At 39.3% G+C, this 72,089-nt stretch overlaps 1 protein-coding gene across 1 annotated transcript; it reads left to right on the top strand.

Annotated features, from left to right (window-relative positions):
• Positions 1-47,510: 47,510 nt before the first annotated feature.
• Positions 47,511-66,884, top strand: LOC127423349 (nuclear receptor-binding factor 2-like). The gene is made up of 4 exons (XM_051667576.1): positions 47,511-47,679; positions 63,293-63,377; positions 63,986-64,026; positions 64,564-66,884. Exons 1-4 carry the CDS (start codon positions 47,650-47,652, stop codon positions 65,185-65,187), a joined length of 780 nt encoding a protein of 259 aa, XP_051523536.1. The 5' UTR covers positions 47,511-47,649; the 3' UTR covers positions 65,188-66,884.
• Positions 66,885-72,089: the final 5,205 nt, after the last annotated feature.

Raw genomic sequence — 72,089 nt, 5'->3', positions numbered from 1 at the left:
CGTGGATCGCTTGTGAACCAGACATAATATGATTCAAGCTTTGCAAAGGAACTGTTATTGAAGGATGGGGCAGTTAAAGACACTTGGAACCTATCAAAAACGTAAGTAAATCATTTCATTCATAAATATTTCAAATGTCATGACTGTTTGATGGTTTATGGTGCTGAGTGATAACATTTGTGCTTGAAATTAATAGTTTATTATATTGGATGCAATGTGTTGGATGTGCGTTATGTGTAAACCCTGTTTTTTTTATTTTATTTATATAAAAAATGTTGAGGGGTGTGTTCATTCTCTTCCGATTGAGACTGCTGAATTTGAGGGACTGCATGATGTTAGCCAATCATAACAGTGGGCGTTTACGTTGAAGTTTTAAGGGGGTGCTTAGGCCAAAATCCAAGCGTTTCAGACAAAGGGCCAAAAACAGGGTGAAAAATGATCATATATTACTAAATTGTGTTTTGGTGCAAAAAAACTTTTATAACATTATCATTGGACCTCAGGGAAGATAATTAAATTACAAAAAATAGCACTTCATGACCCCTTTAATTCAGCCGGAGATGATATGAGAAAGCAATGTCTGATAAACATTCCATGCACATTTCACCGTTTCTCCTCACACAGAGGTCTGTAGCAGACATTTACCAAAGATCAGTTCTGTGTGATTAATTCTGTTCATTCTGCGTCATTCTGTGTGATTTTTAAAGACTCTGACTTTATCAGAGTAAAAGAATAGCTAATTTATTTACAAATCAATTCCAAATGGGACATTTAAACAAAGTAAAATCAGTTGCAATCATTTCATGGTAGAATTTAATTATCGTTGAAGCTCAACAGGTATTAACTAAGCTATTCAGGAGCTTAGTGCACATTTGGAAAGGAAAAATATATATTTAGAAGCAATCGAGATCAGTCACGTTAATGCCAAAAACAATGATTTATTGATTTAATCAACTGACAGCCCTACAAAGTAGAAATAATCTGCCTTCCCATGAATAAATCTCTGCATTGAGGTGCACTGAACGTTGTTTACGGAAACACCAGTGTGGTTTTATTGTATTCATGTGTTTAGTCTGAAGTTATTACAAAAATATGATGATATTGTCATTTTAAATTTGGACTATAGAATTCCCTCCCAAAAAAAATTATAATTTAAGACCATTTTGATCTAGTTGTTTGCAATCAACATACAAAAGCACTGCGAGAGGAGCCAAAAATTCATGTAACTACTAGCTCTGGTATACTTCCAAAGATCTGGAAGTAGATCTATAAAATGGCCAAAATTCTCAGTGCATTCATTTGGTAATTTCTCAAGACATCAGCAGGACAGTGTATATCTTCTTGCACTGTAGATTTTTCTTGTATCAGACAACATCCTGCGACTTCCTGCAACTCCCTCATTCCTTCAGTGCATGAATGTCCCTAATCCAGTAAAAGTACAGACAGGGCAATTTTCTCTGACATACACTGCCATCTTGTTTTGCTCGGGGACACAAAGAGGCAGCGATTGATGGCTTTGTTTGGCAAGACAAGCCCTTGACAACTGATTTCCATATTCAGTGCATTTACTTCCTGTTCCAGTCCAACTCTCTGCATGGCACAGGATATAGCATTGCAGCCATGCTTTAGCCCACAGTTTAATGATCAACTAAGTACAGGAACTGACGTTGTGCTTATGTAGTGGAAGTGTACCCCCCACCCCCCACACACACACACTCAAGATGATCAGTCTCCTTTGACAGCTAGCTCCACTTAGCTTGTTCTTAGCTTGTAATGCGCCATGTCCAATTAGCTCTTAGGGTGCTCTGTCTTCATCCCTAAAGACTGGATAAATCAGTGGGCCGCTCACACCGACCATGATGGAGAAGGCCTTGATTGGGCAACAAGATGTCCTGCAGCCTCAGTCCAGACTGAGTCAACCAATCATCAACTTTGTGTCCACATTTGAAGTGAAAGTCTGTGGCCAGGACAGGAAGTCTCAAACTGGGCCCACAGCGCCAGGCTGCAGAGGTGAGAGACGCTGCTATTGTCTCTTACGCCTTGTCTGTGAATGTCTGCTGATGAAGACTTTGACTGTGTTTCAGCAAGAAATGAAGATGAGATGTTGAGCTGTCAGTGAGACTTGTGAGAGCCTTTCATCAGAATTCCTGATTGCACAACAGTATATTGGGGATTCTTCAGTTAGGAGAACTTTTCTGTCCCCAGGATGATTAAAAAAAAAAAAATTAAAAAAAAAGAAACACTTGAAAACAAAGAAAAAATCATTCTAGTTTTAAAGAATCATTTATAGTAGCCTTAAACTTTTTTTTAAATTGTGTCTCTTTAATTCATTTCCCCAGATTTTTAAGAGTTAAAGAATTTCCTAATGTTCAGCTGTAAAGTTCGCCAGAATTCCACTATTTTGGGTATACCTAGATATTTTTACTTCCTCTTTGTAAACAAACAAACAATCATTTTTAAAGGATTGTTTATAGTAGTTTGTAAATTGTAAATTGTGTCTCTAATTCATTTTTCCTCATTTTTAAGAGTGTTCAAATTTTACATTTGCAAGAATTTCACTATTTTAGGATTGTCCCCTACCAAAACATTTTTAACTTCCCCTCTGTAAAGAAAGAAAGAAAGAAAGAAACATTCTAGTTTTAAAGGATCGTTTTAGCTTTTAGCTTTTTAAAACTGTGTCTCTTTAATTGATTTTGTGTTTAAATGTTGCATTTGCCAGAATTTTACTATTTTGCAGAGTAACAGTTTGAAGGTCAGATCAGATTTTAAGATTTTTACATCATGATCTGAGAGTGGGTTTCTTAGGTGATATTACCAAACTGGTCAGCATCTAAGAATTTTGCTAAAATATTTTGAAGATCAGAATTTAAACATTAATTCATTACTAATAATTGCACTTTTAACTTACAAGTGCAATTATTAGTCATTAATTACTGTCTAATCTACCTAATAATTTTATTTTTGTAAGTTGTAAGTGACTAGCTATGGACTTGTTTGTCGTTATAAGGCATATATTCCTAACAATAACATTATTAGGGAAAAACATACAATACTATTGGTAGCATTGTGCAAACATCCTTTATACACTATCATTCAAAATTTTAGGGTCACTTACTCATTCTATATTTTTTATTTGTTTCACATTTTAGAATAATACTAAAGTCATCACAACTATGGAATAATAGAAATGAAATTATGGGAATTATGTTGTGACTAAAAAAATCAAAAATAAATCAAAACTATGTTATATTTTAGCATCTTCAAAGTAGTCACCCTTTGCCTTGAATTTGCAGAAATGTACTCTTGGAATTTTCTCAACCAAGTTCTTGAGGTATCACCCTGGGATGCTTTTTAAACTGTACTGAAGGAGTTCCCATCTACAGTATATGCTGGGAAATTATTGGCTGCTTTTCTTAATTATTTGGTCCAAGTCATCCATTTTTGTCTACAAAACTAATTTTAAACATTTAAGCATACACCTTCAGATCAAAAGGTTTTTAAGATCATGAGAAACTTTTCAGGCAAATGACCCCAAATTTTTGAACGGTAGTGTAGGTTCTCAGTACACTGTGTGAATGTGCGACTTATAAGTGTAAAACAAATATGGAATGCACATTTCAAAAAAGGCATTCAAAAGATCTGAAAAGCAAACTCACTTTCAACACAATACAAAAGTGGAGACAGTAGTTATTCTAGATGATTAGTCTTTATATATGGATCAGTAATAGAAACAAATGATAGGTAAAGTTTGTCAAGGTGAACTTGGATTTGGATTGCCAAAATCCTGTCTGATAGGTGAATTGTTTTTTTTAGAGATTTGATAATCCGCTTTGCACAAACCGTAATTTTGATCAGTTAGAAAAGACATAGCAATCCATGTCAAAACAGTCTGAAGGTCTGTGCCGAGTCTGATGAATGTAGCTTAAAAGCTCTTGGAGAAGTTACCATCACAAAAAAAAAAAAAAAAAAAAAAATCTAACATAATTGTTCATTCTAACAAATTGCATTATAAATAATTTGTTGGTATACTGCTCCATTTAAAAATACTACTAGATAAACTTCTAGTATAACTTGTTTCTCCACTTTTGTATAACAGCACTGTGCTCATTTGAATGGCTATGTTAAAAATACACATTCTATATTTATTTTACAACTATAAGCTGCACATTTTCACAGTGTACTGAGAACCTATAAAGAATGTAGTTTGGAAAATACTAGCTATTAATGTCTTTTGAATTTAGCTAAAAATAACAAAAACAAATGTAAAGGGGTTATAAGTTATAAACAAGAAATAAGCCAATAAAGGCCCCATAAATGCCTTATTATACTGCCATAACTAGGTCAAGGTCAAGGATATTATATTGTCCCAGGGGGTGCAATTTGTTGTACAGTCAGCAGTAAACACACAACCATCAGACAAACATTAATAAATGAACAATAGATACAACATAAACAAAAAAATCACATTGAATTATTTAAAAAGCCAATGGCAGCTGGAACAAATGAGTTCTTAAGTCTATAGTTATTTCATACTACAGATAGTCACATACAAGTGCAATTATTAGTCATGAATTACTGTCTAATTTCTGATCCTTAAAATAAAGTGTTAGTACAATTTTAATTCAGAAACAACTGAATATTTTTCATCTTTATAAAGTTAATGTAATGTAATTACCATCACACACAACACCAAAACTCCACACCATCACACGTTATGCCATAATCCACCTCGATCAAGGCCATAATCAGATTTTTCTGGGACACGTAATATAGTATATTTTTACATAGATGAAACATAGTTTAATTTTTTAATTTTAAAAGATTTCAAGTAGTCAAAATTTCTAAAAAAATAACTGAAGATTCACATTCTCTAGTCAGGAATGTCAATCTCATGTCAAATTGTACGTCTTGAAACCTGAAGTTATATGTCGGAACGTTGTTTTGACAGAAATTTTCTGTTTTCATTTTCATATGAAACATCCCCACATGCTATTATATTTCCAGCTTTCAGTATGACTAACAAATGTCAGATAGCAAAAAAAGAAAAAAAAGAAAAAAAAGAAAGAAAGAAAGAAAGAAAGAAAGAAAGAAAGAAAAAAGCTTCATAATCATTGTATAATTTTGCCTCAATATCTTTTTCTAAATTTAAAAGCACTGTTATCATAAATCCTCTTTGGTTAAACAATAGCAAGAGGAATATAACAAAAAATAGTATAAGTTCTCCTTAGGAGGATTAACACTTTAACATCTTTCTTTCTTTCATTCTTTCTTTCTATCTTTTACCCCAAAATTACCCTGCTGAAGTTACTGACATCTCACTTTGAAGTCTCTGCCAGCTGATAAAGGGAATGGTATAAAAAAAAAAAAAAAAAAAAAAAAAAAAAAAAAAACAAGAGAATGAATCTGGCAGAAGCGGTGCAGAAATCAAATACATTTACAACAGCTGAGCTTTGATATTGCAGAATAGATTAACGTTCAAAAGTGATCATTGGATTGAGTCGAAATAGAATTACTGCATTTGTCAGTATTGCAACATCTATAAAGATGTCAGTGATTTGGAAAGATCATTACAACCTTAAATTGCCTGCCAGGGATATGAGAATAGGCACTGGCTCATATTTTACACACAGTCCTCCTGTGGAGTGATTGAGCTGTGCCTGCTTTGCTTGTGAGAAACCATTAATCCTGCTTCAGATGAGGGTAAATTCTTTATATTTGTTAAGTGGATGGAAGCATTAAGATCAACGTCTGTAATGAAAAACAAAGGTGACGTATATGAAGAAGCCCAGAGATGGAAATGTTTTCGGAGTTCAAGGAATTTCACATTTTGTGAAGGCAGAAGTTGTGTTGTTCTGCAGTTAACAATCTGTTTTGTGATTTAAAGGAATAGCTCACTCCAAAAATTGAAATTCTATCATCATTTACTGACCCTCATCTTATTCGAACACTATGAAATGTTGACGAATGTACTGGTCATATATTTTATGCAATTTTAATTTCCATATTATAAATTCCATTTGACTTCAATCGTCTTGTTAAGTCACGATAGCTTTGTGTGAAGAACAAACTGAAATTTATGTTATTTACATCTTCGCCTCCAATGAACTGTTCACCTATGCCTCTTATCAAGTTAGTGAGTCGAACTCGTGAACAAATCATTAAGACTTACATTTTGTAAAACAGATCAACAGATTCATTGACAAGATTTAAATGAACTATTCGTTAACAAATCGGAAATTGAGTGTTTACATGCACAAACTTACACCAATTATGCTTAACTAGCCGGGTGTCCTATATTATGGTAAGGTCATAACTGGTTTAAGCAAAAAACAATCGGCAAACATAAATTTTTGCCTATTAACCCAATTTTGCACTGCACGTAAACACCTTTACCTGTGTTCTTACTGATGTTACGTTTTGGCATCAAAAGTAGAGAATAACCTAACGATTTCCTGTAAACCTGTGCTGATTTTTGGTAGATATCAGCGTATTCATTTAAACACACACTGCTATTTCTCTCATGAATTCAAACACTTCAGCAATATCTAGAATGGATGTCAAGATTTTTTGTTCATAATAACTTACATTTTGGTCTGTTCCTCAAAAAAGCTATCGTAAGGCTTCAGAAGACTTGGAATATAGTGCAGGAGTTGTATGGACAGCTTTTATAATATTTCTATGGTGCTTTTACTACCTTTTTTTAAGCTTGAAAATTCTAGTCAACATTCATTATAATACATGGATAAAACAACCTGTACATTCTTCAAAATTTCTCATTTTGTGTTCCACCACTGAAGAACGAAAGTCCTACAAATGACATGAGAATGAGTAAATAATTACAGAATTTTCATTTTTGGGTGAACTATTTCTTGAGTGATTTCTTTCTTGCCTTAATTCATTATTTTCGGTAATCTCTATTTAAGGTGAACTTCTGTCTGTGAAGAACATGCCAAGCGTGTGAATTCTCCTTCTTTCAAGTAAAACGAGGCAATAAAAGTGGTAATAAAATCAGTAATGCCCTGATGTGGAAACATAGACTGTAATGATGTTTTGCTTCTCAATCTTCCATTTCTCACCAATTAAAACAGTTCAAATGAGCTCACCCAGCCGCATCATATTTCTCAATGCAAATGATGAGAATTTGGTTTGTTCTCCGGTGACAGTAAATCTAATAAATATCACAATTTTGTCTCTTTTTTCCTTAATGATGAAATGCAGGTGCAGGGTAATTGGTGTATTTATCCTTGAGGAAGTGTTATGTCTAAAGAGAGACAAACAAAGTGAAGGAAATAAGGCTGACGAAACGCTGTGATCAAAGACAGGCTGATATGTGAGATGAGGAGATGGAATCACTGGAAAGAATCCATGAAATCTTGGATGTGGTGAAATGTAGTTTATCTAATTTTATGAAGTAATTTCACAAAACCTCACCAGCCTTTGATGTGTGATCAAACTTGAACATCTTTTAAAGGTGTCTTAGATGCTAAACTTTTCTGCTGGTATGAGTGAAACACAATATGATCATTTAAATATAGTTGCATACATGCACACGTCATTCAACCTTACATGTAAAGAAACACTTTTGTCTTTCATATTTGTTGTTATTTGTCTTCTGAATCAGATTATTTTTTTATCTTTCATCTGAGCAAAACTATTAAAATATTTTGTCAGGTAACCTAAAAATGTACTTAATGTGGTAACATCTAAATTGATTGGTTTAATCTAAGCAACAACAACACAAAAAAGTTATTTAATATAACTCAATTATCCTGACTACACAGACTGGTCTCACAGTGAATCGGTGACAGGGGGTTGAATTTTTGCCTGCAAAAATCTGTCTCTGCTTACCGAATTTTTTAAACTACCCCCGAATGGCCAGTGGCCGAAAATGGACCTACAGTTGAACAGATGCACTGCACAAATGCAAGACATTAGCTCATCAGAATGAAACATCTGAGTAGCAATTACATCATTATAATCCTTACTCTAACCCAAACCCAAACCCTAAACCTAACAGTACTGAGACCTAAACAGCATTTTTTCACTTACTTCGATGAATCGATGTGATGTGAAAGACAAAGCGCAGACAGTTTTAAGAAACATTTTATCTTGACTAATGAAGAAGAGTGAATCTAGGGACACTAAACTAGATGAAAGAAAGTAGTATTTGGGATTGAAATGAAGACATCAAACTAAGACAAGCATCACTATTACAATTGTTCATCCTTTGAGTTAGAGATTTTAACAAACCCCTAACTCTTAGTATTAAATTTAGGTGCATAACTCACCCCGTTCGTTTTGTTGAAGAGAGGTGTGGTATTACTTTTATAAGCGAACACACTTCAGACAAAAAAAAGGGCAAAACATTATATAGAATTACATTGAAGGAGGGACCGAGTCATATCTAGAGACCAGAGGATCATAGAAGGGTGGGGATGGGCTTTTGTAATCTCTAAGTAACCACCCATAGCACCATAGCAACCACCTAGCAATGCCTTAGCAACTGCATATCCACACCGTCACAACCACCCACAACACTCAAATATCGTGGTGGTGAGTTTTGAACAGGCAAGCACCATTCACATTTTATTCAGAAAATGTATAAATATATATATATATATATATATATATATATATATATATATATATATATATATATATATTTTTTTTTTTTTGCCTGTATGATAATGGACAATTTGAGGATAATATATAAGGTATCATACTGCCTTATTTCCTTGACCTAGTGCACTGATATTCATACAAGATTTGCATCAAATCAAGATTACTCAAGGTATGTTCAAGTCACTGAAACTATTTCTCAGTAAACCTCTACTACAAACACACCTCACTCCTGTGCATGGCTTGTTTTCAAGCAAAACAACCGATCAGCATTCAATTTAACTGATATTAGCAGCCAGGGACCAGAGTTGACTAATTTACTCCTACTCTGATGTACAAACATTAGCGACTCTTCTCTTTTTTTAGATTGGACCTGGTAATGTCTTCACCTCCCACTCGTGTACAACTAAATGAAAGGCTTCTGTGCCTAAATTTCCCCCTAGTTCCTCCCACTCAAGCCTAACATCATTAGATGTACTTTAGGGCAGATATGGTTTCCTATCAATTCTATTCAAACGAAACGCGAGCTCACAAGCATCGTTATGAGGCAGCTAATAAAATCATACAAGGTGTTTATGTATGCAGGATTCTCAGGAAAGGCTAATCGTGCAGCTTATTAAAAGTGAACTTGCCTGCAGCCTATCAAGGCACTACAGACATTGTCACTGTTGTCACTGGTGAATTAGATGACAGTCACTGAGCGGCGGAGTCAAAGTTCACTGCTTGTTCGCACGCATGTCGAAGGAAATGTTGAGCAAATGCATTTGCAAGAAGGCAGATGTGTCAATGAATGTAATCTAAAGCTTTTTTGCTATATTGCTAAGAGTTTTCTCAAACATGCTCATATCATTGGAAACGCTGAAATATTCTGAAATAACATTAGGATGAAGAAACCGCGTTCGACGTGTTCTTTGTCCACTAAAACCCCCTTACCCACCGCCCCAGTTCAGAGCTATTTATGTAGTCTACACACTGTATTGGAACTATTGCTGAAAAGTGATATGTATTAAGTGAAACTGCTATTTTTCTCATTTGAGCATCATATGTTGTGCTTGTTAAGGCAGAGAAAGTAATCTACTGCTCATATTAGGGGGTTTCATAACTACCAATCCTAAGGGTTGAACTTTGTTGTATAACTTGTTTGCACAGTTTGTGCTACAGATGAATGACACCTTAAATCATGCAGCTTTTTGAGGGGTGGTGCACTATTATATAAGTGATCAGACTTACATTTTCTGCTTGGTGGCAAAACGATCAATGGGCAAAAAAATCCCATATACTTACATTGAAGAGGGACATATCTAGAGATCAGGATATCATGGAGATTTATGGGGTTGGCTCTTTTGACCTGGACCAGTAACAAACCACCTAGCAACCATCCAGACCACCCAAGTAACCACCAAGAACACCTTTTAAACTACATAGCAACACACTAAAAAACATTTGACAAAAACATTCTTAGCAACAGCATGGCAACAACCTTGAAATCACCCACAACACTCAAGTATCATGCCAGTGAGTTTTGCACTGGTAAGTATTGCTCACATTTTCTTATGGAAACATAAAAATACTTAATATTCCACTGTCCATGTCCATATGACATGACGATATAACCAATAACATAAATTGTGTTTACAGACAGTGCCACCCTAGGGGTCTCTATACGAAACCTCACAACCAGCTGATTGTGGATTGTGTTATGTGGACTGGCGGTGTAGGCGCAGGCAGACCACTGCGTGCCTCGTAGCAAGTGCACCCGGCTCCCACGTAACATCCCCCAACGCCCCACAAGTGTCGTACGGCACCTTGCACCCCGGGAACATGATGAACTCATAGTGGGGACAGGCCATGCCAGCCATGGCCTCTTCTCTTCTTTTTTCTCCCACAAAAATGGAAAATCATTCAACTGGTGGGGGGGTGGATGTGAGCTCTGCTCAAGGAAGACGTGGATTTACAAACAGGGATACCATACCACGGAAAATACATCACACGGGGTTACCCATGTGCAACCAGCACATGTGGAGCACCTACCCCAGTACAGGGCATACTAGCACACGTACTGAGCCAGCATTGAATTTCTCCACCAAATTCGCCTGCCGCAGGGCTAGGGAGGAAAGACATCCAGGTTTCACTGTCTCGTGAACTCGCATGGGGGAAAAAGCACACATCTTCCCCTCTGGGAGGGGAAAAGCGCTGTACGCAAGCGGTACACCCGGCCAGCTGCCCCGCATACTTACCTGTTCGTACCTGACAACACACAGGAGGAAACCGGCTCAACCCGGAGATTATAAAATCTTGCGAAGGTATTGGTTGTTGCCCAGCCTGCTATTCTACAGATGTCTGCTAGAGAGGTGCCATTGTTCAAGGCCCAGGAGGCCGCCACACTCCTAGTGGAGTGTGTTCGTAGTCCCAAAGGGGGCAGCATGTCCTGGGCTTGGTACACCAATGTGATGGCATCCATGACCTAGTGGGTGATCCACTGTTTGGAGACAGTCCTCCCTTTCCGCTGTCCTCCAAAGCAGACAAAGAGCTGCTCAGAGCGTCTAAAGCTCTGCGTGCGGTCCAAGTAGATGCGCAAAGCGCGCACTGTACACAGCAACGACAAGGCTGGGTCTGCCTCCTCCTGGGACAGCGCTTGCAGGCTCACCACCTGATCCCTAAAAGGGGTTGTGGGAACCTTGGGCACATAACCCAGTTGGGGTCTCAAGATCACTTGAGAGTATGCCGGACCGAACAGACAGAGAATGCCTGCAGTTCCCCAACCCTCTTGATGGACGTGAGTGCAGTCAGGAGGGCAGTCTCCAATGAGAAAGCCTTTAGCTCAACCGACTCTAAGGGATCAAACGTGGCTCTCCGCAGGCCCAGCAGGACCATGGAGAGATCTCACGAGGGAATGAGGCGCGGCCTAGGAGGATTCAACCTCCTCGTGCCTCTAAGGAACCTGATGATCAGGTCGTGCTTCCCGAGGGACTTACCATCCACCACGTCATGGTGCGCTGCTACAGCGGCCACATACACCTTCAAGATTGAGGGGGACAGCCACTCCTCCAACCTCTCCTGCAGGAAGGAAAGCACCGACCTGACTGCGCATCTCTGGGGGTCTTCACCACAGGAAGAACACCAATTTGTGAACAAACGGCACTTCAAGGCATACAGGTGCTTCATAGAGGGAGCCCTGGCATGAGTGATCGTGTCTAACACCGCCAGTCCCGTCCCGTCCAGGGGCCAAATATGGAGACTCCAGTAGTCTGGTCGTGGGTGCCAGATGGTGCCCCGTCCTTGAGAGAGGAGGTCCTCCCTCAGGGGAAGCTTCAGCCAGGGAGTACCAGAGCGGGAAGTGGGAGGATTCCTGGGAAGCAAACAGGTCTACCTGTGCTGATTTCCAAATCAGCTGTACCACCTGGGGGTGGAGTCTCCACTCTTCCCTGAGCGTAACCTGCCGCGACAGCACGTCTGCTGCACGGTTGAGGTCGCTCGGGATGTGAGTGGCCTGCAACGACTTCAGTCGCTGCTGAGTCCAGAGGAGGAGACGGCGGGCGAGTTGCGACATGCGACGTGAGCGTAAGCTGCCTTGGCATTTTATATACACTACTGTCACCGTGTTGTCCGTCCGGACCAACACATGCTTGCCCTGGATCAACGGCCGAAGCCTCCACAGGGCCAGCAATACTGGCAACAACTCGAGGCAGTTGATATGCCAATGCAGTCACGGCACTGTCCAGGAGCCCGCGGCTGCGTGCCCGTTGCACACGGCGCCCCAGCCTAACTTGGAGGCCTGGACACTTGCTCTAAGGGGACCCTTGCCCGCAGAAATGCAAGGTCCATCCAAGGGCTGAACATGCGGCGGAAGATTGGCGTGATGGCCACGTGATGCGTGCTGCGGCGCCATGCCCATCTCAGGACTCGAATCTGAAGCCAGTGCTGGTGCGGTCTCATATGCATCAAACCCAACCCTAACCCAAACCCTTGTACTGATATGCCCGGCCCTCGAAGGCGAACCACAGAAAGGGTCTGTGCCAAGGTAAAACCAAGATGTGGACGTACGCATCCTTCAGGTCTACCGCCGCAAACAATCTTGATGCTGGACGCACGACAGAATACGCTTCTGCGTCAGCATCTTGAACGGGAGACTGTGCAAGGCCCGGTTCAGCACTTGCAGGTCCAAGATTGGCCGCAACCCACCGCCTTTCTTTGGTAAGATGAAGTAGGGGCTGTATAATCCCTTCTTCATCTCGGCTGGAGGGACAGGCTCTATCACGTCCTTCTGCAGAAGGATCGCAACCTCCTCATGCAGGGCAGTGGCGTTCTTGCCTCTCACCAAGGTGAAGTGGACACCACTGAGCCCGGGCGGGCACCTGGCGAACTGAATCACATAGCCGAGTTGGATTGTCCTGGCCAGCCAGCACGACATATTGGAGAGTGCTAGCCACACCTCCAAACACCGAGCGAGGGGCACGAAGGGGACAATTGCGTCTGACGTACCTGCGGGTGGGGTCTCGTGGTGGTGTGGAGCAGGAGTTGCCACGTCAAGGAGCCTCACGTCCCGAGCTCATGGCTGTGCTGAGAGAAGTGTCAAAGCACTTACCTCGCTCCACGTGCCCACCATAGGACCGGTCAGCGATGGGGGAGGAGGTTGAATGACCTCGTGACACGTCACAACCGCCTGAGCGTGGGTGTGTGTGTGTCACAGCTGGGCGCGCAAAGGCGGGGAACCCGCTTCCGTAGCACCGTTCCTGCCGTGAACATTCGGTGTAAACACCGGCTCTGTGACCCAGGAAATGAGGAAACTGCTCTTTCTTTGAAAATGAGGGTGCCGCAGCCTCTCGGACATGCGGCGAAATCAAATTCAAAGGAAACAAAAGCTTCTCCTCCCGGCCCTGCATGGAGAGATCTGTCCACCACCTCCAAGTGGGTCTCCTCGTCCCTGGGTCACCCATTTCAGGGGCACTTCGAAGCCTTGCTAGGGTTCTTGGCGCTGGATCATGGGACGGGGTGTCAGCTTCCTGCAGGGGGCTCTACGTCAGGGCCAGGCAGTTGGCCCGGGCTGCGGCGGAGCTGGTGTCGTCACCGCAGGGAGATGCCCTTGGCGATAAGCAGACGGGGTGCGGGACCTTGAGCCACACCAGAGCAGGATGCATTGGATAACCTCCGTCTGCTTCTTGACTGCCGAGAACTGCTGGGCAAAGTCCTCGACTGTGTCACCGAACAGGCCAGCCTGGGAGATGGGGGCATCAAGGAAACATACCTTGGCGGCATCCTTCATCTCGACCAGGTTAAGTCACAGGTGGTGCTCCTGGACCAGCAAGGTGGACATCGCCTGCTTCGTCTCCCGGAGGGCGAGATTGGTCGCCGAGCACAGCTCCTGCATTGCTCCCGGGTCGGGACTACCCTCGTGCAGCTCTTTTAGAGCCTTGGCCTGGTGCACTTGCAGGAGTGCCATGGCATGCAGGTCGGAGGCGGCATGTCCAGTGGCACTGTAAGCCTTGTTCACCAAAGACGACGTGGACTTACAGGCCTTGGACGGGAGTCTCGGGCGATTCCACCAGGTGGTGACATTTTGCGGGCACAGGTGCACCACAACCGCCTTGTCCACCTGGGTAATCGCTGTGTAACCCCTTGCCGCGGTCAGGTCCAACAGTAATAGGTGCCTGCCATGACTTCATGAGCTCCTCATGCACCTCCGGGAAGAATGGAACCGGGGCGGGGCGCGGCCGTGAGCAGCGCTCTGAGCCCAAGAACCAATCATCAAGCCGCAATGGCTCAGGGCAGGGTGGAGGGTTCCAATCAAGCCCGACGCTCACAGCAGCCTGGGCAAGCATGGCAGCCAGCTCCGCATCGGCCTCAGACTGGGCGACCACACCCGAAGGTGGGAGCCCAGTCGAGTCCTCCGCATCCGACTGGATCAGCCCACTCTCTGATGCTGCAATCAAGAACTCATCCTGCTCTCGAGGCCCGAATGAGACATCAAACTCGCCCTGGGGCGAGCCGCCTGTCTCATCCCAGAACTCAACCGGGGCAAACGAGCATACTGGAGAATGGGAGGTCCATGGGGGATTACCCAGTGGAACCACTCCCAATGGGGTCCCGAAAATCACCCCCAGTACTAACCCGTAGGTAGAAGGACCGGGCGGGGAGCGGCCGGAGTGGCTTTCCCCTTTAAGAAGGAAAGCCGCAACCGCAACGTTGCCATTGTCATACTCTCGCAGTAAGAGCATGAGCCATCCACGAATGCTATCTCAGTGTGGCTGTAGCCCAGACACATGAGGCAGCGATCATGGCCGTCAGAGGTGGAGAGGTAACAACCGCAACCAGGAACTATACACAGATGGAAAGGCATCTTTAAAAAGACGCTCTCCATCAGTGCCACTCTTTTAGAGGAAAATATACTCTTTTATCAGAATATATACTTTCTTAACTGTCGAAGCACCCAGGGGTGTACTCTGCACTAGTCGTGCACGAGGGGGAGAAACCGCTGTAATGCGCCGTATATCCAACAGCATACAAATCGCGAGGTGAATGGAACGGCAGTGGAACTCACTGATTCAACACCGCTCGGCTCCGAAGAAAAAAATCTGAATGAGTGGTTGCGAGCCAGCTTTTAGGCTCGTATGTCCGGGGGAGTGGAATGCAAATTCCACTCGCCAATTCCCATTGGCCTTTTCTCAAATATCAGAGGTGTTTGGGGCTCCCAAGAGCAACCCCTAGTGTCACTACATTGACACAACTTCGAGTGAGTGACAGATAGGGAACTACAAAATACCTCTAAAAATAAAAATCTCAGTTGTTTCCAAGTATTCACTGAATGATTATTAGTCCTCACCACCTTTTGTAATAGCTTTTGTCAGGTATATGTATAATCCTGTTAAACGTCACCAGTTCTGGAGTAGTAGTTTCTTTTTCATCTGTGTGTGTTTTGACTGGCGATCCAGTGCTGGAATGTGTTATTTTGAATGTTATGAAAAGTGTTCGTTGCTGTTATCTGACACTGTTATCACTCAGTGTCGTTTAGCGTCAGCAGTTTTGCCACAGCTTGCGCTCTTTTCCGTGTCCCTCATTGTGATGACTTTCTTGGCCATATTGTTTGTATGTAGTGTGTGTGTTGTCTTTTTTTCTTTCTCTCCCTCTCTCTTAATCACTCTCAGGTGTGCATTAACAAAGTGAGCTGATTGTTGATGGCACGCAGTGTGTTTCCTCCCTATATAAACTGAGTGTTTCATGGCTGGGTTGTGCGATGGGAGACGGTTGTTTGTGAGCGGTGCCATCTTGTTTGTGAGCGGAGTTCCCACTGCTGGAGCAGAGAGTTTGTGGTTGTCGCTGTCTGAACATCGGAGTTCACTGTTTTTTCATATACAGAACTGTCAATAAATGTGTCTGTGTTTCTGCTACTCTCGTTTCCCCGCATCTTTTATTGCATTTTATTTTTAAAGTGTAACACCCATCCACTGACATACAGATGCAATCTTGGTTTATTGAAATAAAAAGTTATATTTGGGCAAATTAGAACACTGAACCTCTAAAAACTAGAGGCAAAAAGTTACTACTAGATCAATCAGTCATGTTCTTAATCAAAGTGCTGATCTATGAATTAATCTACTGACTAACAAAATCCCAAGACTGATAATTGCAGATGTAGAGATGAAATTACCATATTATGTGAAATATTTATTTGAGTGCTTGAATCGGTCATTAAGAATGACTGTTTATCACAATTTTAAAAGAATCTTAATTTAATTTAAAATAATCTTTCACTGTGCATGACATAATTCATATTCATGAATTTTGCAGCACTGCCCCCCACAGTACAAATTTCTGTACAGTTTATTTCTATTTAGACCTAACTTTGTGTTAATGTTTGCTTTCAAACAGATTATTCCAGCTGTTACAGAGGTGATAGGCCTACAGGAATTTATAAGCAGAAAAACATGGTATATGCATGCATTTTCCATCCATGGGTATACTTAACAAAATCAAAAAAATTTGGCCTGCATAAGGTAGTGGCGTTTAGCCCAGACTGCTAGTTCTATATGTCAAGCTAAGGAACATTTAGAATTTGTTGATGTGTTTAATAGACAATGTCTTGGTGCTCTTGGTCTTGCATGCTTGCTCTTATCATCTGATCGCGGCTGCATTTCACTTCTAGTGCTTTTAGATCTTAGTGCTGCATTTGACATGATAGATCACGACATTCTCTTGAATAGGCTAGAGAATTATGTTGGCATTTGTGGACTTGCATTAGCATGGTTTAGGTCCTATTTAGCAGACCACTACCACTTTGTCTAGTAAATGAGGAATTGTCAAACCAAACAAAAGTAAAGTATGGAGTGCCACAGGGATCAGTTTTAGGGCCTCTGCTTTTCTCCTTGTATATGCTTTCCCTGGGAGATATTATCAGGAATCGTGGAATAAGTTTCCACTGTTATGCCAACGATACCCAACTTTATATTTCTTCTAAACCTGACGAAATTTCACAATTCTCCAAATTAGCAGAGTGTATCAATGAAATAAAAAATTGGATGGCCAGAAATTTCCTTCTACTCAATTCCGACAAAAAAGAGGTACCAAAAACCTCTAAAAACCAGCCGCTAAAATATAATTTGACTCTCGATGAATGTACTGTTACATCGGCTTCAACAGTGAAGAATTTAGGTGTTATATTTGATAACAATCTGTCCTTTGAAAATGAAATTACCAATGTTTGTAGAACAGCATTCTTCTACCTAAGAAATATGGAAATTATGACACATGCTCTCTGTTGCTGATGCCGAAAAACTAATTCATGTGTTCAGGACCTCAAGACTAGATTATTGTAATGCATTACTGGGAGGATGTCCAGCAAGATCAATAAATAAACTTCAATTGGTTCAAAATGCAGCAGCCAGAGTGCTGACTAGAACCAAGAAATATGATCATATTAGCCCCATTTTATCATCGTTTCATTGGCTACCTGTTAAATTTCATATTAATTTTAAAATTCTGTTAACTACATACAAAGCTTTGAATGGTCTAGCTCCACAGTACTTAAGTGACCTTCTACCACACTATATTCCATCACGTTCATTACGATCGCAAAATTCTGGCCTGTTAATAGTTCCTACAATATCAAAATCCACAAAAGGAGGTAGATCCTTTTTATATTTTCTCCTAAACTATGGAATAGACTCCCTAACACTGTTCGAGATGCAGACACACTCAGTTTAAGTCTAGACTAAAGACTAAAGATCTATTTAGCCAGGCATACACCTAATTTATCCTTCAACTCACAATTAGGCTGCTTTAGTTAGGTCTGCCGGAACTAGAAACATTGATCATGATCTATAACTCTGCAATAATTTGAATGGTATCTATTCTAATATTATTATATTTGTTTCCCTGTCTCAACCTCAGGACTCCTATCCTGAGGTCACTAGAAGCGCCTGGATCCAGCTCCATTCCTGCTTCGTGTTGGACTCCACTGCTTTGTGTCTCTGAGTGATGATGACTAATAGCAGCCGGTGCCAGCCAAACATCACTTCAGTCTATTACGATGGACTTCAGAGGATGAACTAATGCCAACTCCAACGATAAGACATGGGATACATCATATGCCATTGCCTGAACCTTGGACATAGAATAGACCTCACCGAAATTACTGGCCGGTTGAACTGCGATGCACCACACTGATCTCTGCCTGCATCACCTCTGTCTAATGATGACTACACTCTTATAATGGAATACATAGACTATCAATTAATTGCCAACAAAACCCTTCATCAGCCAACTAGCAAGGACAATGCATCTATGTGAACTTCTGCAGTTTCTCCAGGATGGACTTCAAAAACATTAGTCATTAATCTTACAGTTCATACAAAATCTTTGTTTAAACACTGACCCTTAACACTTACTTAGTTTAATAATTTTAAACCATGACTTGCACTATACATAAGTAATATTGGCATTATATTCATGATATTAGCCAGAGGGGAACTGGCCCCACAGTGAGCCTGGTTTCTCCCAAGGTTATTTTTCTCCATTAACCAACATCTTATGGAGTTTTGTGTTCCTTGCCACAGTTGCCTTAAGCTTGCTCACTGGGGTTCTAAATACAATTATTATTTAATTACTTATTTTTAAACACAATTCACAATTGTATTTTATCAAACTACATAATGATGACTCTAAGACATTATAGATATTACAGTTCCATTTTCTGTTAATGCATGATTTTCTGTAAAGCTGCTTTGAAACGATGGCACTATACAAATAAAAATGACTTGACTTGACTCTGGAGATAGACATTTTGTTATTTATTTTTTATTGTTATGCAAAATGTATTTTTTATTTTTTTAAATGTTGGCAGATCAGTAGCAAAATGGTTACTATGTGGTTCCTGTGGAAATGCAGTTGTATCACATTCATGGACATTTATAATTTGATAGTGACTCCAGTTTATGAACTAGTACTTGTTACAATGAAGTTTGGTACCTTAATCCATTAAAACCAAGCATGGGCACTTGCTTTGGTGTTGCCACCCCTCATAGTCTGCATGCCACACCCTTGCCACAATTCTAGATCTGCCCCTGGACACAGCGACCTAAAAGCGTTAAGTTTATGACGCGACGCAACCGCGATGCAAAATCGTCCATCTGACATTGGGGTACATTGATGCATCCTTAGACAAGCCCTTATAATAAATTATTTGGACTGATTGACGAATTCAATTGCATAATAGATTGCTGTGACCTGTAGACCAATGATAGGTTTATGTTCAATAATATCTATGCTAAAGCCACTTTTTATATTGTCTTTTTTAATGCTTGTATGCCAAAATAATGTAATGCATTTTAATTGTCTGTATTATTATTTTTATAATATATATATATTTTATTTATAATTATTTAAATATAAATATTTATAATTATTTAATCATTATATATTGAATTAAAGTTATTTGAGGGGCTTTCTCTGCAAATATTTATGTATGCGATTAATTGCGATTAATTAATCAGCATACCGTGCAGTTAATTCGATTAAAAAAAATTAATCGATAGAAAGCCCTAGTTAAAATACTCTATCCAAGCTTATATAATGAGTCAACTACAAAGAAGCCATTAGGATGATTTCCCCGAAAAGTGTAAACACTGTGACTGTGGTGCTATCAAAAGATTCCTCATTTTTTGAGCACCCCAATAAGCCTGACACAGCTCAACCAATGGCATAAGTTTAGGATAGGACTAACTGTTTGCTCGACCAACAACAGACAGGGAAAGTGTTCCAAAAACCTATTTGAAAACACTCATTTCGCTAGTGGTGCAGAAATTACACACTTCACATTTAAAGATGCCACAAAATCAAAAGTGGACTTTTGTGGCTTTTAGTTTATGTGTGTTAGTTTTGAGGTCATCTATTTGCTATTAATTTACTCCTAAACATTGACAAAATTCACTTTTAGCAGATTTACAGTCTTTTTCTTCTGGGAAAACGGACCCCAAAATATCGATGACTCATCTTGCACTACACAGATTTTTGTCAAATCAAATGCTGTCTAGAATTAGAATGCCCCTCCCCCTAATATCAGCCACAACTGATTAACAAGTAGCAAATCATGGTTTATACATGTGACATAACTAAAGGCAGAAACATACTCTATGGAAGAATGTGAACACATATGCGAGCACTTGGCCACCGCATTGCCAATGCGTTCAGCGTTCAAAATGCTTAATATGCGTTCTTGCATTACCGTTGCAGGAACAAACCTCAATACTCAAGGGGGCGATAGAGTTACCTTCAAACGTACAGTATGTGCCATTAAAAAGGATGTGTTATTATTCAGTTAAGTTGCTATAAATTACTTTCCCTTTCAAAAAACCTAGAATTCTGGCAAACTAGCTGCAAACTTGCCACTCATTATTTTCACATGCAAATGAGCTTGTGATTCACTGCAAATGTTTGCCAGAAGTTTGTAGTTCTTCACTGGTAGTGGTGAACCTGCAGCAAACCTTTGGCAATAATGGACAATTTGCCACAAGTTTGTTGCAAATCTCATTTACATGTGAAAATAATCAGTGGTGAATTTGCGGCAAGTTTGCAGAAAATTTGCCATGAACTCTCGATTTTTGTAAGGGTGTACAGCAATATTCACTTCAAACTGTTGCTCCACCATGAAAGAAGTTGAGTTGAAAGAGAAAACTAACCATAGAAGTGGACAGTTCACACTAATCTTAATAAAGCACCCCTTGCGGCAATGTTGAGAGTGCAATGAGTAGTTGCGTTAAGTTATGGATTGTGTTCTGATACCACAATCCATAACCTATCTATGTTGAAAAGATAATCTATGTTGAAAGACGCATAGAGTATGTTTCAGCCCTAGTAGTGAAGTCCAGTTCATGAACTAATTGTTCTTTTGAACCAGTTCTTTTCAGTAAACTGGTTGAAGCAGTTCACCAAATGAGACTTAATAGGTTGGTTACTCAAGTTACTCAATAATAACCTGTTTGTCAGACGGGCCTGACACTATGACTCGAATGATCCGATAACAAGGAATAAAATTATCCCGGAACTAGTGATGTCTGCTTATGCTCACTCTTTTTTTTACAAATAACTGCTCCAACTAGTTAACAAATTGGACTGAATGATCCGGTCGCAACAGGTCTCGAGTCAACAGTACACTGATCCAGTCACAACAGTAAGTCCTCACAATGCAAGTGAATGGGTGCCAAAATGTTGACTGCAGAAAGCACATAAAGGCAGCATAAAAGTAATCCATAAGACTCCAGAGGTTAAATCCATATCTTCAGAAGTGATATGATTGGTGTGGGTGAGAAACAGATCAATATTAAAAGGGGTCATGACATGAGGAATCAAATTTTCCTTGATCTTTTGACATATAAGAGGTCATTGTACTATAAAAAACATACTGTAAGTTTCAGAACTGAAAACTTCCTCCTTAATACAAAAAGAGCATTTACTGTATTTAAACCAAGATGCAAAAATGGCTCGTTTGGAATTTGTAGAACTTTTGACATCAAAAGGACCAAATACATCTGCATATGCAATGCCTATTTTTCTGTCATTGCACCCTTGGCCCCGCCCACTGGTGCTCAGAGTCAGCCACACATGTGAAGAGTAGAGAGATGGGGCCTGTCATGGGAGATTCATCCTAAATAGACTTACACAGGACACCTTTATGTGCCTGTCTGGATTTAAAAGTTTTTCTACAAAAACATGCACAGACAGACAGTTATGTACCAGTTGATACATATCGCTGCTTTTAAAAGACATGGTGTCAAGTTACAACTCTGAAGAGGAGAAGTTCTCTGTCATTCAGCTGAGCACAAACGAAATGAACAGTTAAATATATTCGGATGCAATGTGTTGGATGTGCGTTATTTGTAAACCCTGACATTTAGTATTATAATGTTGTTGAGCTGGTTCACTCTCTTCCGATTGAGTTTCTAAAATGGCTCTATTTGAGGGGCTGCACGATGTTAGCCAATCATAACAGTGGGCGTTTACATTGAAGTTTTAAGGAGGCACTTATGCCAAAACCGAGCGTTTCAGACAGAGGACCAAAAACAGGGTGGAAAATTATATTTTATCACTAAATTATGACTGTTTTTATGCAAAAAAAAAACTTTACTAACATTATCAGTGGACCTCAGGGAAGATACTAAATCTATGTATGTATGTATGTATATATATATAAAAGAGCATTTCATGACCCCTTTAAGTCCATTTTTGCAATACATTTTTCTCCCTGCCCAGTAGGGGGTGTGTGTATGAAGAATGTGTATCACCAAAAACACAAGAAGGAGAATATGAAAGTGAATGTTAAAGTGGAGATTTACTGAGCAGGGAGGAGAATTTATAGTAACTATATATTGATCTGTTTCTCACACACACCTATCATATTGCTTCTGAAGACATTGATTTAACCACTGGAGTCATATGGATTACTTTTATGCTGACTTATGTGATTTTTGGAGTTTCAAATTTCTGGCACCCATTCAATTGAGGGACCAAAAGAGCTGAGATATTCTTTAAAAAATCTTCATTTGTGTTCTGCTCAAGAAAGAAAGTCTAAACATCTGGGATGGCATGAGGTTGAGTAAGTGATGAGAGAATTTTCATTTTTGGGTGAACTATTCCTTTAAGTACATGTGCGTTTTTTGCATTTCCTACAGAAAACACACTACTGAATATTCCTTTTCACAATTATTATCTTTGATATATATATATATATATATATATATATATATATATATATATATATATATATATATATATATATATATATATATTGGACATTGATATTTACTGCAGAACAAAGACTACTTCATATGTATTCGTTTGAGCATTCCATAGTATACATGTACGAGTGAGTAATTTACATATGCATATGCAAGTGTTTCATGTATGTATGTATGTGTAAGTGAAGTTTGATTTACACCATATGCCGCACTTCATATACTTAAGTTGTTTTTCAATTTTAATCTGTTGCAGCATCAGGAAACTCCCATCACTTTAGCATATTGATGGTCCTCTGGCAGACTTCTCAGCAGTGGCCGTGGGAGGCGGCTAGTGTGGGGATTTCCTCCTCTCTCCCACTCGACCAGCACCTCTCATCCTCTGTCTGCCTGTATGTCTCTCTTTATCTGGCCTGTTTCTCTACGTCCTGCTCAGTGTGAACCACAACAAAGTGTCTTCTGTCTGTTATTTCATCTGATTGCAATTGTATTGCAATTGTATTGCAATCATGGGTGTAGATATGGACACATTTCTTGAAATTAGGTCAGTCGTGTTAGGAAACTGTTACCAGACAACACTTGGCTGACGATAACAGACATTCTACAATGTTTTGAATAAGTCAAAATAATTCAAGCAGTTTTTGTGCACTCTTTTTTTAAAAGGTTAAAACAAATGCTCACAACAGAAAGCAAGATTTTGTTTTTATTACTGTAATGTCTTAACTCCCTGAAATTACATTAGATAGATAGATAGATAGATAGATAGATAGATAGATAGATAGATAGCACTCAATATATGAGTGAAGTATCAGTCTTCTTGATACTTAGAGACACAGCTTAAACCAAACACATCCATCTATTCATTCAATAAGATTTATTTTGGATCCTGAAGCAAATTTTCATATTCATATTTCTAATATTTCATTATCATTGCTACAGTCAGTAGAGTTATGACTGCAATAATACCAATAGCTCTGTGAATGAATCTTTTCAAGTTTAATATGAAATAGCTGTTTATGGAGTCATTAACCTCATAAGTGATATTAAGTACAGGAGGAATATTCCCCCAACAAAAGGGAAGAATGATAACTGAGCCTGACAGACTTTAAATATTATGATATTATAAATTCATTGGGTTGAGATTTGTGAAAATCTCAATTTGTCACATTTCAAACTCTGTGACACAGAGGAGAACTAAATGATTCATCTTGGTTCATTATCTCATATTGCAAAATAACTCACACAAGTCAGTTTAGGTTAGCTAGTGAGATCCACGGTGACAAACAGATGATGTTTCCATTATTTCAACAATTACTATTTGGAATCATTATTTTTAAATAATGGAAAAAATACTATATGTAAGCTATACAGGGTCGTAATCACTAGACATTGACATCAATATGGATTTTTCAATGACTGATCCTTAAAGTTTTACATTTAGTAGCCCCCAATATTGAACTCAGTCTTGAAAATTTGGTTAAATCCTTGAATTTGTATCTACAGTATTTTGGGTTTCAGAACATTAAAGTACTATGTACATTTCCAGACCTAATGGAATTATAAACTGTGTAGTTGCAGTCCTGGATGCTAATTGGTCAAAACAACAGTCAAGCCATGCTAAAATACAATTAAGAGGCCAGCTATTAACTTAACTTTACTTTTCAGAAACTATAATTTCTGGAAGAATGGCACTTAATAATTTGCTTAGTGAAATAATGTTATAATGAATATTTTTAGAGTGGCATAGCATGGAAGATATGGCACTACAAGAAGTATCCATTTTCTAAAAGCAATAGACCTTTTTCACAGCAGCGCCATCTTTGAATTTTTTTATGGGAATGGCAATGAGGCTGTGAAGGCTATCATACAGTCTCTTCAATGGGTTGTATAGTTGTTTAAAGTGTTTTTAGATCGTTCCGCTGATGAAAAACTGAAAAATATCTTTCCAAGACATTTCAGTAGACAAAAAACTCCAGACAACATGAGGAAAATGAGATGTAATCTATCTATGAGCTTTTTGATTTTTTATACAGTGCATGTTACTTAAGAGACAGTCAGAGAATCCCTCACAGCCTACTGTGAATAAGGTCTATTAGGCAATTCAAAGGTGGTGCTATATTACTAACAAAAAATTTCATTTAGACATAGAGCCTTAATATGGATTTTTGTACCTTATTAACTAATTACAGCTCCTCATTTCTAGATAAACACATATGATGTCAGTGGTGTTCATTTTGACACATCCCTCCCTTTCGCTCTTTTAGGTGAAGAGAGTTGATTCAGGTAATTCATCACTGTCTCTCTAACTGCACCCAAACAGTACATACTAACCACCACCACAGTGACCTCTGACCTCATCACCTTTGCACAGCTGTCTTATGTTATATAAGATATATAGATATATTGAGATATATGAGGACAGACTTTAGTTTGTTCTTTCATCTCTTTTTCTTGACTATAATCACAATGATGACCTATTAAAGGTGCAGTATGTAAGATTCAGAAACCCTTGTTATTAATGACACCTGTGGCCATTAAGTGAACTACAGCCTGTTGCTCGTGATCGCGCGCACACACACTCCATAGGGACGCGAGCGAGCATCGACCAAAACAAAGAGACTGAACGTGATTCACTGGCACCATGAAGACAGATGAGGTAGCATAATTAAAATTACACAGTTATGATTGTTTTACTACAAACTTTGAGACTGTATATTATATTTGACTCTCCAGTGCTGGAACTGGGCTAAAACAAAGAGTGGATATATGTCTGACTATGCGAGACTGTAGTTTGAAGTAATCACTTTTCTTTGCATGATACATAGGCTATCGTATAAATGCAGTCAATGTCGGCGTTAGCTAGCTAGCCAGCTTTATCAAAAGCTGTTAGCTAAATTTGGTGGATGATGACAGTAGCTGTTTATAAAATAGACTGTACATTATACATTTGTTGACACAATTCAGTATTGATATATTTTGATATATCGATGTGCTATTGTTTTATAATAATAGAATGTATATATTTTCTGTATAACCAAGTTACGTTACACTAATGAATAGGTCTTTTTGCATTATCTTGAACATTGTCTAGCATTCATTTCATGTGTTATTGTAGTTTACCTTGCTGAATAATTACAGATTAACATTATGTCAGTTACTGTGAATCAGCATACCTGACTTTTAATATAAAGAGAAGATCGTTGAAATTACTTGAAAGTTACGAAGCAAGGTAGCTTGCAATTCGTCAGCGTTAGCAGGCAAGGTCAAGTTAGCTAAAATTACACAGATCAATCCTTATGACACTATATTTCACATGCTTTGCAGTTATGTGTAGTCATTAGTCATTCATCTTACAGTTCATACAAAATCTTTGTTTTAAACACTGACCCTTAACACTTTAATCATTTTAAACCATGACTTGCACTATACATAAGTAATATTGGCATTATATTCAAGATGTTAGCCAGAGGGGAACTGGCTCCCACAGTGATTCTGGTTTCTCCCAAGGTTATTTTTCTCCATTAACCAACATCTTATGGAGTTTTGTGTTCCTTGCCACAGTCACCTTTGGCTTGCTCACTGAGATTATAAATACAATTATGATTTAATTAAATTTAATTATTTAATCTAAACACAATTCACAATCATATTTTATCAAACTACACAATGATGACTCTAAGACATTATCTAAGATATTACAGTTTTATCTTCTGTTAATGCCTGATCTTCTGTAAAGCTGCTTTGAAACGATGTGTGTTGTGAAAGGTGCTATACAAATAAAAATGACTTGACTTGACTTGACATGTAAGCTTACCTGTCCAACAAGAAGAACGCCAATTCAGGGTTGGTTCTAATCCCCAAAACCAAACGAAGGTCCCTCAAGGAATCAAATGTCCTGCCAGTGTTAACTCTAGTTTTCGCTTGACCACAATCACGTACCCGCTTAGCCAGACGGGATTTAGTTGAAGGTTTTTTTTTTTTTTTTTTTTGGCTCACTCTGAGTTTGTGTAGGAGTCGGTTTTGTGTTTGGAGCCGGCCGTTTGCTGGATTCCATCTTTAAGATAACGTTACCTAGTGTTGCAGACTGTCTGTTGACACTGTTAAATAGTGGAAGCACTGAGGCAAGGCTCTCGGGAACGCGCAAAACCTCACATCCTTTGGATTTTCCCGGCAAAAGCGACCCGCTCCCTTCGCATGAAAATCAGTCTACAGGCTTTAATAGGCAACCTAGGAAATCCAGGAAGGGCTCATTTTTTAAGTTGCGTTACAAGCCGTTCACACATTGGCAAAAAAAAAGGCATATGATTTAGATTTCCCCTGAAATCTAAATCATATGTTTGATTGGCTGCTATTTGAAGAGATGATTTATCAAGCTTATCAACTCACCACTGTGTATCTAATTATACACATTTTAGAAACCTCTATAGTTAGGATAGCAAAATAAATAGGATTAACAACTTTTAAAAGTGAGGAAAAAAGCTACCCATATCTTTGTCTGTTAATGTCAAAGGCTGTGCGTTCAATCAAACTCTATGGTATCTTGCTGCAAATGAATTTGTAATTAGGTAGAAGCTAATTAGCAAATTATGAACATGCACTCATCCGTGAAAACCATGAACAAAACTATGCAAGGACAAAAAAAATAACTCAAACATTAAGTGCAGGTTCACTCACAATGAGGATAAAAATGGTTTGTGCTGAGTGCCAATCACAATGCGTTTTGTGCAGTGAATTATTAATTGCTGAGAGCATGAAACCATCACAATTCAAGAGTCAAGAGTGCATTTACATGTACAGCAAAATGCTAATAACTGTCAAAAATCTGACTGCAAGAATTCTGAGATTTTTAAATCATCACGTTTTTTCAGATTTTGGAATCAAAAAATAAAAAGACATGCACAAGACATACGTACATTGAAAAAGCAACCATTACGCTAGTAAAAGTGTTTACAAGTGGAACTGAATTTGAGGTAATGGGAAAAAATGTACAATGGCAAGAAAAAGTATGTGAACCCTTTGGAATTACATGCATTAATTTATACTGTGAATTTGGGGTAATGGACAAAACTTTACAGTGGCAAGAAAAAGTATGTGAACCCTTTGGATTTACCTGCATTAATGTATACTGTGAATTTGTCTTAATCTGGTTTGATCTTCATCTAAGTTACAATAATGAACAAACATAATCTGTTTTAACTAATAACACTCAAATTATTGTATTGTTCTTGTACATACTGAATACATCATTCAAATATTCACAGTGTTAATTGGAAAAAGTATGTGAACCCCTAGGCTAGTGACGTCAACAAAAGCTAATTAGAGTCAGGAGTTGGCAAACCTGGCTTCCAGTTAATGAAACGAGATTGGAGGTGTGGGTTAGAGATACTTTGACTTATAAAAAACACTCAAATATTTTGAGTTTGCTATTCACAAGAAGCATCTGCTGACGTGGACCATGCCTCACAAAAAAAGAAATCATAGAAGACCTATGATCAAGAAGTGTTGCTTTGTATTAAGCTGGAAAGGGTTACAAAGTTATCTCGAATAGCTTAGATATTCAGCCGTCCACAGTTAGACAAATTGTTTATAAATGGAGACTATTTAGTACTGTAGCTACTCTCCATAGAAGTGGCCATCCAGCCAAGATGACTCACAGGGCACACCACAGAATGCTCAATGTGTTAAAAAAAGAACCCTAGAGTGACAGCTAAAGACTTGAAGGAATCATTTTAACTTGTAAACATCTCTGTTCATTAGTCTAATATACGGAAAACATTAAACAGGCATGGTGTCCATGGCATGACACCATGAAGGAAGCCGCTGCTTTCCAACAAAAACAATGCTGCATGCCAGAAGTTTACCAAAGACCACCTTGACACTCCACAATGCTACTGAGAAAATGTTTTGTGGACTGATGAATCTATGGTTGAATTTTTTGGGAAGAACACGCAGCACTACTTATGGCGTAAAAAGGGCACCGCATACCAACATGAAAACATCATCCCAACGGTGAATTAGTGTGGAGGGAGTATCATGATTTGGGGCTGCTTTGCTGCTTCGGGGCCTGGACCGCTTGCCATCATTGAGGGAAAAAAGAATTCCCAATTTAATAAAGATATCCTACAGGAAAATATCAGGGTCGCTGTGCACCAGCTGAAGCCCAGTAGAGGTTGGGTGATGCAGCAGGACAATGAATCTAATCAATGAAGTAAATCCACTACAGAATGGCTTCATAAAAAGAAAATCCACCTTTTGGAGTGGTCCAGTCAGAGCCTAGACCTCAACCCAATAGAGATGCTGTAGACTGACCTCAAGAGAGCTGTTCACACCAGACATCCTAAGAATATGGCTGAGCTGAAGCAGTTCTGTAAGGAAGAATGTTCCAAAATTCCTTCTGAACATTGTGTGGGTCTAATCCGCAGCTACCGGAAACCCTTGGTTGAGGTAATTGCTGCCAAATTAAGATTGACCAGTTATTAAATCCATGGGTTCACTTACTTTTCCCACAGCACTGTGAATGTTTAATGGGATGTGTTCAATAAAGACATGAAAGATTATAACTGTTCGTGTGTTATTAGCTTAAGCACATTGTGTTTGTCTATACTTGTGACTTTGATGAAGATGAGATTAATTAATGCAGAAAACCAGCTAATTCCAAAGGGTTCACATACTTGATCTTGCCAGGTGTGCTGATCAGGTTTTGCACTGTTTGACCTTTTATCTGTTTAAATTACCTTTGACGTTGTCAGATTATTAAGAATAATCAGTGTAAGATTATAGGTGTAATTAAACTTATTTGGAAACCAAACAATCAATTTTGCACATTATTGTGCCTATGTAGTTTGTATTACTGCAAATGAGCAGCGCCTTGTAGTACCAACACAAAGAGGCACCAAATCACTTTCCCGGACTTTCGGCTTCACTGCAAAAAGACTCCATCTCTGTCTTCCAAAAACAGCAAAGACATAAAATTTTCGTGAGCACTTGATGGTACACTCATAATAATAATAATAATAATAATAATAATAATAATAATAATAATATCTATAAAGTTTTTGCACTCTAATTTCTGTCTTGGCTTGTACTTTTCTAATGCAATTGAAACTTTGTTATGCAGCACTTTTTGTGTTACTTTCTCCTTAAAATGAATTGCTTATGTTGTATCCTTCCTCATTTTGTAAATCCCTTTGGATTAAAGCGTCTGCTAAATGAATAATTGTAAATGTATTAACATTAATACATTTTGAGGCCAGTCCTACAGTTTGAGGCCTTTTAAGTCCCCATTAAAAGTTATGGTATTTATAATGTTTGATTTCAACTGATTAGAGTTTTAATAGCTAGTTAAAAAGAATGAAATCTATTTGTAATGTTAACACTTCTGTGGGCATAAAAGTCAGATTTTAAATAATTTAAATAATTTTAAATTATTGCACTAGTGCCATTTCCTCATGTCCTCAACTCAGAGCTGCATCTTATACATCTTTGACAAACCATACAATGAAGTGTTGATTATTACATTTGATACCATAATACCTTTAATGAAAGATCTATGTTATGAAATTATTTCACACTTTGCCATTCAGAAAAATAATGTAGGAGGTATTTGAAGCAACTCTTCTGTTTTATTTATGTTTTCCTTTATTTTGTGATGTTAGCATATGTTGTCAATAATAACATGTCCACCCTGTTAAGGAAAGACATATGTGAAATTATTATTTCTTTATTTACTTTTTCAATATATTTATGTTAACAGAAGTAAAATCATCACTATAAGTTTACAAATATGTTAACTGAATATCTATAACAGACCATGTATAATAGCTAATATTACCCACTGATTGTCCACCTTGACCCTGCCCACCTAACCAAATGGACATCTGATTTTAAGTTATTTAGCTTGACCTGTAAGACTGATAAAATCTTTATCATGTCCCTTTAATGATTAAACATAAAGATACCTATAAAAGTATGTTTCATAAATCAAAATTGTCAAAGCCAAAAAGGCACCAAATTGTAAAGACCCGCTGATGTTTGATTTTTAAGGCACTTTTGTTTTTTGCTTACCTTTGGAAGACAAGCAATTGTGGTACTGATACTGTAATTTCCAATTTAAAGCAAAACCAGTTGAGAACCACTGATCTAAATGGCTTCTCTAATAGAAAGCTAAACACCTGACACCGGTGTAAAGCCTGAGAGCTGTCCATTAGTTTAACATGTGTAAGAATATTTGTCAGGCACATTAGCTCACTGTGGGGTTCCCATTGTGTTTTCGGGGGGTGTTGTGGCATTGTGTTTCTTTTAGGGCACTCTGTGTAGGAGGCTATGTGGGATTCCCCATACAACAGCTCCAAAAGCACATAGGAACTGCCTCTGCACGTTGACAGGCCAAAATACCCACTCTAAGCAGAATCCCTAGTCCCAGGACAGTGGAGAGCTTGGAGGACAAAGAGAGTGGCAGAGGAGCAGCAGTCAAACTCAGGGAGAGTGTGGGTTGCAGCATCCTGTCTCTTGAGAAGCTGGGGGTCTTCTATAGCTTAGCTGGCTCATCATTACTTTTCAGGCCAGATGTAAGCCAGGTGAAAGGGGTGACAATTCGTCCTCCTACACTCAGATTCCAGTGGACACTGGCCACGCTCTCTCACAGCTGTCAGGTGGTGACGTGCTGACAGAAGAACAGCAACAGTGTGTTAGGAAGTGCAGGGATTGCCACGCACAATAAAACACGCAGGCTGTCTCTAGAACCTAAGACCTTGCTGCCAAGTCAGTCAATGACTTCACAATCAGCGTTTCTGTACGAAGGCACCGCTTAAGGAAACTGGTTTTAGATAGGCTTCCAAGCCACCGTAACATCATGTCTAATTACTTAGAAGGCTAATAATCTAGAACAAATTCAACTGAGCTTTACAGATAACCAAGCAAATGTTTAGTATATAAAAATACATTTTACAATGCTTATTTCTCAGTAGAAAGTCTAACATTTATTTCAACCTCTCCATACGATGCCATTTTTAATTTTTTTCTACCAACCACTGAACTGCACAAAAAGGATTGTTAGATATGATACTAGGATATCATCTATGCAAACATGATCACACGGAAAGTCAATATGTTGCTTCTGAATGTTCCATTGCCCGAGTTACTGACAAGCACCATCTACCATCGAACATTTTTGCATCGGTTCAAGTGTGTTTACTTTCTACTTTCCATTTTCTTTTTTAAGATTTAATTTTTATTCAACTAACGGTTAGATTTAGGGTTGGGGTCGGCACAAACTTGGCACAGACCGAGTTTAGCTAAAAAAAAAGTAAATCTACTGTTTCCAAATTCACTGTGAGATCCGGTTGTCTATGCTGCCTTCAAAAACTGCCATGAAGAAGGCATCTCAATAGACATGATGTTACAAATGTGCTCAAATGTGCCTTGATGCCTACCTACCTCCATATATTACCAGTAAAGGCAGCATTTGTCAGTTTTCGGACACTACCAGTGTTAGGGTTACATCACCTAGCTATGGCACTTCAGAAATGTAACATACAGCGGCCCCAAAAAGTATTCGGACACTGCAGTCATATTTAAAATATATGAATGTTATTGCATATATACTGTATATATAGAAACATATAAAACATCAAATCAAGTGGCATTTAATCGGTAACACTTTAAATTAATATTCCCTTTGTTTAGGGTTTATAAAGGGGTTCATTAATGACCAATAAGTAATTTAAAATTGCATTATAAATAACTGATATCATGAATAAAAGGGTGACTTTCATGCAATACTTTTCAAATAGTGAGCATTGTAACTTGCATGTTATAAATGCTTAATAAATATACTTGTTCACTTATTATATACTTATATTATATACTTATATACACTGGCAGCCAAAAGTTTGGAATAATGTACAGATTTTGCTGTTTGGAAATTGGTACTTTAATTCACAAAAGTGGCATTCAACTGATCACAAAGTATAGTCAGGACATTATTGATGTAAAAAACAACACCATCACTATTTGAAAAAAGTCATTTCTGATCAAATCTAGACAGGCCCCATTTCCAGCAGCCATCACTCCAACACCTTATCCTTGAGCAATCATGCTAAATTGCTAATTTGGTACTAGAAAATCACTTGCCATTATATCAAACACAGTTGAAAGCTATTTGGTTCATTAAATGAAGCTTAACATTGTCTTTGTGTTTGTTTTTGAGTTGCCACTGTATGCAATACATGCAAAAATGGCAACAACAACAACAACAACAACAACAACAACAAGAAACAGCTTTCTCTAGAAACTTGTCAGTCAATCATTGTTTTGAGGAATGAAGGCTATACAATGCTTGAAATTGCCAGAAAAACTGAAGATTTCATACAAAGTATTTAAACACTACAGTCTTCAAAGACAAAGGACAACTGGCTCTAACGAGGACAGAAAGAGATGTGGAAGGCCAGATGTACAGCTAAACCAGAGGATAAGTACATCAGAGTCTCTAGTTTTAGAAATAGATGCCTCACATGTCCTCAGCTGACAGCTTCATTGAATTCTACCCACTCAACACCAATTTCATGTACAACAGTGAAGAGAAGGGAAGAATTGCAAAGAAAAAGCCACTTTTGAAACAGAAAAACAAAAAGTAAAGGTTAGAGTGGGCAAAGAAACACAGACATGGGACATCAGATAATTGGAAAAGAGTGTTATGGATCTTAACCCTATTGAGCTTTTGTGGGATCAGCTAGACTGTAAGGTGCGTGAGAAGTGCCCGAAAAGACAGCCACATCTATGGCAAGTGCTACAGGAAGCGTAGGGTGAAATGTCACCTGAGTATCTGGACAAACTGACAGCTTAGAATGCCAAAGATCTGCAAATCTGTCATTGCTGCACATGGAGGATTTTTTGATGAGAACTCTTTGAAGTAGTTTAGTTTAGTTTAGTTTTTTCAAATTGTAATAGTAATCTTTCACATAATTAATGTCCTGACTATACATTGTGATCAGTTGAATGCCACTTTGGTGAATTAAAGTACCAATTTCTTTCCATAAGAGCAAAATCTGTACATTATTCGAAACTTTTGGCCGCCAGTGTATATTCACACTTATTCATATAGTCCTAGCGTGCATTTTTACTTATAACATGTTATAAATGCTTAATAAATACACATATTCATACTTATGTACTTATTAAACTTACTTAGCAACTCCTAGCAACTTTTATGTTATACTTGCCAAATGTTGTGCCATTGTACCTCACATGTTATTAATGCTTATTAACACTTATTCAACATTAGTAACTTATGAAAATGTACCTTAATGTATAGTGGACACATATGAAGGAGCTGCCAACATTATAGACATATGTACATAAAGTTCAGTATGGTTTAATGGTCATTAGGCTTTATTAAGTGATATATGCCGTGAATGAGCATGTAACACATACAAAAACATGTGGCCTAAAATGCTTATTATTTGGCAAGTATTGCATAACAGTGCCCTTTTTAGTCCTTTGTTATAACCGCTTATCAATTATTTAGAATGCATTTGTCAATGACTTATTGGTCATCAATGAACCCCTTTATAAACCCTTAAGAAAGGGAACATTAATATAAAGTGTTACCATTTATTCAAAAGATAGCACAAGCACATGTTTTAAGCTAAATATTTTACACTTTTAAACAATTTCATAAAAAGCCAAAGCAGCATAAACTATTGCATGTTGCAGAGCATCGCACAGACTGACAGCCTGTCTGGAACACTGCGAGCATGGACAAGCTGAGTGATACAAACAGTGAAGATCTTGGGATGGTGTTTGCCCACTTAGATAAGAAGACGGGAACTAGCTGTTGTATTGATATTATCTGACCAATTTCTGGTTGTGAAATATTAATGGAACATGTTCATATACAGTAGTTAATGTGATGGACTGCCCCTGTGGTTGTAGGTGGCAAGGATACCTGTGTGAACCTGAGCAGAACAGATTTTATACACCCATTTAAAATCACTTGTTTGAAAGTAAATTTAGTTCTAAGGACAAGCATCATTTGTTTGCAGATGCCACTTGCCTTGATATTTATCTAATGCAATGAAATTAATAAAATTTTAAGTATGTCTTCAGAGTCCAAATACATTTTGGGGCCTCTGTAGCTAATAGTCCAGCTCAGAAGGCATTGTTCATACTAAATAAAAGGTTGGTCACACAAATGTCAAGTCAAGTCCTAGTTAACAGTATGTGAAACAGGTTTACAATGAAGCCCACACATAAACTGCAGTCAGGATCACTTTGAAGGAGAAAAGCAGGCTAACTTTGCACCTCAGAGGAAAGAACAAAGACAACTCTGTACTAGTGGCCTGCTGTACATGAACGGGCATATTTTTTTCAATGAGTTATGACTTGATTCACATTTGTCTGTTGTCTCGATGGACACCCACAGTGTTCCAGCGAGAATTATGCCCTGCCTTTTGATACAATGCACAGAAAACAGAAAGAGTTTTGCAGTGCGGCTGCAAAATATGGGCTATTTACACTGATATTCAACATGACTGAGTTAAGAATTGTACACATGAAGTTCTATCCAAAATACTATGTTATGTGGAACATAAACCCTTAAATTCAGATTTCAGATGCCTGTTGAAATTTTATAACGCACCCGTAGGAAAGAAAAACCACAAATGAGAGCTCTTTAATATAATTTATATGTCAGTTGCTTCTCTAGACAGTAATGGGAGTTGAATGGAGACCAAATGGAGACTTTTGTCTTTCCTGTTTCTCCTAAGACCCCAGTAACTGCACGTCTCCAAGAGTTTCAGATGAGATTCTCAAAATTGTCACAAACTGTGCTTATATTTGCCAAGATACCAAAATCTGCAATCAAAGTCAGAGATTTCAATATAAACAAATTATTTTGAGATCAAATGAATAATGAAGTTATCCACATCAATCTGAATAGCTCTATAATCTTACTGTATGTCATCAATTGACTTATTTTTAAGTCTCCTAAGGAATTTTAGAAACATAGAAAAGTAAACTGCCGAGGATTATTTTGTGAGGAAAACAGAAATTTCTATAATAATTGTTTTATTTATTTATTTTTTTTTTTTTTTATTCCACATCTGTGTGAAATGCTGAAATACAGTGATGTCTGCGGAATATAAGCAAACCAAACTCAGATCATATTTGACATGGATTTCGTGTGAAACCCAATTTTTTGTTACCAAAGATTTTATGGTTTACAATGAAAATTAACGCATCATCATCAGTGGTTAGCAAACAGGTAGTTGTTCAGGTTATATTTATCCTTCACCCCAACAGAACACAGTCACAGACTCATTTTAAACACTGTATGGCAGAACATGCATTTTCCTTCCATTTAAATCATACTGTGCCCACGTGGAGCATGATGTCAAGCTAAGATTTTCAAAAAGAACTACTCTTTAAAGAACATATCATAACTTATTGTTTTGATATATGGGAATTTCAAAAAAATAATTAATTAATTTTTTGCAGGTTTTTTGTTTTTTTATCTTCAAAACTTCATGTAATTACTCAGAATGAAAGGTACATCTAGATGAAACACTAACGTGAACGAAGTGAGTCTCTTACACCTGAAGATGGCATAACTGAAACCTTGAACACCAAAGAAATGAAAGACCAAACTTATGTATATTTTATCACTTGACTCTATTGTTTATATTCTACTACAATTCACAACAAAATCTGACCACATACGAAGTTAAAATGTGCACAAACTTAGAAATTCAGACAGGGGCAAACACTTCTTTACAACAATGCTTAAACAATGACAATGAAGTTTTGAAATTTTATGATTGCGCTTCACTCTCGAATGTTATCATCATTTTGTTATATGTCTCTAATAATCTTATTATCCCCTGTTACAGGTGGCAGACTTGACAGCACAGAGGTCCACTGCTCTTTGGGATCTTTCCTTGAATTTGAGAGAGAAAGGCACTATTTCAAAGACCATTCTGGTAATTTATTTTATTAAAGGGTAAATTCACCGAAAATTCTTTTATAAAGAACTCGCCTTTAAGCCATCTCAGATGTGTATGTCTTTCCTTCCTCAGCAGAACCGAAATGAAGATTTTTATAAGCACATTTCAGGTCTGTATGTCCATACAATGCAAGAAAACGGCTACCAAAGTTTGATGGTACAAAAGGCACATTTAGGCAGCATAAAAGTAATCCACACTACTCCATTTGATCAAGTAATGTCATCTGAAGTAAGCTGACATGTTTGTGTAAGAAACAAATCGATAATTACATTTTTTAAATTATTTTTTTTACTTTAAATCGTTGCTTCTGGCCAGCGCTGAGATGCTGGTTGAAATTACCGAACTCTCACATGACATCCTTCCTCTGTTGTAAACCAAGCGCCGCTTCCGACTTCTCGCGTGAATGCGCAGATGCGCTTGCGTCACATGACCTGATGCATTGACTGCTGGCAGAAAGCGATTTGTTAAGTTAATAAAGTTTTAATTATTGATTTATGTTTTACACAAACCTATCGATTCGCTTCAGAAGACATTAATCGAGTGACTGGAGTTGTGTGGATTACTTTTATGCTGCCGAAATATGCCTTTTGGACCGTCAAACTTTGGTAATCATTTTCTGGCATTGTATGGACATACTGAGCTGAAATGTGCTTATACTAATCCTCATTTCGGTTCTGCTGAAGAAGGAAAGTCATACACATCTGGGAAGGCTTAAAGGTGAGTAAATCATGAGAGAATTTTCATTTTTGCGTGAGCTAATCCTTTTTAAGTGTACAGTGACAAAAGCTGAAACCATTGAAACATATAACATTTGTAGCTAAAATTAGGAAGTGGGAGTAAATACAGTTGTACTGTATTACCAAAAAGTGCATTCTACAGAATACCGAGGCTTGGGAGAACAACACAAGCAGCACGCAAATGGGAATTCTAGAAGTGATGGATTTGCATTTCCATATCAAGATCATTCATCAATGCGGTCAATGATGCAGTTGACCTGAAAGAGCATGTGGTTATTGGTTACTTGGGAGACTTACTAATGCTTTTATTATCCTCTAGAGCAGAGGTGGGAAACTCCGGTCCTGGAAAGCCACTGTCCTGCAGAATTGAGCTCCAACCCTAATCAAACACACCTGCCCTACATTTTTTCAAGTAATCCTGGAGATCTTCATTGATTTGTTCAGGTATGTTAGATTAGGGTTGGAGCTAAATTCTTCAGGACAGTGACTCTCCAGGACTGTAGTTGGCCACTCCTGACCTAGAGGATAACAAGGACTGTGTACTAAACAGTATTTCTTTCTTTCTTTCTTTCTTTCTTTTCTTTCTTGTCACAGTTATTTCAGTTTTATGATTGTGCTGTAATTCTTTTGTAAGCTACACTGGCATCAGTTCTGCAAATATTTGTCAGATAATGTGTTTCCTTATGTTTAAAATGCATGTACAATTTGATAGACCTACCTCTTTTAAGCTGCTTGTAAGAGCCATTTTGAATGTATGCAACATTATTTTTCTGCAGATCCTTAAAAAGCCTTAAAAGGCATTGAATTAATTAATCTAAAAATAAGGCATTAATTGGTATTAAAATGTCTTAAATCAATCTTTCAAAAGTCTTAAAAATGCTAAGACATGGGAAGTAGGATTTTATTAATAATTTTTTTCCTGACACTGCAATTTAAAATCTCAAAATTGATAACATCAATTTTTTTTTAAATAATTTAATGAATGCCTCTCACTCTCACATTAGTGTTATGCAGATCAGCATAGCGGAACTAACAACACTCATATTTTGTTGTGGCCAGGATGCTCAGAGCAGATGCACTGTCTGCTAGCTAGCGACGACATGGGGACGTGAAATTCAATGAAAATTGGCTATTCAATCAAGATTTCGTGGCATGGCTGAAACCGGTACCAGGCAATGTATACGAGGCACAGTGTATTTTGTGCAGGAAGTGTTTCAAACTCGGCACGATGGGAATCAAGTCTGTGGAATCCCACATGCAAAGTGAGAAACACAAAACTGCCAAGTCAGCACGCCAACAGACGTCAGGTATTTCCCAGTTCTGTTCTACCCTCGTCTCCACCACACATCCACCCCCATCTCCAAAACCAGCACCAGGGCAAGCAGCAAAAGATCTCCGGATAACGTTTGGGTGTCCGCCTACACTGATAGCAGAGGTACTGTGGTGTCTGAACACAGTGACAAAACACCAGTCATACAAGTCAAATGAGGGAGTTGGAGACTTATTCCGACATAAGTGATACATTATTATTGGCTTTTTAATTGTGTATTTTGAATATGCATTAAATGCATACTGCCATTAAAGCACATAACGAATACGAGAATTATAGTTCTCAGCCAATTGTGCCTTTTTACTGATGATTCATGATTATGTTCCACTCTAGAAAGTGTTAAAAAATGTTCAACATTTGAAGTGGACCAAAAAAGTCATGTTTTATGTTACAATAAACATTTGGGCAAAATTGTCCCTAACCTTAAGTAAATGTTTTTTTATTCAGTTTTGGTTATTGTAAAGTTGGCCTTAAATTTCATTCCGAGTGGCATTAAAAAGTCTTAAATCTAACTTGCCTTAAGCTGTAGGAACCCTGTGTCAAGTGTTTTTGCTCTATAATCTAAGGTGAAGTATTGTCTACAAAAATCATTCTGTTGTGCAGGTGATTAATAAAGTGTTTATAAAGTGCATATTAAAGAGAAATATTATGTTTCATGGATTGCTTTTTTTTTTCAATTATATTTTATACAATATTTACATTGGGACAATGAAAAATAAACAATTCAGTCAACTGTAAAAAAAATTAGACCTCTAAAACTCAAACTTTTATAGTGATTTGTTGCATTGAAATTTTTCAATTGGCACAATTAAAATTCTGTGAATTGAATAGTCTCTGTTGCGGCAACAGTCTTTTAACATATTTCAACTCACAGAATTTGAATTGTGCTAATTGAAAAATTTCAATGCAACAAGTCATTATAAAAAAATTTGTTTTAGAGGTCACATTTTTTTACAGTGTATCTACATGAACTGATACAAACAAAAGCACCAAAAAAGCTGATCAAAGATTCATGTATGATATGTGCATTAAGCTTATATGGCCCTGAGTACTGTAAGTGTATTGTAGGGCGGTGTTTAGGCTGTGATACATAATGCTGTATCTGATCTGCTTGTAGCCTCTATTAGTAGCAATTGAAGAGCATTTGGATAAAGCAAGTGGCACTTGACAACAAAAACAAAGTACTTCAGCCTATGATGTCATCTGCTAATAATTGCACTCTATTTGAATGAGCGGAATATGATGCTGTGCAAGGAATTTCCAACCAATGGACATGCAAGCTATGTCCTTATTGTATTTACTGTTTATTATCAAAATCACTGTTTTATGTCCAGTCTTATGATATGTTTTTTTTTTTTTTTTTTTGTGAAGAGCAATTTGATTATCTTTTGTCCCATGTGAGTGGTGTAAAGACATACTAATTTATGTGACCATAGTGTCTGCATGGCACATCTTTGTTATGTAATTAATAAAATTAGTAGCTAATGTACTATTTGAAAAATAAAGTAAAAATACAGTTATTTTATTTGATCTCAGTGTTGCTTTACACAGCACCCTTACAAGAAATATGGTAAAGTGATGGGATAATATGGTAATGCCATGGTACTCTGATAGACTTTAGGCCTTTACCATGGTACTGATTAATTACTTTGTTCACATGTCCCACAAATTTTTATTTGTGTGAGTGTGTGTGTGTGTGTGTGTGTGTGTGTGTGTGTGTGTGTGTGTGTGTGTTAAAGAAATTAAAGTTTTAACAGTTTTGATTGCCTTTTGTTCAGAGAGGTCTGAATTAAGTCAATGTGATGTCCTTTTTATTTAATTTTTAACCAAATTTAAGCAAAGTTCCTTACCAGAGCATTTTCATTTGTGAACATGAAATTAGCCAATAAGATTATAAGGTTTATCATATAAACATGGTTGTGTTTATCATTCTGATTTCCCATGAGACCAAACAATATACAGTACATTTCATCAATATGCTTGAAAATAAAGTCACATACATTTTGCCAAAAGTATCACAAATGGGCAGTACCAAAACAAATAAACTGCAGTCTTAGAATATGTATTACAAAAGGTGCAGCTAACGTCAATTATTTTATGTTTAGTTAGTGTTAGTGTCAAATTTTAGGACAAAAGCTCCCTCTAGTGGTAAGAAAATAAACAACAATCCACAGCAGAGGAATCTGTGTGTGTTTAAACGCTTTCACGTAGTGAGATACATTTGAAAATAGAAATATGTAACTTAGTAATTGTGTGTAATTTAAGTAGAAGAAATGACATTTCTTCTTTCTTCTTCTTTTACATTTTAATGGTGGTTGGCAAACTAACAAAATGTGTATTTCCACAACCTGATCTGGAGTGTGAAGCCTTGCAATTGGAAGAAGAAAAAAACGAATACCAGACTCAATGAAGAGATAAAAGTTGAGAGCAGCATGTCCAAAACACAACCAAGACATTATTGTGTCCTCTTTCCTTCCACTGTAATTTCTCCTCTCAACAACATGCTTTTGAATATTATAAAGATAACAGCCTTTTAACTCCCAATCCCAAATCTCCTCTCATTTTTCCATCACAGACACTCTAATCAGTCACTGATACACTGATACAGGGGATACAGTTACTTATATTTTGTACTTATATTTAGGCATGGGCGAGACTGTTTCCATATATGAATTCTTCCCCCTATATCTTGCTCTATATTTAGCCCTAGTATGGAAAAAATGATCAATACCCTTTGTACATTCTCCTTATACCTCCCAAACACATTTTCTAGCCAGATTTTCTTATGTAATCTTTAAATCAATTGCAGAATAATGTCCACAAGCTACATCCATTCTTTTGTCCCTACCATCATTCAGGCACACTAGTCCATTCCATTGTACCATTTCTTCTACTATACTACCATTTTAATCAGTTTTTACACTTCTCCATAATGAATTATGTGTGTTAAAATCACTGCACCTTACCACTCCACAACCCCTCATTTCTCCAACACTTTCTAGTACTTCTCTACTTAATTACACAGGTTATAATAATTAATTTTCCTGACACTCTTTGTTCCTGTCCAGATTTCTACTACTACTGCCTCATGATCTATTATCACCCCGAAACCAACCTCTTGCTTGACAAAAAATTGCCACCCCTCCTCCATTTCCAGAACTTATATCCCCACGCACAACTTAATAACCTTGTAAATAAAAAACTGGGTAGTGGTTTAAGCCATGTTTCTTGAATACACACTATGTTCAACTATCCGATTGTTTCCTTTAGTACCTCCATTCTTCTATAAAGGGAGCCTCCAAGATTAGCAAAGCAATGCATAACATGGCAGTCCCATTGACATTCTATGGGTGGTACAGTGGAGAGGAGACAATAAGGATATCTATGGAGTAGATTCTTCAGTGTGCTGACTAAACTGCTTTTGTGAGGAAACAGCTCACCACTTAATGAATAGACCACCTGTCTGCTAATCTTCAACATGAATGAACCATGTGTGGAGTTTACAACTATAAAATTGCTGTTTTATAAGAGAAGACACGGAAAATTTTGCGACAGGTAGGTGTTAGTTTAAGGCTCTCCCAATTCATTTGCATGATATCCGCAAACGATGATTTACTGTCGTAAAAAGCTAATTGACCGTTACGCTAAACGTGGAGGCTGTTATCTTGAAATAGAAGATCTCTGCTACTACCTTCCATCAAGACTCCTGTCATAGTGTTGCCTTCTCTTATCATGACCAGCAGAATCCTCTTTTCCTTCTTCTTTTTTTTTTTAATTGAAAAGCAATTATTACAATATAAATGTTCAATAATACAAGCAAAAGACTACTGCTTGAACAATGTCTGAACACATTCACTGAGTTACATAGGTAAAAAGTGAATAATAATTATATATATATATACAGAATTGGGGAGTAATGTAACACTGGGTACTTGGAGTGGAAGAGAGGAGACGCAGGAGTGGATACTTTCAGTCTTTTAATATATGCAGGAGTGAAACAAACGCTGGAGTGGAACAAACTATAAAGCTAAACATCACAAAAATAAAACAACAACGTAACACTTCAACCTTACAACGAAACACTTTAAGGACTGACGAATGAACCAAACTAGAGGGTATTTAAACACAAGGAGCTAAATGAGGTAATGGAATACAGGTGAGGATGATGAGGAGCAGATGGAAGTGATGAGGGCAGTGCACTATGGGAGATGTAGTCCGGGAGAAAACTTCAAAATAAGAGTCCTAGGGAAACATGAGGGAGACAGACTGTGACATTACGAGACAGTGGAGGAAGAGATGAGTTGGCAGAACTTGATGGTGTAATCCAGGAGAGGAAGGTCTTGTTGAAATAAACCCATAAGTGAACCGGTCAGCTCCATGAATCTAGTCGGTCTGGACGTGTAGGAGAGGAGGATTAAGGGGAAATCACTGGAGTAGAAGGTGGAGAGGAATTGCAGAGAGTCTGTATTCTTTGTTAAGTCAGCCCTTCTGTAACATTGGGTACTTGGAGTGGAAGAGAGGAGACGCAGGAGTGGATACTTTCAATCTTTTAATAATATATGCAGGACTGGAACAAACGCTGGAGTGGAACAAACAATGGAGTGGAACAAACTATAAAGCTAAACATCACAAAAAACAACACAACGTAACACTTCAACCTTACAACGAAACACTTTAAGGACTGACAAATTAATTAACCAAACTAGAGGGTATTTAAACGCAAAGAGCTAAATGAGGGAATGGAATACAGGTGAGGATGATGAGGAGCAGCTGGAAGTGATTAGGGCAGTGCACTATGGGAGATGTAGTCCGTGAGAAAACTTCAAAATAAGAGCCCATGAGGGAGACAGACAGTGACAAGTAACGGAATACATGTAACGGAATTACGTATTTAAAGTACAAAATATAAGTAACTGTATTCCACTACAGTTACAATTTAAATAATTGGTCATTAGAATACAGTTACATACAAAAGGTATTTTGATTACTGAAGATTACTTTGCATTTTATTGTCATTTGTTTCATTTAATATTTAGTCCTTTCAGATGGAAAACATTTATACATGTAAATGATGCGATCCAAAGTGCATTTGAACAGCGGTGAAACACTTTCTTATGATGTGTTACATTCATACGAGCAGACAGAGAAGTAAGTTTGAAGTAAGACTGGAGCAGAAGAAATAGTAATAAACCTTGTGTAAATTGTCAGCTTTACGCTAAGCTAAAATGCTATTTCTAGCCATTTTATATGCATGTTACCAGGCACGATCATATTTTTTTATCAAGAAAATTCACGTTAGATGATAATTTCTTTTTTTCTAGTAAGACCTTTGATATTAGGGCGAAAATCGTATTCTTGATAATAATTGTTGTATTGTTTTCCTGTAAAAATATCTAAAAATCCTTAAAACAAGATCAGTTTGATATATCTTGTTTTAGAAACAACACTGCATAAGATATTTATGTTTCTCAGAGAATGTATTTTTTAACATGTGTATTTTGACCTACTGTACTGGCAGAGTTTTTATAGTCAAAACAAGTGAAAAAACTACCAGTGCTAAAGAAGTAATCCAAAGTATTTAGAATACCTTGAGTAATCTAACAGAATACATTTCAAATGACATTTTACAGCATGTATTCTGTAATCTGTAGTGGAATACATTTCAAAAGTAACCCTAGCAACCCTGTATATATATATATATACATACATATATATACACACAACACTGGCAGCCAAAAGTTTGGAATAATGTACAGATTTTGCTCTTATGGAAAGAAATTGGTACTTTTATTCACTAAAGTGGCATTCAACTGATCACAATGTACAGTCAGGACATTAATAACGTGAAAAATTACTAATACAATTTGAAAAAAAAAAAAATATCGTAAACTACTTAAACTACTTCAAAGAGTTCTCATTAAAAAATCCTCCACGTGCAGCAATGACAGCTTTGCAGATCTTTGGCATTCTAGCTGTCAGTTTATCCAGATACTCAGGTGACATTTCACCCCACGCTTCCTGTAGCACTTGCCATAGATGTCTTTTCAGGCACTTCTCACGCACCTTACAGTCTAGCTGATCCCATGAAAGCTCAACTGGGTTAAGATCCATAACACTATTTTCCAATTATCTGTTGTCCAATGTCTGTGTTTCTTTGCCCACTCTAACCTTTTCTTTTTGTTTTTCTGTTTCTAAAGTGGCTGTATCTTTGCAATTCTTCCCATAAGGCCTGCACCCCTGAGTCTTCTCTTTACTGTTGTACATGAAACTGGTGTTGAGTGGGTAGAATTCAATGAAGCTGTCAGCTGAGGACATGTGAGGCATCTATTTCTCAAATTAGAGACTCTGATGTACTTATCCTCTTGTTTAGTTGTACATCTGGCCTTCCACATCTCTTTCTGTCCTTGTTAGAGCCAGTTGTCCTTTGTCTTTGAAGACTGTAGTCTACACCTTTGTATGAAATCTTCAGTTTTTTTTTTGTATAGCCTTCATTCCTTAAAAAAAAAAAAAAAAAAAAAAAAAAAAGATTGACTGATGAGTTTCTAGAGAACACTGTTTCTTTTTTGCCTTTTTTGACCTAATATTGACCGTAAGACATGCCAGTCTATTGCATACTGTGGCAACTCAAAAACAAACACAAAGATGATGTTAAGCTTAATTTAACAAACCAAATAACTTTCAGCAGTGTTTGATATAATGGCAAGTGATTTTCTAGAACCAAATTAGCAATTTAGCATGATTACTCAAGGATAAGGTGTTGGAATGATGCCTGCTGGAAATGGGGCCTGTCTAGATTTGATCAAAAATTACTTTTTTCAAATAGTGATGGTGCTGTTTTTTACATCAGTAATGTCCTGACTATACTTTGTGATTAGTTGAAAGCCACTTTGGTGAACAAACGTACCAATACAATTTCTTTCCATAAGAGCAAAATCTGTACATTATTTCAAACTTTTGGCCACCAGTGTGTGTGTGTGTGTGTGTGTGTATATATATATATATATATATAACATACACAAACAAAAATAATAATATAATATATCATACTTTTATCATTCATATGTCAGGAAAGATCTCACTATAGCACATAAGAAAGGATATAACTTTTATCAATAATAGCTCTCAGAATATGTATTCTAAAAAATTCTATAAAATGTTTCTGCAAGAATGAAAATAGACTTGTTTTTGTTTTCATATTAACAGATAATATCTTTAATATTACAATTATAACTTAACTTAAATAGGAGAAACTGTAATTATTCAATTCACACCCGAAAACAGCTGTCATTTCACACAACACAATCACACACACACACACACACACACACGCACACATAAACAAGTGGTGGAGGCTTTCACTTGTCTTCAAAAAGTTGCATGTATCACTCACATCACAGTACTTAGAGAGTAGTGCATTACACAGGTAAATTCTGTGCAATCTTTTAAAATGAACTTCTTTGATTTTATTAGACATACAATACTTATGGTAACATCGATGTTTTCCTTTAATGTCTATTGCCAATAAAATTTTCCTCTTTCGGGAGTGTAATAATTGGCGAGTAGATGTATTATTACATTATTACTGAACAAAGATACACCTTATAAAGAGAGTTGGGGCAAATGTTTATGATGTATCTCATAATTTAAAGGAGCAACATTGGCATCAAGCGTTTAAAATGGGTACTGCAGTCCAAATTCAAAATTTGTATATCTAAATGTTGTACATTCAAATTCAAAATATTGGAGGGAGTTGTCTCTCCTGCCCCCTCCTCCCCAGAGTCGAAGCTCATGCGGGTTGCCAGGTTGAGGACACGCAACAGGAACGAGCAAACTGACAATGGCAAGCGACGAGCCTTACATTGTAAGTTGATCAGATAATGTATAAGTTTGCAATGTTTTTATTGTTTGCAAATTATAAACCAGATTATGTGGATTTTTTATAACTCTGTCAATGTTAACTAGATGTAGTCTATTGCTGGCTTCCATGGGGTGTCAAAATACTATTGGGAAATGGGCAGTGGGCGGGATCACACAGGCCAAAACACAAACAGAAATTCCGGCCGGAACGGACATTTGAAAGTAGAATATACTGGCTGTTGCATTGCTTTCGGAGAAGCCAGTATGTTTCCTAAATCTCCGATAACATATTATTATAATTTTATGCTTTAGTACAGTAAATATATTACATATTGCTCCTTTAAAAAGGTTTTCATCAGATGAATTACATCCAACGGAATGGCTTTCATAACAGTGCTAAACTCTTTAAAGGGAATAAGGTGTTGATAAACAGTCATAAACTCTTCTTAAGATAAAAGATCCTCTTTACTATCAAACACGTCTGCAACAAATATGATATCTTTACTAAACCATTTATGCAAAAATAGATTTGTTTTTAATCGTGACATCACTGTTGTTCCAAAGAAATTGTTTTATTGGGGGAGAAGTTGTGATTGTAAATTAACTACCATGCAAACAATGCTTGCTGATGAGACTTGAATTGAATGATGCTTAATTTAAAAGGTAATTTACCTGGCAAACAGCATCCTCACGTCATGCACGTACGTGTATTGTGACGCGGTGGTGACGTCGCGCAGGGGGAAGTTGTTGTTTTTGCTTGTATTTTGTAGCTGTGGATCAGTATCCGGTGATACCAGGGTGTCTGGTCCCGGAGTAAAGACACATCATGTACCAATGATCGTGTATGGATCCCTCATGTAGTGAAGGCTGTTGTCGATTAAGGAATGGAGGTGGTGGACAGTCCTCTTAACCTCGTAAGTGTTTGTTTACAAGCCATATTAGCATGCTAGCTGCGGTTAGCTTAGCTGCATATAAGCTCTGATCAGAACAACAATAAAGATGTGACCTGTCTAGAAATACGTCCATCCATTTACTGAGTTTCGTGGTAATTTAATCGTGCTGTGAATGCTTTATGTTAGCGGTGTTTTCTATGAGTTAGCTTCCACAAGCTTGTGTTGGTCACATTTAAACATTCACTCACTCTAAGTGAATTTACTAACATGTGATTTTAAATGTGTGATTAATTATCTAACTATGGCGGAAGATGTTAAGTCTTATGAAATTGTCAGTTCAATGATAGGATGTTACTGTAGGCTGTTTAGGAGATAATTCTGAAGACTGCGGTAAAGTTGTTTTTATATTGGACATTTGTTTGACATTCGCTGAGCAAATTAAGGGGCTGTTGCAAAAGTGCATAACGTGAAATAAAATAAAAAAATATCATTCCAAGATTCTAAAATAAGCGTAGCATCTTACAAATAGAATGTAATGGTGTGAATTAAGTGGAGTAGCATGAATAAATTATTTAAAGCTGTGAATGGGTTATTCACTAGGAACTATAACATTGTTATTACATTGATTTCTAAAATGTTCTTCTAACTCATAGAAACAGGTGTTGTTATAGCACCTGCAACACATCTTACACGGCTTGGATTTATTTAACTTTTTATAGTTTGGTGTTTTTTTTTTTTTTTTTTAATGAATTTTAGAATTTTTCAAATCTATTCTGGCTATGTGACCTGATTATGTCACACCACCTGTTATATATTTACAAACATCTGACACACATCGTACATGACTTGGATTTTGGAAATATGATATTCTGTATTTTTTATGAATTTTTGAAATGTTCAAATCTATTAACTTCCTGGTTATGTGACCTGATGATGTCACACCACCTCTTATATATTTACAAACACCTGACACACATCGTACACAACTTGAACTTTGGAAATATAATTTTGTGTATTTTTTATGAATTTTTAACATTTATAAATCTATATAACTTCCTGGTCAGGTGACCTGATGTTGTCACACCACCTGCATGCTTGCATTTCGCAGGCCATTTGTGAGCCATGGCATCCACCTCTGGTGAGGCTTGGGACATGGAGTACCAGAGGGAACAGTGGGTTGTCTCCGCGGAAGCAAACAGGTCCACTTCCACTTTGCGGAATATGTCCCAAATCCTCAGGACCGTCTGAGAATGAAGCCTCCATTCCCCGGGCGTATCTCCCTGGCGGGACATCAGATCAAAGGAGAAGAATTCTGAGGAAATGGTGGTTTCAGACCCGCTTATATAGGCCAACTGCGGACCTAAAGGGGCGGGGCTCAAACACCATTGCCAATTTTAGAAGTGCCGTTATTGTACAAAGGGCTTTGTGGCATGGGGGGGGGGGGAGCGGTAAGGCTCGTCACCTGGGCAGTAATTACTCTAACACCTGTCTCTCCCCTCTGCCGCTCTGGCGGGCCTTATCAGGTCTCCCTCTGCCATCACTATAATGAGAGACAGGTGTTAGAGTAATTACAGCCCAGGTGACGAGCCTTCCTGCTTTCCCTCTCCCGCAGACAGACACATTACCATGCCCCCCTATGCCACATTCCCCCACTGCTAACTCAGGCCGGGGCAACATCCGGCCTGCCTCCCCCCCACCCCACCCCCCCGCCCCTCAGCCACGACCATCTGTGCCCCCGGTCTGTGGATCACCTCAGACTTAAAGGGCTGAAGATCCAGATACCAGCGGGTGATCCGCGCATTAGTATACTTCATGCGGTGGATCCATGCAGAGGAGCGTGATCGGAACAGAGGGTGAAGGCCCGCCCCAGCAGGTAGGAGCGGAGGGTAAGAACAGCCCACTTAATCGCAAGACACTCCTTCTCGATGGTACTATACTTTGTCTCCCTGAAGGAGAGCTTGCGACTAATATATAGCACTGGCCATTCCTCCCCTCCCACCTCCTGCGAGAGCACCGCGCTCAGCCCCCTGTCAGATGCATCAGTCTGCAAAATAAAGGGGAGAGAGAAGTCAGGTGCATGTAAAAGTGGCCCCCAAACAGTGCAGACTTTACCTTAAGGAAAGCCTGTCGGCATGACTCTGTCAACTGGACCGGATCGGGAGCCCGCTTTTAGTATGGTCAGTCAGCGGGCTGGTGACATAAGAATAGCTTGGCACAAACCTCCAATAGTAGCTAGCTAGCCCCAAAAACTGTTTTACTTTCTTTTTGGTCTTGGGCGCCGGGCAGGCTGCGATCGCTGCGGATTTGTTAACCTGTGGACGCACCTGCCTGTGACCCATGTGGAACCCCAGATACCTAACTTTCACCCGCCCAATTGCGCACTTCTTCGGGTTGGCCGTGAATCCTGCCTGCCGCAGTGCTCTCAGGACAGCCCTCAGATGTTGCATATGCCGCCGTCAATCATTACTATAAATGATAATATCGTCCAGATATGCAGCGGCATATGCCATGTGCGGTCTGAGGATCTTGTCTATGAGGTGCTGAAATGTGGTCGGGGCCCTGAACAAACCAAATGGAGGCGTCACAAATTGGTGTCATCCAAACGTTGTGGAAAAAGCCGTCTTTTCTCTTGATATTGGAGTTTAAGGGATCTGCCAATAACCCTTTAAGTCCAGCGTCGAGTGAAATTGAGCCACCCCCCGAGGTGGTCTCGATATGGTGCTCTATGAGGTTCGTGCGACTGGGTAGGGTGAAAACACGTCCGTGAATTCAGCTTGCAACCGGGCAATGTCTGTAAGCTGCGACAGTGAGAGGTGGTTCCGCGAGGGACTGGGGTGAATGAATTTGATTCGGGCTCCGCCCTCTCCGGAACTACCATTGCCAAGGCTACAGGCACCACCTTCCTCCATGGTTTGAGGAGGTTGAGGTGGTAGATTTGACGCGCCCCTATCCTATCCGTTCGCCTAACCTCATAATCGAGATCTCCGACTCATTGTGTGACCTCAAAGGGTTCTTGCCACTTGCCGAGAAATTTAGAGCTTGAGGTGGGCAGCAATACAAGCACTTTATCTCTCTGTGCGAATTCCTGTAGTCGAGTGCCCCTGTCGTACAGTCGCCGTTGACGTTCTTGTGCTTGGTGCAAATTCTCCTGTGTTACCTGCCCCAAAGTGTGGAGTTTTGCTCTAAGGTCAAGAACGTATTGAATTTGGTTTTTGCTATTTGAAGGTTCTTCCTCCCAAGCTTCCCATATGACGTAGAGCACACCGCGTGGCTGGTGCCCATACAGTAGCTCAAATGGGGAAAACCCTGTGGAGGCTTGCGGGACCTTTCGTACTGCAAACAACAGGGGTTCGAGCCACTTATCCCAATTTTTAGCGTCTTTGTGCACAAACTTACAAATCATGTTTTTCAAGGGCTTATTAAATCGTTCGACCAACCCATCAGTTTGCGGGTGATAAACACTGGTTCGAATCAATTTAATGCCTAATAATTCGTACAGTTCGCGTAGTGTACGTGACAAGAACGTTGTGCCTTGATCAGTGAGGATTTCCTTTGGAATCCCCACTCGGGAGATAATTTTGAAGAGTGCCTCCACAACACTACGTGCTGAGATGTTTCGAAGAGGCACTGCTTCCGGATATTGCGTTGCATAGTCCACCAGAACTAATACAAAGCGATGCCAGCGTGCAGTCCGCTCTAATGGCCCGATGAGGTCCATGCCCCTCTCGAAGGGGACCTCGATCAGTGGCAGAGGGTGCAATGGTGCTCTTGGGGTGGCCGGTGGATTCACCAACTGGCATTCACTGCACGCCGCACACCATTTGTGTATGTTGCCGTGAATGCCCGGCCAAAAAAACCGGGCCATTATACGGTTCAAAATATTTTCATGATTTAAGTGACCAGCCATTGGGTTATAGTGAGCTGCCTGGAAGAGTGTTTCCCGGCGGCTCTTTGGTACTAATAGCTGCATTATATACTCTTTGGTCTGAGTGTCCTGCATCACTCGATACAACCGCTCTGTAATAATAGAAAAGTATGAGTATGTGAGCGCAACATCAGGCTGGAGCTGTTGACCATCAATTACTTTCACCTGGTCAAATACGTGATTGAGGGACTCGTCACACGACTGCTCCAGAGGGAAATCCCCCTCAGGGAAACCTCTGAGTACGGGAATTCCCCCGTCTGCATCATCAGGATGCGGAGCAGATGTCAGTGGCCCTGGTACCGCCTCCCCCGCCATAGCATCACACGTCACACACCGCAACGCTATTTTGCAGGACCCATCCATACACATTACCCTCAATACATTTTTAAAACCCGGCTAATTGGTCCCCAGAATTAGTGGATGGGTGAGGCGGGAATTAACCGCAGCCTCGACTCTATGCTTTTTTCCCCTGAATCGTATCTCAATGGTAACCACTGGATACTTGTGAATGTCACCATGCATGCACCTCACCCTCACCCACTTATACCTATCCAATGCCCCGCCTTGCACCAAGCGTTGGTGGATCAAGGTTTGAGAACAACCTGTATCCACCAAAGCTTGATGTATATCCCCTTTTACTCCTACTGGTATACAATACACCCCTGCCCGATCGGGGGCAGCCTGTGGAGCATCGGGGATCCGGACCAGTGTCCCCACCTCCATCACCAGACACCGATCCTGACTTTGTCCGGCTTCCCCACAGCTCCAGCAGACCGGCCCAGGCCTTCCTTCTGCACTCGTGGGGGTGGTCTCGCCAACCTGGGAGGGACAGCGGAGGGAGACAGGGGGAGTAGGAGGGACAGACAAGGGGAAGGGTCCTCTGGACTAGGGGTGGGGTTTGGGCGGGGCTCCTCCCCATTTCCAAGGAGCCGGAACTGGGTGGGACTGAGGGGGATGTGGGGGGGGGGCATGAGACACAGGGGGTGGAGAGAGAGAAGAAAACACTGCTTTGCTGCCTCCTGGAAATGCCGCCATTTAGTCCACTGCCAGCTGGACGGCCTCCTCCAGCGACACCGGGCGGTGGCACTGGACCTACTCGGACATGCCTTGAGGAAGTTGGGAGATGAACTGCACCAATACCACCATATCGACAACTTCTATGGCGCTGCGGGTTCCCCCCGCCAGCAACCATTTCCAGCAGGCGTCACAGAGCTGCTGCGCAAAAGCGAATGGGTGGCCATGCTCAGGGACCTGAATAGCTGCCAACTCTGCTCCGGGGTCTAACCGACCTGTTGCTGGATGGCCTTTTTCAGGTGACTGTAATTAAGGAGGCTGGCGGCGGGAAGTTGCTGTGCCGCTATCTGTGCCTCCCTGGAGAGTAAGGGCAACAGGCGGGCTGCCCACTGATCGGGAGGCCACCTCCATACCTCAGCTGTCCTCTCGAACAGGTCGAGGAAGGCCTCCTGATCATCATTTAGCCCCATCTTCATCAGGGCCACAGGTGGGGTAGCGCCAGCTCCCTCTCTGGCGATCAGGCTCTGGAGCACCTGCCAGTCCTCCGCTTGTGCCTGGAGCAGGACTTGGAAGCGCTGTTCCTGCTCCAGGCGTACCTCCATGAGGGCTTGATGCTGGTTCTGCTGGATGCTGGTGAGGGTCTTGAAGACTTCGCCCAGAGGTGAGGACTCCATAACGACATTCTCCTCCAAAGCTAGGTTTTTGGCACCACTGTGATAAAGATAGGATCGTAGGTAATGGAGGAGTCAGGAGACAGCGAACAGTTGTGTTTATTCTTATCGTCAGCTTCACACACACACACACATTCAAACATAAAGCAAAATGGCTCTGGGTGGCCAACTCAAAATAGCTTTCTCTCTGTGGTCTGTTGCTCTGGCCACTCTCTCTCTCCCCTCTGCCACTCTGGTGAGCCTTAACGCTTTCCCTCAACTGCAGACAGACACCTGACCACACCCCCCCATGCCACAGGCTTCAATTAGTACATTGAGAAAGGAATTTTCCATAGCGTCAGCGATGCAATGTTGAGAGACCGTACTCGAAAGGGAACAATTGATACTCATGTGAATGAAACCATTTTAAACGTAGGGAAACTTGTTTTCATTGGGTTTTTCAATGAATAACAACCTAAATTTTGATCAGTTCCTCACTCAAATGTATATGCTTTGTGTATTATATGGCTTTTGTGACTTGGAATTTATTGCACAAGTTATAAGGACAACTGAGTATTACTCTTTTGCTTCCTGTTTGGAGCATGGCATCCACCAGCATCTGCTTTCATTTTATGGAAAACATTTGTTTGGATAATCAGCTAAATAACTCGCATGTAAGTAAATTTTGTGTAACATGGAACAAGAACAGTAATAAGGGTTTCACATGAGCATACAATGCTATTAATGACAGAAGTTTTAGTTGTGGGTAAATCAGTTAGTAAGTAATCCAGATGTGATGTAAGCCTTCCAGGTCATTTGTAGTAAGTCCTGTATCGCAATGGATAGAGCAGGGTCTACTTGGATTGCCCTTGTTGGGATGGCTGTTGAGCGTTTTTCACTTTTGATGCTTGAAACAATTACATTTATCGAAAAACATCATAATTTTGCTATTATGATTTACAGTATTATCTGAACGAGACAGCATGAACCGCCATTATTTTGCAACTACATACCAATTAATGTTAAAGGATCGAATGTATAATGAATATCCAATATAAAAACATCTTTACCACAGTATTCTGAAGAAGGATCTCTTGTGAACATGCTGAAAATAAATACAGGAGCATCTTTACAGATACATTCATTTGTCATACAGTGTGGTCTAAAAGTCTGTGACACTTGACCACTGAAAAGGCTTGTATTTTGTTTTGATTTTTGAAATCAAATATTCATATTCAGGGTTCAATAAGTGCTTTTAGAAAATTATAAGCTTCACATTTCTTACTTAAAAAAAACAACAACAAATGGACCAATTCACTTCCATTGTACATATCTCACTGTAACCTAGTTTTTTGTTTCTTTTTATTTTAAGGAGGGACGAGTCAAAATGTTGTTGTTGTTGTTGTTTTTTTTGTTTTTTTTTGTGGTAGGCTAATCAACATTATGCATTAATTGAGCTTAATTTGTTTTAAACTCGGGATATTCCTTAGAAATATTTCTAATTAATTTTACGTCATACAGTTTAAAAATGCTAAAAATTTGTTTATTTCCATTAGAGGTCGACCGATATGTTTTTTTTTTTTATGTTTTTTTGTTTTTTTACTGGCCAATGCCAATATCCAGAGAGCAGGGTGGCCGATATAATGCCTATATATCACACAATATAATAGTAAGTTACATAAACATAAATTGTCTTAAATATAAATTAACATTTATTTAGCATTATATTTACTTAAACTTTCACACAAAAATTTTACTTTGTAATAATAATAATAATAATAAAAAGAAATCTTTCAAAATTAGATTTGTGCATTTTACATGATAGATAGCAGTTTCGGGTAAGTCTTCACATTTAATTAATTGTTTGCACATAAAGAAATTGTAATACATTAGAAAGAAAGAAATACAACAGTGCACACAGTAGCGCAGCAACCACAGACGGTATGTGCGCATTAGCAATCACATTTTCTCACAAAAAGACAGAATCAAACTAAATTGCATACAGTGCACAGTAAATATGACATTTACTTATAGCACATGTGAAGCACTTTTTCTTTGAAGTTGCTCATCACTCTCGTGCAGATCCAGGAAGCACAGCAATCTCTTGACCGCTTCCAGTTTATTTTGGCCGGATCCAGACTGTTATAAAATGCTCTTAAGAGAAATATATATAAGCGCTTCACAGGAAGAAAACTGATTTGTGTAAGTTTCGTGAGGTTTGTGAATTAAATCTTTTTAAACAAGATCTCTGCATATTTGCAGACGATATATCATAGAAGTTTTATTGATATTTGCCAGACAATTATGGAACTGTTGAGAGAGCGAGAGAGAGAATTAGCACGCAAGCACTTCAAACATCATGAGCTCCTTCGCGTCTGTCGCGGTTCTAATTTGCGGGACTGTTGTAATGAGATTGTGTTGCACATCCATCTATCATTGTGGTAACATGATGGCACTAACAACAAGAGAATCTGTGATTGGTCATTTACATGTCTCAGTTGGCTCCTTCACGTGCAAGCAGGTGATTCTCGGTGCCGTTGTAGCTTGAGAAACTAATCGGCAAAACGGCCGATAATAAAAAAAAAATTTGAATATCGGCTGATTTATCGGCCTCTGCGATATATATCAGTCAACCACTAAGTTCCAGGATTAAATTAGATTTTTGAATGCCAAATAAAATAAAATAAAAAAAGTGGATTCAGACCCCACTGTAAGTACTATCTCTTTGTGCTCTGTAATTTTTTGCATCGCCAAATCTGTTTTTATTTAACTTTCTTTTTTCTTTTCTTTTTTTTTTTTTTTTTTTTGTAATTAACATTTTAAAAAAAAATCTTATAATAACAAGAAACACACACACACACACACATATATATATACACACAACATTTAAACCCCCCAACCCTGCCTCCCCAAAAAACAATCCTGTGGTCACACATAAGTAAATATATACATACACATATATACACACACACATACATACACACACATACATACATACATACATACATACATATACATATACACACATAATAATCATACTCACTTAAAAACTATACTACAATACTCTCTCCACACCCCACCCAAGAGCCCCCCAAAAATTCCAAATACCTGCCCCATTTCCGGACAAACAAATCTAAATCACCCTGTCTTCCCAATGACACCTCCTCATAAGCCGCTACCCTCCCCATCTCCGTGCACCACTACACCACGGATATGGGGGTGCACCAGCTGACCTCCAACCCCTCAAAATAACCTGCCTGGCGATCATCACACAGGTCAGAACCCAGTTCTCAATATGGTCATCCCCCACATCGATGACCGCCCCATCGCCCAGAACACAAAGTCTGGGGCAAAACGAAACCCGAGTGCCCACCACGTCGCACACAAAATTCTGAACCTTCGACCAGAATTTCTGGATCTCGACACACCACCAAAAAACATGGGCCATGCCTCCATCCTCTGATTGGTATCTCTAGCACGTGGGTGTGTCTTTAAGACCAAGCCTATACAGTCTAGAGGGGGTCCAATAAAATCTATGCAAAATGTTGAATTGTATAAGACGCACCCTTGCATCTCTAGATAAACTTAAAGTTTTTAAGAATCTTAGCCCACACTCCTTCCTCCAATGCCAAGTTGAAATCTTTCTCCCATACTCTCTTGAGGGAAGTTAAGGCTCTGTCCCCCAGACTCTGAATTAACAGGGAGTAGTACACTGATGCCTCATGACCTTTTCCAAAAGCCGCAATCACCTCTCCCAAAACATCTGCCTCCTTATGGGGGTGTGTGCTACTCCCAAAAATAGTACAAAGCAGGTGGCACAGTTGTAAATACCTATAAAACTGAGGTCTGGGGATCCCAAAATGTTGGACCAAGTTTTCAAACGATCTCAACAATCCACTTTCATATAGGTCACCGATTGTAGCAACCCCCTAACAATCCACTCTGGCCAGCAGAAAGGGGACTTGCCACTACACAATCTTGGGTTCAGCCATATGCTCAAGGCAACATTTAAATAAATGTCCACTTTAAATAATCTGGACACTTTAGTCCATACCGAGTGTAAATGCAAAATAACAGGGTGTAACTTAACTTTTCCGATTAGTTTGATAGAGATGCTTTGTAATGGCGAAATAGGGGCAAGAACTACCAGTTCAATAACAAACCAGGGAGGGGCTCTCTCAGGTGGAAGTGACCAATGACCCAAATGTGTGTGACTGAACGCATAGTAATAAAACAAAATCTTGGGTAGGCCTAGCCCATCTTTGTCTATCGGCCTATGTAACTTATTAAAATGCAATATGGGACGTTTACCATTCCAAATGAAGGACTTCGCTATGCTATCAAATTGCTTGAAATAAGAGAGGGGGACATCTACAGGGAGAGATTGTAGCAGGTAGTTAATTTTTGGAATACAATTCATTTTAATAACATTAACCTTCCCAATCATCGATAGATGTAATGAAGCCCACCTGCCCACATCGCTCGAAAAACTTTTTATTAAAGGGTCAAAATTAACACTAACTAAATCAGACAAATTTGCTGGGAATAAAATCCCCAAATACTTAATGCCTTGTTTGGGCCACTGGAAGGTGCCTGGCTGGAAAGCCGTTACTGGACAGTATGCTGTCAGAGCCAAAGCTTCGGATTTAGACCAATTGACTTTGTATCCTGAGGAATTCTGTGGAAGCAAGGCACAGATCTAGTAGGTTCAGATACAAATAATAAAATATCATCTGCGTAAAGCAGAAGCTTATGCGCCACACCTCCTGCCACCACCCCTGGAAAATCATCCTCCTTTCTTATCGCGGCTGCTGATGGTTCCAGAGCAAGACAGAACAATAATGGAGAAAGAGGGCAACCATGCTGGGTGCTCCTATCCAGAGTAAAATAATCTCCGCTGCTACAGGGTGTCTATAAAGTAGACACCCTGTAAATCCAACCAGTAAATGTAAATCCAACCAGTAAATGTACTCCCGAACCCATACATTTCCAAAATCTTAAAAAGATAATCCTATTCTACCATATCAAACACCTTCAGCGTCAAGTGAGATGGCAACGACCAGAGACTGATCATTCGCTACTGACCACATGATATTGATGAGACGCCTGATGTTATCAGAAGAGCTGCGGCCCCGAATAAACCCCACCTGATCTATATGTATAAGAGATGTCATAACCTTACTTAATCGGTTAGCCAAAATTTTTGTCAAAATTTTTACATCTTATTGGATCAGGGAGATTGGACGGTAACTTTTACACTCGCTTGGATCTTTGACCTTTTTAAGAATCAGACTGATCCAGGCTTGTGTCATGGTTGGAGGAAGCTTTCCATTCTTTAATGATTCAGTATAAACTTCTAACAAAAGTGGAGCCAGTTCTGTAGCATAGGATCTTAAAAATTCTGCGGCAAAACCATCTGGCCCTGGAGCCTTGCCAGTAGGTAGGGACTTAATTACCTCGTCAAGCTCCTCCAAGGTTATCAAAGAATCAAGAGAGTTTTTTTGCTCAGTCTTCAGTTTAGGAAGATCTAATGGTTCCACAAAGTTTCTAATATCTTCATCAGTAGACGAAGACGTGGAACTATAAAGATCAAGATAGAATTCTTTAACCCTCTGGGGTCTGAGGGTGTTTTGGGCCCTGGAGAAGTTTTGACATGCCTTGACATTTGTGCTGTTTTTCAGTTGCTTAAAAACATATTAATGGCTAAAGTCTGATAACACTGTATTCAGCACAAACTGGGCTACAATAATATGTGAACAACATGTATGTACATGTTTGTATTTTTGAGAAAATAACATTTATGCGTGGTTTTTGAAAAAACAAAAATTGTAAGTCACTGAAATAAGGCTATATAACACATACTAAACATTTGTTCACAAGACTTTTGAGAACTGGATCTTGTAGCCTAGAGTTTTTGCTACAAAAATGATGTGAAACCATCCTGATCACTCAATCATACAAAACAATATAGTCATTTAACTTTTGTAAGACACTTTTAGTGTTAGAAAGGCCATATGCGAGGAGGCGTGGATGATCATGAATATTGATGTGATTCACACCTGAGGAGACAAAGACCCCTCCCCTGAGAGAGAATGAATGTGAGGAGACTTAATGATTGAATATACTATCTGGCTATACATTTTCTTTACATAAACACTTTACTTAAAAACTTTAGACCTACACTACCATTTAAAACTTTTAGATCTGTAAGATTTTTTAATGGTTTTAAAAGAAGTCTCTTCTGCTCACCAAGGCTGCATTTATTTGATCCAAAATACAGCAAAAACAGTGATATTGTGAAACATTTTTACAATTTAAAATAACTTTTCTATTTGAATATATTGTAAAATGCTGTAAAATTTGAATATATTGTAAAATGTATTCCTGTGATCAAAGCTGAATTTTCAGCATCATTACTGCAGTCTTCAGTGTCACATGATCCTTTAGAAATCATTCTAGTATGCTGATTTACTAATATGGGCATATTTACAGCACATTTTACACATTTACACCTGAACAGATATTTGCAAGCACAAGCTTTGTTGATGATAATGAGGCAGCATAAACACTAGTTAAAATATAATCTAAACATGCATATTATTTTTATATCATATTACATATCATATTTATATCATACAGCATACAATTTAAATACCTGCTTTAGCCGAAACAACATTTAAATGTAACTAAAACTTGCCTGTTAGGACATATTTCAAATTTCAATACTCTGAATCCTGGCTGGCAAGTCTGGAAATAGTCCAGCATGAAAATATGTACATGTTTATATAAAATAGCATGTCAACTAATGTAAGTAAAACTAAATGACTTACTCATCCGGAATTGTATCCTTGGCTGGATCAATTTGCTCTACAAAATGCAAACGTTCATCGTCGGAGTCCCGCTCTTTTTCTGGGGAAAATGTGAACTCTTCGTCACTATCCAGGACCATCTGTGGAGCTTCCTCACCTGTGTAGCGTGCCATCTTCCAAACATGCAGGAAAGTGAATGAATCTGATGATGAAACTTGATGTTTTTTAAGCCATTGTTGTGGGGGCGTTTACCATTTGCATATTTGCATAGACCGCCTCAGCACATTACTGTATGAATAGCGCGCTCTGTTGGTGGGTGGGATCACATTAGCGATAATGAGCTGAACCAGAGAAACTGTATATCGCTTTGTTTCATACAGATTACATTGCAGGAGAATTTATGTTTTAAATTTGAATTGTTTTATTTAAAAGTAGCTTTCTTTAGACATATGTTTCATGTTTGTGTGATAAGTATTCGCGGAGTTTCACTTCATTTTTGTGACGTGTTTCAGAAAGATGCTCGCGGAGACAGACGGCTGAAAGCGCACCCTGTTTATTTTCATTATTTTACAAAAGCACAAGGTTTTGTTGTTATTATGAGTGTACATAAATAAAAGTAGACCCTTTATAGTTTCTAATGATGTCTTACACTTATCTGTATGCCCAAAAATGACGGAGTATTTAAGTTGTTTCCGCTGTTATGCGGAAAAAATCCAGCAGGACGTGCCGGCGCGTCCGTCGACCCCAGAGGGTTAAAGGCATTATTAATATCAATGGCTGAGGTAAAAATTTCACCTCCAGCAGATTTCACTGAGGGAATGATAGAAAGAGACTCTCTCTGCTTTATATATCTAGCCAAAAGCTTCCCTGCTTTGTCCCCCGACTCAAAGTATGACTGTCTTGCTCTGAATAACCAAAACTCCACTTTTTGCGACAAAATAGTTTTATATCTATATTTCAATCGGGTCAATTCTCTGAGGCCATCAGATGACATACGGCGCTTCAGCTCTGCCTCGGCACTTTTAATATTTCCTTCCAACTCCACGAGTTCTCGTGCTTTGGATTTTTTGATGAATGGGGCATACTGTATGATCCGACTTAAGTGCCTCCCAAGCCACGCCCACAGAGGATACTGAGGACCAGTTGGTCTCCATATAAACACTGATTTCAGTCTTTAACATTTGTTGGAAATCAGGATTTTGCAAAAGGGATACATTAAGGCACCAACTGTATAATTTCTTTTTCTCGATATGTGGCAACATCTCTAAAACTCACCAGGGCGTGATCCGAGACTAAGATGTTTCCAATTGAGCCATCAACAACAGATGAAATGAGGGATTTGGATATAAAAAAAAAAATCTATTCTAGAATAAATCTTTTTATTTTATAATTTATAGTCCCTACCAGATGGGTTCAGAAGTCTCCAAATATCTGTAAGACCAAGATTTTTACACATCCTGTGAAGGGTCAGTGTTGCTCTAGGGGGCTTACACACTTTTGCTTCACTATGATCAAGGACTGAGTCCATCAAAAGATTAAAGTCTCGTCCCAAAATTATATCATGAGGGCTACCAGCAAAAAAATTTGGCCAGAATCTATCGGGGCCTGTCTCCATCAGCAGATCTGCGAACCGGGACTCTGTGAGCTCGCTCGATTTCCAGTTTGTGGGCTGTTATATCGAGCAGACTCGGGAAAAGCTCGACTAGGAATTTCACCATATCTCTGCCCTCTTCATGCTCAGGAATTCCAACAATTCGAAAGTTATTCCTGCGGCTTCTATTCTCAAGATCTTCAAGCTTTTCAAGAACACGTTCCAAATCAACTTTGGTCGCAGGCAGATTAGCGGCCAATTCCCTCTCCGATGACTCAAAATAATCGACTCGTCTCTCAACATCCGTCACTCTTGCGACTAACTCAGAGAATTTTTTTCCATCGCCGTAATCGATCGACGTATTACAGCGAGATCCTCCAAGTCCGCAAGTACCTTCGTCAACATCACCGACATGTTGGACAGTTGACGCTGGATTACTTCTCCCGCCGCGCCATCCAAATTGAGTCCCCGGTCCACAGGCCTGTCTGGGCTTTCATCTTGAACCCGTAAGTGTCTTTTAATGTCTCCAGAGCTCGAGGATTTTGACATCTTTGTCATGTTTACCTCAAACAGCAAATGTGTAACTGGGTGTATCGAATTTCACCGGATTATATCGTGAAAATAATAAAGCAATTCAAAAAAGCACCAGGACTTGTGCTCTGTAATGTTAATGGAATGTGAAGGTAAATGTAATTTTAATGTCATTTGTCATAGCTACAGTGCCTGGCCACTTTTTCAGCCATCTTGGTTCTGGGAGAATTTTTCCCATTCATCAGGGTTTTCATATTATACTTCATAAAAGAGTTCTAAGACATGAACTAAACCAACCAGTTTTGAAGTGAATCATCATCATTACAAACTTTAATTGAAGCAAAAAAAACATTTGAAAATCGGACAAAAAGACAAAAGTACATGACTGTGTACTTTCATCTTTCATGAGGGCAATTACTACAATCACATGAGGCATTGCAAATTACGTAATCAAATTAAAAACAATGAAAAAATGTCCAACTATTAATTAAAGTTGTTGATTATAAGTATAGAATAAATATTTACGTTTATTTCAAAATATTCATACATTTATAAATATATAAGTAGTTTGAGAGTGTAGGGAGGCATCATTCCAATTGCGTCATACATGAGTTTGCATTTGCTGCAGTGGTTGTTTGGCGTGCTTTGTTGGCCATGATTGATTGGTGAAGCATTTCATCTCAGGATCATAGGTAATTTCGTTTTTGACCAGGATTTCCATTCTTAAACACAATTTCTTAAAAATGAAGTCAAAATAACGCTTCAGAAGAAGCATATTCGTACCATTGATTAACAGCCTTAGAGCTCAAGGTAGGTCTGTTTTTAAAGGTTGATATGTTATTGTAAAAAATTATTTTACCTACGAAAAAATAAATGGAATTTTTACTTCCAGAACCCGATTGTTGCGCTCTATTAAAGTACACTTCGTTCAAGTGATAAGAAATTCTCATGTAACCTAAGTTTTGTTGTAGAGTTGCAATCACAGTTACACAATCAGGGAAAACATTCTAGAAGAAGATAAATGATTACCTTTAGTGTCAGTAGTATGATTTTACACATTTAAAAGTGGACGATTGAGTAATATAATTGGTTATATCCTTACTCTCTCTCTTAGGCCCATCAACAGTGCAGGAAAGCAGACCGCTTGCTGGCCGCAGGGAAATTTGAAGATGCCATCTCCTGCCACAGAAAAGCTGCAGGTTTTTCCATGTTTTATTTCCACTTTTTCTATTTTATCTCATTTTTTCTGTTAGGTAACTATTTTGGGCTACTTTAAAATTAAAATTCTTAATTTACGAACCCAAATGACTTTCTTTTTTTTGTCTTTTTTTTTGTCCATGGAACACAAAAGGAGATGTTTAGCTGTGTGAGGGACAACCAAAGTGAATGGGGAGGGATGCTGTCGAGCTGCAGTGGAGAAGAAGGGCTTACATTTTTGTATTTTCTTGGACTGTAGAGCACAAGTCGAATGGACTATTTTGTTTATGCTTTTTTGCTGCTTTTTTTTTTGGCATTTTTGGAGCTTGACCGTATCCTCCCCATTCACTTTGACAGTACGGAAAAGAGCAGCCAGGACATCCTGCTAAATAGCTTGTTTTGTTTTCTATGGAAGAAAGAAAATCATATGGGTTTAGAACAACGTGAGGAATAAATGATGACAGGATTTTCCCTTTTGGGTGAACTATCCCTTGAATGGTGGTTTTTCATTGAAAAACCTGGTTTAGTTCAGGGCTAAACTCGACCTGTGTTTGGGAAACTTTTGCCAGAAGAGGATGCATAAACAACCTGTGCTTTCTTCATGTTACAGAACTTCTCAAGGAGGCCATGACGCTCACAGAGTGTGAACAGGTATGCTTATATGTTCCCTCTTATTGGTCTGGATGTTTTGTTACCTTAAAGTTACACAAGTGTTGGCTTTTCTATTTTGCTAAAATGAAGCTGCTTGATTTCCTTGTTAGCAAATTATTAGATATCTTAAAAATGAATGGGAGAGATGCTCTATTACTCTCCATTACTAAGATATTTCCTGCAATGGTAGACGATATAATCAAACTTAAATGGTGCACTCAATAATCTTTTCTAATTCAGAAAATTTTACACACAAAGCACTGAACAGTTTCCAAATGTCCTACAGTTGCTGCTGTGTTTGTTTCCTTAACTTTCCAATGCAGCATGCCCATGCACACTCATCGAAAACCTACAACACTAGTTGCACCTGCTAATTTTCTGTGCCAGTCCAAGACAGCTGCTACATTAGCCAGCGCAACATAAACAAAAAATTACTGAGTGCGCTTTTAGTGTGTTCAGCCTGTTTATGTTGGTGTATGAAAATTAGTTTAGTCTAATTATTAGTTTCTATCTGTTCATGCCTTGTTTGTTGCATAGGCTCGCTTGTCTCTGGAGCTTCAGAGGGACAGTCACGTAAAGCAGCAGAGGCTGATCGAGGAGCGATGGAAGCGAGCAAGAAGAGAGGACAAGCCCAGAACCCTCCAGCATGTCCCCTCCTCAGACCAGCCCCTTCGCCGCCACCCCCATCCAGGCGCAACGGCTCTAGACATCTCCCAAGCATCTGAACGTGAGTACGACACATGGCTGTACCTCCTGAAGAACAAAGGCACCGCCCCAGAGCCCTGCCCGGGCAGTAAAGCACAGAAAGACGACAAAACTCGTCTGGAAGAGCAGCAGACCACCATTAACGACCTGCGCAAACTGGTGGACCGTCTGGTGTCCGAGAACGAGCATCTTAAACAGGAGAATGAGAATTTGCGGGCAGAGAACACGAGGCTGAAGAAGGAGCCCTACGTCGATGCAGACTTCGTGGACAGATCGGAGCTATGGGTGCTTCCGCAGCCGGGTGAGGAGCGCAAGGCAAAGAACATTCCCATCCCCCAACTCCCCCCACTAGAGATGCCCACTCAGGAAATCCCTCTGGAAGACCTTCCCGGCCTGGAGCTTCCTGAAGACATCAAGCAAGAGCTGCAGGAGTTGCTGGATGGGGAGAAGCTGTGATGGATTGTTCTCAAAACATGCACCAAAGGGAGACTTCGTATGCCATAACGTGCCAGTGAACACGCATTAGATGCATTCGCCAAACTGAACGCGGCTTTTGGTGAAGCAGCTCAGCGGCATAAATGACGGTTTACACAGCCGCCTGCACGTTGGGTTCACTCCTCTTCTCAGTGGCGCCCTCTACGTACCGTAGCTATTGGATATAAAGTAAAAACAAAGAAAACAACTTTTTGAAGTAATTGTGCCTTTTTGAACATTTCTTACATGTTTTTGTTATGAATTTTGAAAAGGGAGACAAACAGACTCTCTGTGGGACACTACGTTATCGTCTTTACGTACAGATAGTATCCACATCTGACCTTTATCTGCAGGTGATTTTGCCTCTTTCAAAACCCCTCTTTGAACTAAAAAAATCTATTTCCCACACGCACACACACAAGGGGCAGTGAACACTGTGAACTACATCCACACTGTGTGTGTGTGTGTGTGTGTGTGTATGTGTTTTGTGCAGTACCCTAACTTGTTGATTAGCACTATTGATGTTGATTTGAGGTTTGTTGTGGAAAAGTTGAAAATGCAGCTTCAGTTGTCTATATCAACACCACAGATTTTGGGCATAGAAGAAAGCCAAGAGCAATTAGTTATGCATTGTGTTTCCGTACACAGATAACCAGCTTGCAGCAGTACACACTTGTTTTGCCTTATTGCAAAAGTATAGATTAATATGAAGCCTGGGCCTGATGTCTTCACTACCAGATTTTCACCCTGGAAAATTCTTTACACAGTGGCTTTGTACAGTAGCAGCCGTGAACTATAGAATACTATTTTATTATTTATATAGGGTAAGGGACTTTAAGAATGAACAAACCATTTCATTTGAGATGTGTCAAAGAGAGTATAAAGTATAAGCAATAATCATGTTTAGTGCTACTGTAACACTTCACAGAAATGGTTGTTTTTTCCTTTTTTATTTGCTATCTCTGCTGACTGTCTTTGATGTTTTGTCCTATAAATTCTTGCTCAGCTCTGTCATTCTGTCGCTGCACTTCAGCAAAATCTTAGATCCAATGGCAACATAACATAAATGGAGGTATCCATGAGCCTTCATTCTTTTTCTAGATCAGGACCTATGTGGACCTCTCGACGAACTAAAAAAATATGTTGTTGGTGTTTTTTTCCAAGCTTAATTTGTACTGTAATTAGTCATGAAATGTTTGGATCACAATGTTAATATTTTCAGGTAACATTGCACAATCATACCGTGTCTAACAATAAACCAGGTTCAATCCTCGTACTAATCACAAGCGTACTAACATGTGCCACACGCACCTGGGAAGAGAAAGCTTTTTAATGTGACACAGAAGTCTTTTGAATTATGGGGTTTTGGGTCATGAAGAGGGAACCAAGTTTGCATTTTTGCTTTCTTGTTTTATTATTTTTTTATTATTATTATTATTTCAATGTTTAATTACTTGTTTACCACAGTAATCAGGGTGCATCAGATTTGTTTTCTTAATTTTACATTTTTTGTGTGACGTGAAAATCAGCAGAAATCATGTGGCGAAAGGGTTTTGTTGCATGAATGACAGTTCTAGCTGTAAGTATATGATTAAGATATTAAAAACAAGACTTTATGTATAATTCTTTGTGAGTTTACTTGTTCTGACAAGCATTAAATATTTTAACAAGTGGAGGCACTAATCTGTTTAATTTGTGAGTCCACCTGCTTGATTTTGTAGTTTCACTTTTTTCTTAATTCAGTAGTCATAATCGGAGGTGAATTTGCCATATGGGTTGACAAATTTCATGTCCATGAAAGTTTTTCAGAGAGACTCCATTTTAAATATGAGCGATAATTTTGTCAACTTTTAGGAGTTCGCTATCATAGAGATGGTCTCAAAGCTAACACACATATGGACAATTATTGTTTAATTTTAATTTTTTGTTTTTTCAGTTTGCTTTCATGAGAGCTTTAAGGTTGTCACAAATTTTAAGACTTTTTTTTTATCGTCTTTTTGCACTTAAATAGTCCTACAGTGTGACAAAATTGTTTTTAGATCTACACACAGTGGTGTAGCCAGGCCCACCCAGAATATTATAGATTATTGTTTGACTTAAAATATATATTTATAAAATAGTATAAAATGCATAAATTCTGATTTCTGAAAGTGTTAACATCCGGGAAGCGGCACATTCCAAAAAATTATTTAAGGAAAATTTGGTTTAAAAAAACTGTTGGTGAAAACTTGGCCCATCCATTTTTATTGAGGCCCACCCAAAAGTAATTTCCTGGCTACGCCCTTGACTACACATATTCTCTTTACCCTCCATGTTGTAAAATAATAACTACACAAGTATTATATCATTCACATACATTTCTATATTGGACACCAATTATGAGTGCAAGTTATTGCCAAGTGTAAAACCATTTTTAATTATTTTAATATAAGACTCTTCATAGAAAAGACATTTTGAAAAAAGTGAAACTGAGCTTGCCACTGCCCCACAAACACTTTTCTTTGCTACGTATCCAGATTCCCATAAGAGCTCAACAACTACCTCTGGTGTTCAATCTGTGAATGACACCATGTGTTTCAAATATGGGCAAAATTCAGGATGACAGAATCAACAAAACTCAGTGTTATAAAATGAGCAATATCATGCTAAAGCAAAAAGGTGTATGAGTACGTGCTAAATTGAATGTGGTCACAGTTAAAGGGTTGTTCTTCAAAATGTAGAACTACCGCGAGGTACTGTTTACTTCTATAAAACGGTTTCTTCATATTAAAATGATTAGAATATTTTAAGAAAATTCGTAAGTACCATTAGTGTCGGCCCGCTAAATGCTCTTTAGAGCGCATAATTTTGTTGAAAATGGGCAAGATAATTCTTTCTAAAGATGAAGTAGGTTAAAAATGTAAACATGAGAATGCATCAGTATTTCTGAACGCTTCACATAAGAACGTGATGTTTGTGTCCCTTTAAGGAGATTGCCAGTGAAGAGCATGCTTGCAATGAAATATGACTACTACATTGGTATTGTGTGAGGGGGGGTAAAACAAAGAAAAACCACGGTAAATGTCACTACTAAACAGGATATGTTTATTGTGTGTAATCAAGCTGTATTTTGCCAAATTATGCAAAAAGTGTGAACATATTACTTTACTGTGTGTTTAGGATACATAAAATGCTAGCAATGAAATTAGGTTTAGCAAAACAAAGGAATCTGCCATTTTAAACAAACAAATAAATATCCACTTTTATGTAGTTATTAAATAAATCAAATCAATTTTATTTGGTGTGTGAAAAGTCCACGGGGCCAAAAGAGCTCACAGTTGAAGAAACACCCATAAATGCTTTTCTAAATAATCGAGTAATCAGTACAAATCTAAATTCTTAACATTCTAAATTATGACGCAAATGCTTTGAGAGGGGAGAGAACATGATCAGTAACGTCACAGCCGCTAAGAACAACCGCACTAGTTAATCATTTGACCATTATTGTACAACTTCTCTACAGCTGCATCTATATCTGCTGCTGATAGTGAATTGATGGTAAGTTCAAAACTTATGTATTATTTATTTTCATATCTCGTTTATGGTTTCATGTGGTTTGCATATTGTAGCAATTTGGAATCGTAAATGATGCTTCCATAAGAAAATATTTCGAAGTAAAATCGAGCCATTTCAGGTCAAGTCCTTTTTATTTGTATTGCGCTTTCACCGTTTCAAAGCAGCTTTACAGAAACGTATGCTGAAGCAGAAAATTATGCTATGCCTGTAATGTCCTAAAGTCCTAATTGAGCAGTTGAAAACTTGATTTAAAATCATGCTTTAAAAATGATTGGTCTTTAGGCCTCCAGTGAGCAAGCTAAAGGCGAATGTGGCAAGGAAACCCAAAACTCCATAAGATGTTAGTTAACAGAGGAAATTGACTCAGCTGGGGGAGTCAGTTCCCCTCTGGCTACACAGCATGAATAAAATGCCAATATTAGTTATCTATGTGTAATACAAGTCACGTATTAATTGAGTAAACTGAGTAGATGTTGGTGGGCAATGTTTAAAACTGAAGGAAACTGACTGAACTGTAAGAATAATGATTAAGTGTTTTGAAGTCCATGCCGAACTGACTGTGGAAGTGCATGTGCGTAGATGCAATGTCATTTTTGATTTGGCTGATGAAGGCTATAGTTGGCATTCATTTATTGTCTGTGTATTTTATTTTAAGTGAGTAGTCCATCCTATGATTGAGATGATGCAAGCAGAGGTCAGTGAGGTGTGCCTCGCAGTCCGACTGGAAGCATGTGGCAGTTCCTGGGAAGTCAATCCTAAGTCCAAGGTGCAGGAAGTGGCCAGTGAAGTATCCCGTGTTGTATGGTAGGAGTTGGCAGCAGTTCATCCTCTGTGAAGCCCATCATAATAGATTTAAGTAATGCAGACAGTGATAATTGAAGCACCCCTCACTGTCTGGTTTGCACAGGCTGAGTAGTCTAGACAGTACATTACAAATAACATTTTTGTTAAGTATGACAATTAGTTATCTGGTTAAAAATGTATAGTTTTTTTCCCAACCTGTCCATATTTGGCTATTTGCAAGGTCAAATTGGCCATTGGGAGAGGCGGCCTTTTCTTAGGGTCACTAGCAGGCCGCTAGCCTACACATTATATTATAAAAATAAGTAAAATAAATAAATAAATAAATACTAAAATAAAATAAGAGCAGAACACAGGTGTCTGAGACACATTTTTAACAGTTCACATTCTTTTTTAACTTGGCACAGCATTAAAAACCAGTGCATATTTTTTATTTCCATAGCAAAACAATTGAAAAACAGCTTCCAGAGGTCTGGGCGCTGGTGCCAGATGGTGCCCCGTCCCTGAGAAAGAAGGTCCTTCCTCAGGGGAATTCGCCAGGGGGGAGCTGTCACGAGGAGTGTGAGGTCCAAGCACCACGTCTGGGCGGGCCAGTAGGGTGCTACCAGGACGACCTGCTCCTCGTCCTCCCTGACCTTGCACAGGGTCTGTGCAAGCAGGCTCACTGGGGGAAACACATATTTGCGCATGTCAGGGGGCCAGCTGTGTGCCAGCGCGTCTATGCCGAGGGGGACTTCGGTCAGGGCGTACCAGAGCGGGCAGTGGGGAGGATTCTTGGGAGGCAAACAGGTGCACCTGTGCCTGTCAAATCGACTCCAAATCAGCTGGACCACCTGAGGGTGGAGTCTCCACTCTCGAGGGTCGTTACAGTGTGTCCGCTGTAGTGTTGAGGTTGCCCGGGATGTGAGTGGCTTGCAGCGACTTGAAGTGCTGCTGACTCCAGAGGAGGAGACGGCGGGCGAGTTGTGACATACAGTGAGAGCGCAAACCGCCTTGGCCGTTGACATATGTTACCGTTGTCGTGTTGTCTGTCTGAACTAACACGTGCTTGCCCTGGATCAACGGCCGAAACCTCCGCTGGGCGAGCAGAGTTGCCAACAACTCGAGGCAGTTGATGTGCCAATGCAGTCGCGGACCCGTCCAGAGGCCGGCGGCTGCGTGCCCGTTGCAAACAGCGCCCCAGCCCGTTTTGGAGGCGTCTGTCATGACCACGGCGTGCCTGGAGACCAGTTCTAGAGGAACACCTGCCCGTAGAAACGAGAGGTCGGTCCAAGGGCTGAAAAGATGGTGACAGACCGGCGTGATGACCACGCGACGTGTCCCATGGCGCCATGCCCATCTCGGGACTCGAGTCTGGAGCCAGTGCTGAAGCGGCCACAAATGCATCAACCCGAGCGGGGTGGCCACCGCTGAGGATGCCATATGCCCCAGGAGCCTCTGAAAAAGTTTCAGTGGAACCGCTGTTTTCTGTTTGAACGCCTTCAAACAGGCCAGCACCGACTGGGTGCGCTCATTCATAAGGTGCGCCGTCAAGGAGACTGAGTCCAACTCCAAACCGAGATAAGAGATGCTCTGAACCGGGAGGAGCTTGCTCTTTTCCTAGTTGACCCGAAGCCCTAGTCAGCTGAGGTGTGAGAGCACCAGGTCCCTGTGTGCGCACAACATGTCTCGAGAATGAGCTAGGATTAGCCAGTCGTCGAGATAGTTGAGAATGCGAATGCCCACCTCCCTTAACGGGGCAAGGGCAGCCTCTGCGACCTTCGTAAAGACGCGAGGAGACAGGGACAGGCCGAAAGGGAGGACTTTGTACTGATACGCCTGACTCTCGGACGCAAACCACAGGAAGGGTCTGTGTCGAGGAAGGATCGAGACGTGAAATACGCATCCTTCAGGTCTACCGCCGCGAACCAATCTTGATGCTGGACGCTCGCCAGAATGCGTTTTCGCGTCAGCATCTTAAACGGGAGTCTGTGTAAAGCCTAGTTCAGAACTCACAGGTTCAAGATTGGGCGCAACCCACCGCCTTTTTTCGGTACGATGAAGTAGGGGCTGAAAAACCCCTTCTTCATCTCGGCTGGAGGGACAGGTTCTATCGCGCCCTTCCGTAGGAAGGTAGCGATCTCCGCGCAAGGTAGCAGCGTTTTCGTCTTTCAGCAAGGAGAAGTGGACACCGCTGAACCTGGGCAGACGCCCGGCAAAGTGAATCGCACAGCCGAGTTGGACGGTCCAGACCAGCCCTCGCGACGGATTGAAAAGTGCAAGCCATGCGTCCAAGTTCCGCGCTAGGGGGACCAAAGGGACAACGTCATCGGACGTACCGGCAGGTGGGGCCTCGCGGCGGGGTGGAGCTTGAGGTACCACACCACGTCGTGGTCGTGCTGAGTCTAAGGACATCGAAGCACTTACCTGGCTCCTTGTGACCACCCCCGGAACAGCCTGGGTCGGGGGAGGAAGAGGCCTGTCCTCGTGACCCGTGGAGACTGTCACATTGGGGGCAGATTTGTGCCACAGCTGGGCACTCAGGGGCG

The sequence above is a fragment of the Myxocyprinus asiaticus genome, chromosome 32, assembly GCF_019703515.2.
Source record: "Myxocyprinus asiaticus isolate MX2 ecotype Aquarium Trade chromosome 32, UBuf_Myxa_2, whole genome shotgun sequence".
Classification (NCBI taxonomy): domain Eukaryota; kingdom Metazoa; phylum Chordata; class Actinopteri; order Cypriniformes; family Catostomidae; genus Myxocyprinus; species Myxocyprinus asiaticus.
This window is presented reverse-complemented; position numbering and strand designations above follow the sequence as displayed.

Coding starts and splice junctions, on each gene's coding strand:
- LOC127423349 (XM_051667576.1), top strand. CDS start 47,650: ATGGAGGTGGTGGACAGTCCTCTTAACCTC. Junction 63,378..63,985: donor CTGCCACAGAAAAGCTGCAG/GTTTTTCCATGT, acceptor TTCATGTTACAG/AACTTCTCAAGGAGGCCATG. Junction 64,027..64,563: donor CGCTCACAGAGTGTGAACAG/GTATGCTTATAT, acceptor TTTGTTGCATAG/GCTCGCTTGTCTCTGGAGCT.